This window comes from Furipterus horrens, unplaced genomic scaffold, assembly GCF_987537825.1.
Source record: "Furipterus horrens unplaced genomic scaffold, mFurHor1.1.pri manual_scaffold_11, whole genome shotgun sequence".
Classification (NCBI taxonomy): Eukaryota; Metazoa; Chordata; class Mammalia; order Chiroptera; family Furipteridae; genus Furipterus; species Furipterus horrens.
The window spans coordinates 76,117,441-76,189,354 of record NW_028327181.1 but is presented as its reverse complement, the minus strand read 5'-3'; the positions used below and the strand labels follow the sequence as shown (position 1 = coordinate 76,189,354).

Here is a 71,914-nt window from a genome sequence, read left to right as displayed (position 1 = left end):
CCCCAGGCTGAGCAACTAATTACTCCCTGCTAACCTAGGGGTTCCCACCTTCTCTCCTGTCTTCCAGTTTAGGTCAAAAGAAATCTTTAGCCTTGAAGAATCAAAGAAGGCAAGGCAATAGATTCCAAGGACAAGGCCTTACAAAGATGCAAGGAGTGAAGGGGGTTGCTACTGGCATCCTGAGATATACATCCATCCTATGACTTTAAATCGCATGCTAAAAAGTAGCTGTAGGGAAAGTGGCTAAGAAATCAGATTCTGGAGTCTGTCTGCCTGGATTTAAATCCCAGCACTGCCACTTCCTAGTTGTGTGACCTCAGGCAATTTACTTAACTTCCCTCTGCCTTAGTTTCTTCATCTGTCCAATGGTTTGTTGCAGTTACGGAAATTAACTGAGTTGATTCATTTGAGTCAATACAGTGTGCTTAGAACAGTGCCTGGCACAATAATCGTCGGCAGCCGTCCGTCTCGAGAGACGATGGTGTAGCCTCTTAAGAGTCTATCTGTACCGCCGAGAATGGCTGTGCAGTCCGACTCGGGAGTGACATGGTATCTGTCTCCTCCCGTGTTGAATCGACATCTTGCGATGATGCTGGAGTGTCCTCTCCAGTGAAGCTGAAGCTACAGAGCCTGGGCAGGGTGATATGGAGGGTCTGCTGTTGCCCATGCAGCAGACCCCCCCTCTCTTCGCAGCTGAAGGGTCCAAGGGAAAGACGGAGTCGATACAGCTTGGGTTCAGGTGCGCCGCAGGAGTTGCCGGTGTTGACTACAACGTCAAACCGCCTTAGGGACTCCGGCTCCGGATTTTCTGTCGGGGTTTACTCCCTTAGCCTTTCCCCTGAAGAGGTATGCCACAAGGCAGCGGAGGTTTTTTGGAGTCAGAGTTTTCCTTCTCTGATGTGCCCTGACTGGAAGATCGAACCAGCGACACTTAGCTCGCAGGCCGACGCTCAATCCACTGAGCTAAACCAGCCAGGGCACGGCACAATAATAGGTGCTGACTAAATACTATCTATCATTATCAGCTGTGAGGCCCTGGACTGAGCTCCCGGATGGGAGAGGCCATGTCTGTGAAGTCTCAGCTCCTACTACAGTGTCTGGCACATAGCAGAGGCTCATATACTTCTTGAATGAATGAACTAGAGGAATAAATGAATGCATGAACTAATTTTGCCTTTCTAAGGTTAATTTTCTTCATCTATGTAATAGAAGTGCTGCTGTGAGCATTAAATAAATAACAGTTTTTTAAATTATGGACCACTCAGGCCACTATGGCTCAGTTGGTTGGAGTCTTATCTTGTAACCAAAAGGTTGAGGATTCGATTCCGGGTCAGGGCACATGCCTTGCTTGCAGGTTTGATCTTAGATCTGGGTGCGTATGATGTTTCTCTCTCCCTTCTTCTCTCTCTAAAAGTAATGAAAAAAAAACTGCCCTCCGGTGAGGATAAATAAATAAATATAATAAAGTAAAATAAAATATAATATAAAAATAATAAACCTTGGGTTCTTTCATCCAGCAGGCACTTACAACAGTTAGTTTCATTCATTTGTAATAGTAACTACTATTTACAACTTACCAAGTAACAGGCATTTTAGGAAAGCATTTTACATACATACTATCTCATCCTCATAACATCACATCAGAGATATTATTTTCAATCTATTACAGATGAGAAGAGCAAAGACTAAGGCATGGAGACAGTCAGCTTAGAGGCAGAGCTGGCATTAGAAGCCAGGTCTGTCTGACCCCACAGCCTTTCTTTCTTCCACACTCTATCCACTGCCCTTCCCTCTCGGCTGATCACCCATAACTGGTACAACATAGAGTGAAGCCAATGATCTCCTGGCTCCCTGAAGCAGTCTTGGTGACTTTCACCCCTTAGGAATCAATTGCTACCACATCATTTTCCTTAAAGCCAAATGCTTCTAAATTCCCACCTCCAACAACGGCTTGGCTCTCCCAAATTTGTCATAACCTGGGAACAGCTCTATCGTTTCTACATTGTATTTATTTTCACTCTGTTTCTTTCACTTTTTTTTTTTTTTTACCCACATCAACAGTGTACCAGGGCTCTTATATGGAGTGTAATTAGAACATATCCTAAGCTCATATAAAATTCCTGAATATTACAGCTTGGAGGGACCTTGGAGACTGTCTAGTTCAAACTGTTCGATTTTTAAAGGCGGTTTTGACTTGAAAAAAGCCATAAAGCAAGTCAGTGGAACCAAGACTGAAACCCCAGATTCCTGCCCCTCTATTATCTTTCCATTATGCCAGGTTAGTGGGCAGGCAATGTGGACCAAATACTTTGGGGAGTTTAAGAAAGAAGACTATAGGTTACCAATGTGACAAACATGATTAACACCATCTTCTTAATGACACAAGAACCAATCAGTTCGCCTTTCCAAATAGGATAATTAAGACAGTGAAAAACCCCTGATGTTTTCTTCCATCTTAGGAAGGGGTTTGATCTTGGGATCTTCCAAGCCAGAGGCTGCCAACCAAAGCCCGGTTAGACTGCATGAAAATTACCTTCACTGGCCACCAGGCGGAGGAAATGAGCACTAGGACGGCTCCATGCAAACACACTGCAGGTTATTCCGGGCTGTACTTGTTGACTACGGTTCGTGCTTCTGGAGGTGGTGCAAAAGGGTAGAAAATGTTTAGTGCTTTCTTTCACAAGGCTGACTTAATACAGTGTCCCATGAATAGGAGGAAAGAATCATTTGATTAAGAACAATAGAGAAACATGTTTCAAGTTTTAGCCAAGCCTTTTCATCCTGACCTTCATAGACTAAACTTTTCTTTCAGTCTGCAGAAACACAGGACTGAAGAGCTCTCCTACTGCCCGTGACTTCCTTCTCTTCCCCTAAATAATAGGTTTTCCTTCACCACCTCCCCTTTTCATCTTTTGGTCCCTATTTCCCTACTAGAAGCATCCCTCTGCGGGCTTCCAGTGATTAACTCTTATAAAAGGTTGAAGTGGATTGGGGTGGGGGAAGATGTGGAGGTAAGAGGCCTGCCTACAGACTTGCTTTCAGATTTGCCTCTTTGACAGTGTATCCTAAGAATCCCAATACAGTTTCCCCATTATTTATGGTTTTGCTTTCCACAGTCAACTGAGATCCAAAAATATCATATTTCCCCCACCATTGACATCATCTGCTCCTGACACTCAACCATCAACATTGTCATTGCTCAATAATCCTCTTTCTGAGGTATTGTCAGAAAGCCAATAGCAACCTAATGCTACGTCATAATGCCTATATCACTCCCCTCACTTAGTCTCATCACACAGGCGTCTTATCATCTCACATCATCACGAGAAGCAGGGTGAGTATAGGACAATAAGATATTTTGAGAGGCCACATTCATACAACTTTTATTACACTTCACTGTTATAATTCTCTTAGTAGTTGTTGTTAAGCCCTGGCTGGTTTGGCTCAGTGGATTGAGTGTCGGCCTGCGAGCTAAGTGTCGCTGGTTCGATCTTCCAGTCAGGGCACATCAGAGAAGGAAAACTCTGACTCCAAAAAACCTCCGCTGCCTTGTGGCATACCTCTTCAGGGGAAAGGCTAAGGGAGTAAACCCCGACAGAAAATCCGGAGCCGGAGTCCCTAAGGCGGTTTGACGTTGTAGTCAACACCGGCAACTCCTGCGGCGCACCTGAAGCCAAGCTGTATTGACTCCGTCTTTCCCTTGGACCCTTCAGCTGCGAAGAGAGGGGGGGTCTGCTGCATGGGCAACAGCAGACCCTCCATATCACCCTGCCCAGGCTCTGTAGCTTCAGCTCCACTGGAGAGGACACTCCAGCGTCATCGCAAGATGTCGATTCAACACGGGAGGAGACAGATACCGTGTCATTCCCGAGTCGGACTACACAGCCATTCTCGGCGGTGCAGATAGACTCTTAAGAAGCTACACCATTGTCTCTCGAGACTGACGGCTGCCGACAATTAAAAAAGTTGTTGTTATCTCTTACTGTGACTAATTTATAAATTAAACTTTATCAGAATTATATATGTAGAGGAAAAAACATATAGGGTTCAGTACAATCTGTGGTTTCAGGCCTCCACAGGGGGGATCTTGGAACATATCCCCTGCAGATAAGGGGAGACTACTGTAATCATCTTCTCCCCATTCCCTATTTTCTCTGTGATTACAGGATCACCGAGAAGATTAAAACCTTCTTATCTAGAAAAGTGCGTTGAGCTTTGATGCAGGAAGGATCAAATAAGACATCTTTTTGGCTTTTACTCTAGCCAGCCTTCAAATTTCAGCAGGGCTTGAAGGGGTCAGTAGCAAAACATGTGCTAACAAGGGAGGGATGGGGGCACCCAGTTGCTCAAGGGCTTGGCCAATAAGCACCGAGAGCAATGTATAGCATAGGAACTATAATCAATATTATCGCAATAATTTTATGTGGTGGCAGGTAGATACTAGACTTACCATGGTAATCACTTCCTAAGGTATATAAATGGCGAATCACTGTGCTATACACCTGAAACTAATATAATAGTGTATGTCAATTATAATTTTAAGATAAGTTAATTAATTTTTTTTAAAAAGGGCCGAGAATGACTGGCCACATTCACTGGAAACAATAAGAATCTTGTGCTGACTCAGATGTCATCTTTTATTCTGCTAGAAATTGAGGAATTCCACAAGATTGGAAGATGCAATTTTCAGAGCAAGCTCATGCCCCGTCATTTTCGCCACAATACTCAGTGAATTACTAGAAAAGACAGATGAATCTGGATCCAACCTAGTTCTACCACTAATTAGAAGAGTGACTGTGGACGAGGAACTGAGACTCTTACACCTGTTTCCTCATAAGTAAAATGAGGATAATACTTATAGTGCTTAAAAGATTAAATAATTTAATATTTCTTAAAGCAGTGCTTGGTTCAAACTAAGGGCTATATTGTAAAATGAAAATATAATGGTAGGACTAGTATACATATTAAATAACACTGAAGTGCCTGCTCCCTGCCCACTCATCCCCATATACAGGTGACATTTTTCCTGGGATTCAAATCCTGAAAGAACTTTTCCTCGCGCCTAAAAAAATTTTCCTTCAGGAGGCTGAGAAATAACAACTGGAAGTGAGAGAAAAAGAGTGGGGAAGGGTGTAGGAATTTGCAGAGGGCTGTGCTGGCCATGAAAAACAGAAGTGTCTTTCTGGAAGGTGTCTCCGGAAAAAGGAAAGTGATCAAGGGAAGGATGTAATGATGGGGAAAGATGAGACGGAGAGAGGGATGTGATTCCCAAAGATCTCTGGTACCGAAGGGACAGCTCCCTGGGGGCACCGGGTTTGGGAAATCAAGGGAGGGCAGAAAGTGAGGGTGTCCCCGGAGATGTGTGAGGACAGGAGGGCATATGGAGCTGAAAAAGAAGGGTCCGTGTGCGGGCAAGGTCCTGGCTGGGCTCTTGAGGATGAGAAAAGGGAGTGAGGAGAGTATCTGGGCTGTCAGCTCGAGTGTGGGGCGGGCCAGAGAGCGAGCGTTATTGAGACCGGCTGAGAAGAGATAGGTTAAGGAGACGGGTGGGCTGGGGGGAGCTGGGGACGTGAGGGTGAGTGGCTTTGGCCGTGGAACGCTACCAGGGAGGGCAGAGGAATAGCTCCGGGGAACTGAGCCCCTTGGGGGACATCGGGGGAGTGTAGAACCAGGTTTTCAGTGAGGAGGCACTAGGAAGCCGCGATCTGGGGCCAGCACCTGGGTTTGGGGAGTTCTTACCCACGATCTTAACTCCCCGGTCTCGCCCCGGCTCTGTTGGCCCTGGTCGCTCGTCAGCACTCTTTGCGGACACCCTCCTCGAAGGGTTGAGACACGCTCCCATTGGCTGCCGGACAACCCCTAACCCCAAGCCGCGCTCTATCTACCTTGGGGTCCGCCCGACCCTCATATTTGCATATATGGCTTTCTAGGCCTTCCATTGGCCCCTGAGGTGGGCTACCATGACCCTTCACCCTCATGTTTTCAATTAACTGCCCCTGCCCTTTGAGAGGGAAGCGCGGGAGGTTGTCCGGGAGACGCCAAGGACGCTGGACCGCGCTTCCGGAGCGCGGGTCTAAACTACCGCTTACCCTCCGCGGTTTTCACCCTCCCTGCCCGGTCCATCGCTGTTCTCGCCGTCAGGGCGTCGTACGCAGGCGCGGGTCCGAATCGTTGTTCCGGAGCTCCGGCTCCATCGGGCTGCACTGATCGTGGAGCACCTTGTACTTAGACCCTCTGGAGGCGCTAGGCAGAGAGCATTGGATGGGGACCCAAGTCAAGACCTCAGGCATGTTATTGCCTGTGTAACGTCGGGCAGTTGACATGATCTCTCTGACGCTTAGCTTCTTTAACTGTAAAATGGGTATCCTAACCTTTTTCTAATCGTGACAACTCCCAAGAGTGTGAAGGTCGTGGATCCTCCACTGAACTAGTCAACAAGAGAGGGCCACCCAAGGTTGGGGGTCCTGGCTCCTCACAGAAACGCTCACAATAAAACACAGGACTTGAGCAGCAAAGCGAGGCGTTTGTTCACGAGTCTGCAGAGTCCTGCGCGCCTCCAGCCAGGAGCATGTGCATGCGAAGTAGACAAAACTGGTTTTATACTAACGTGATTAGCTCCCCTCCCTAACGTGATTAGCTCCCCATTCCTTCTCCTTCTCTCCCGTTTCTCCGTTACTGGTTAATCTGGGTTCACAATCTAACGCAATTAACTAGTTAACTCAGGGGGTGATTAATTAAGGATAATCTAGTTATAGGTCTATCTCCAACTTGTTTGCAAAGTTACCTAGCTACATCTTCCCATTTCTCTGTTTGGTGACAACCTTCCTCCTTTTGATCCCAGAGATATGTGTGAGGAGCTGCGGAAAGTCATTTCCTTGCTCCTTTGCCATGATGCATCTGTTAATTATCTCCTACTAGTTTGAGAGTCACTGGCTTCTTTATCCCTTACAACAGCAACGTGTTGACAGTCCTCAGACAGGCAGGGAATCAGAGTAGTGACTGGGTTCAAGTAACTGTAGTTTCCTTCGCTTTCTACCTGTGTCGACATAAGAAACGTCCAAACTTGTAGAAAATCTTTATGAGTTTATCTGGGCCAGATTGATAACAATTGCCAGGGAGCAAATTTCAACGGATTGAGAAAATGCTTCAGAAAATGGCAGCGTTACCACTTATTTTATACAACAGCATCAAAGGGGAAAACACAAGGGTGACAGACTAGGGAGGCAAGAGAAAGCAAAGCGGGGAAATCTCTGGGACTGGATAAAAAGTGGAGAATAGACACAGGCTTCTTTCACATAGGTGGGTATACAACACTTAACAAGATAACAGCAATGGGGTGCTGTGTGGTCTCTGCCCAGCTGCTGTGTTTGTGCCCTGAGGCTCTGGGAAAAGGAAATTACCGGGATGTTTCAAAAGTATGTTAAAACACCATAGACAGGCTTAGATAAGGTAAAGATTGACCTTTGTCAGGGAAGATACCAGCCTAGGAGAGGACCACCTGCCATAACTCACTTCTAATTAGAAAATTTCGAAACCAGATCAGCTGGTGTTCCTGCTGCCTGTCACCTACCAGACCCAATAAGCAGAGACAGGGATTGAATATGGGTGTTTTATTCAGATGGTCAGCGATCTGAGAAGACAGTGAGTTTGTACCCTAACAGACCATCTTACCTTACATTACAAACAGACCCTTTTTATAAGGAGAAGAAAAGTGTAGGTAAGAGGTTCAAAATTCAGGAAAAAGGTTAATCAGATAAGAGCTTCAGCCTTCTTTCATCTGTGTCCTGGGCGGTGGTCCTTGTGTCCTGGGATGTGGTCGTCCCACCCTGGAGTACAGTGGCTCAGATACCATCTAGATTGTTTGCCGTCCTCCTGAGGCACAAAAGTGGAACTGCTTATGGTTTCCTGGGATGAAGGTGAGTCATGCCTCCAGTTCCTGAAACGATAGCTTTTTACATACATTGATTACTAAGCTCATTAGCTGTTACTCGAAACAAAAATTCTCCAACATTTGAGTCCCCCATCAGTTTTAATTTCAGACCATTTTATGTGGTTACTTTGGATCTCTGACTCTGTAAAACTTCCATGCAGGCCTCTTCGGCACTTGTCAAGTTTAGTATATGGCCCCTTTTCCACCCATACCTGTCTAAGCCCAGACTCCTACCTGCCAAGGATTGGCAGCCAGTAGAGCTGTATCTGGCTAGGTTAACTCAGGATTGGTGAAAGAGCAATCAAAAAATCTACTTCAAGTTCCTGAACCATAGTGATTTTAGTAACACCCTTAGGATTGAGCCCAGGATTCTTGTTGCCTATGGTCATGCCTCTTCGTTTTTGAGATTTTTCCGGATGCTTGTTTTGATGTCAGTGAAATGTGGCTGCTTCTGTGAAAAAGATTTTGTCCCAGTGAGTAAGATTTACATAAGACTACAGATCATTACTCTCTTTTGAGGGTAGAAATCTTTTCTGGCAGTTGAGGACACCCAAGGAAGAGAAACAGTCCCTTCTCAGAAAACCTCCAGTCTAAAGGACTCATAGAAGGCAAGATTCACATCTTTGATGGAGCTGGTCCAGGAAGATTTCCTAGGGGATGTAAGCTTTTACCACGTGCATTGGGAACATTGTGTCCTGTGAATGCACCCAGCGTGTCAGGCTGTGCTGTGATAGGACATCAGAGAAACTGCAGGTGAAGGGACTATTTGGATTGAAAACATTTGAGCTACAGTAGATCCAGAAAGAAACCTTATCTGAACTTCCCTTATTTGATGGCCAACTGCCACAACTCCCACCTCCAGGGAGATCTCCAGTGAGGGAGACTCAAAACACGGACATTCCAAAACAAACTGTAAACAAGTCTCATTAGAGCCTTCCATACTTTGAAGCCCTACACCACCTCCACCCTTATTAAGCTGATGTATAAACTTTTGTCCTTAGCTACTTGGAGAGTTACTAAGTGCTCTCATATGCATGTGAATAAACTTCATTCTTTTTTGGACCTAAATTGGTAGAAGAAGGAAATTTCCTCCCAACACAGGACACTGCCTCTTTATCTGCTGCTCTGCCCAGGCAGGAGGCTAGAGGCAAAGGCATGGTTTAGCCCCAAGAAGGCACAGAAAGCCTGCTACGAGGTGCTCAAATTCATTCTGGAGGGCAAGAGGTGGAATCAGTGGTCCATCTGCTGCGCTTCCAGAAGCCTCTACTATCCTGTCTTCTTTCCTCTTCCTTTTTCTTCCAGGTGGCCCTGGGCTATCTTGCCCCTCCCCCTCTCCAGGGTCCTGGGGGCCCAAGTAACTATCATCAACTGGCCACCCAGCAGATGCTTCCCCAAGATCAACTGTCCCAGCTCTGTTCCCCTCCTCCACCCCACCTTTTTCTTTCCCTAGTGTCCTACCAATCTGCTCCACCAAGCTCTTGCTTTGTGGTCTCTGGTCCCTCCGGGGTGACATTGTGATGGAAATGAGGGCGAGGATGCAGGACGGAGCGGCAAAGATTTACGGTTTCCAGAGGGTTTCCATTAAAATCCCTGACTACCGGTTATTTATGAGAGGACTGACTGCAGTGGGAGCTAATAAGCCAGAGTCTGACACTGCCGTCCTTCAGGGGTGATGTCAGGAGCAAACACAGGGTGAACAATTAGAGCTGTCCCCACTGTAGAGCAAAGCAGGCTTGAACCCCCTCATCAGCTGTTCCCTCCAGGGCCAGAGAGGGACAGCTAGGAAATCAGATAGCATTCGTGATTCATGCCAAGCAAACCAGAAACAGAAACTCCACCTGGCAACCCACCTGGCAGTGCACCTGGCAATTGCAGAGCCTTTCTGAACCCGAATGTGAAAGGTTGAAGCAGTGTGTTGGTGGGTAAAAATTTGGACTGTGTCCCCTCCTCTGAGCTCCAACTCAAAAGCAAGAGTGTGTGAAAAAACAAGCAAACAAACAAACCAAAAAACACCCATGTTTGAAACTCTTGTTTTCACTGTCTTTTTGTTCCTTAGGCATCCACCTGACTAAATAAACACTAAGATGATAACACAATCCTCAGAAGGTTGTTTGCTCTACAGTTGACACAGACTCTGTTTCTCAGTTTGGGACTCTTAAGTAGTTAATGAAAACAGAGAGAGAGAGCAGCCCTGCTGTTGCTCCCCTGGAGCAAGGTCCCTCCTGGAAGCCCTACCTGTGCCAGTCAAAAGAAAGTACCCCAGGGGTAGGGTAGGGAGTGGAAGTGAGGCAAAGATACTTACTTTTTTACTTTTACTATTTTTTAAGATTTTATTGATTTATTTTTAGAGAGAGGGGAAGGGAGAAAGAGAAACATCAATATGTGGTTGCCTCTTGCACACCCACAGCTGGGGACCTGGCCCACAATCCAGGCATGTTTCCTGACTGGGAATCAAACCGGTGACCCGTTGGTTTTCCAGGCTGGTGCTCAATACACTGAGCCACACCAGCCAGAGCAAGTTAGATTTTTTTTTTAACTTTTATTATTTTTTTTATATATATTTATTTATTTTTTTTACTTTAAGTCTGCATTATATGATAGAATGTCGTCGAAGTGTGTGTAATCGGAGAATCATGAGTCTTGTTAAATCAGAAGAGATTTGAGATGCCCTGGTGTTTCTCTTATTTTCAGATGGGGAAAGTGAGGCTCAGAAAAATATGATGGCTTCACCAAGACCTCATCGTGGATTTATAAAGCACACTACTCCTTCCTTCACACACTCTTATTACTGTTACCAGTGAAATAGAAACAGAAGTTGCTGCCTGGCACCACTTTTGAGTTCTTCATTTTGACATGTAGTCCCCAGGGACAGGGCTGCTTGGTCACCAGCAATAGCACTCCCAGGTTTCTGTTTTTATCTTGTCCTCTTTCATCTTCCCTTTACCTCCTGGGGAAAACAGCTTTCCCAGAAAGGTACTGTTCATGTTGTTGTTAGGGCATCCTTTCTGAATGTGGGTGGCTCTTAGAAACAAGTTCCATAGAAAGAACACCAGCTGTAGGCGAACTAACAGGCACCTTACTTGAGCACTTCCTATATGCAAAGCAGCTTACAGGGTGCCCTGGGAGGCAGACACGCGGAGCAAAAGGATCCTCTGCTGTCAAAGTTGCCTTTTTATTTCTGTTCGAAGTGCTTGGAGCACCCAAGTCCCACTAACACTTATTTGTGGTGGATCAAACAATTTTATGGGTATGTAGTATGGAGTTCTCTTACACATTGGTATAATTTTCTATGGCAAAAATAGTAAAACAGAGTCAAATTCAAATTTGCAAAGCAGTCAAATACATTCAGAACCATTGCTTTTAAAAAATTATTTAACGTCCTGGCCATGGGCAAGGACACACCTGATTGGTGGCGTTGCTCTTGGACCAATCAGGGACAAAGCACTTGTACAGTCCTCAGTTCATCCTAGCTTGTTGCCTGTGTTGGTGGCCAGAGTTGTTTCATGCCTGGGGCACATGAAAAAATTATTTAATGAGTAACTCAAATATTCAATCGTTAGAGAATGGTAAAATAAATTATGGTAGGATCACTTACTGTAACAAAAAAGAAACCAATGATTATGAAGCTTTATAGCAACATTAATGTTTTTACCTGAGTATTAAGTGAAGAAATATTTTATAAAGGCTATCACTGTAATTGTGTCAAACATGTATCTGTATGCATAAAAAATGTTAGGAGAATCTTATTAAAAAAGGTAAATCCATGACTCATACAGCTATAACAATGAATTTGTGTTAAAGACTTTATTTAACTCACTCAATGAGGGAATTAGATAGTCAGAAGGTTCAGATGCTTCAAGAAAAGCAGCACAATTTGACAGAGAAAAGGAATGTTGAAAAGAATTGCAAATGGAGGCAAAATTGGTTCTTTTCTCGAAGAAGAGGGAAACAATCAAACCTCTATCACACCAGACAAAAATTGCTTGTGTACCAATTATGTACAAGTTACAGAGTTGTAAAATAATTCCCATAGAATTGATTTTGAATCAACTAATTTAAGGAAAGGTAATCAACAGACAAATTTTTCTCTATAGGCAACAGTCTTGAAAACACGGGTGGAATTTTGAATTTTTTTGTTTATTTAATGTAATTTTTAAAAACAAAAATATCCTTTCTAAATTTTTAAAAGGACCATTGCAAAGCATCTTTAAGAGTCCCACCTGGCTTGTGTGGCTCAGTGGGTTGGGTGTCATTCTGCAAACCAAAAGGTCGCATGTTTGATTCCCTGTGTGGCACATGCCTGGGTTGCACGACAGGTCCCTGGTTAAAGGCCTTGCAGTCAGCAGCTGTAACAATGTTTCTCTCTCTCTCTCTCTTTTTAATCTCTCACAGGTTGATGTTTCTCTCCCTCTCTTTCTCCCTCCCCTCCCCTCTCTCTAAAAATAAATAAATAAAAACCTCTTTAAAAAAAAATTAAGATTCCCTCGAATATTAAACAGGTGATTTTGTTTGCCAGCACATTTTAGAAATGTGACTAATGTGAGGCACACCTGGCTCCTGTTTCTCCTGAAGTTTATAAAAACCATACCTGACTCAAAAACAGGCAAAAGCCCAATGGTATCTCAATCTATTTCGTAGTCTCCTTCCCATTGGTTGTCCAATCCTCCTCTTTCTCCGACCTGGACATAGAAATCACCTGGACTTTGTAAGTCATAAAATTGCAGAGTCTGGGTAGTTACAGAGACAGCAAGTTTCAGGGATAAAATTTCTCTCCCTCTCTTTTTCAGTGGAGCTGAAAGTCCACAGGCCAGAGACTTTGCTGCTGGGCAGGACTGGGCAGCACTGGGGCTCAGGGCAAAGGTGAAAGTAGCAGCTGCTGCTTGGGCACCTTCTCCCCAGCTGCCATTGCCTCTCCTTCCCAGAGTCCACACCACTATTACCCAGATGTTACAGGTCTACACTAGCCAGGACAGCAATAACGTATGGCTATTAAAATTTAAATTATATAAACATCCAGTTCCCAGTTGCAAAAGCCATATTTCCATGTGTTAGTCGGTATTGAACATGTCCATCATCGCAGAGAATTCTACCTGCCAGCCCTGCTATAGATGAGCACTCTCTCCCTCCCTCAATCTCAAATTTCTCTCCCATTCTTTTTTCTGCTTGCCACACTTGCTATTCAAATAAATCAAAGTTCACCTCTGACAATGACTCTCTCTTTGACCAAACTTTAGTTATGCTCCTCTGAGCCCTTTTCTGGTCTAGGCCTCAACCTTGGGCTTCCATGTCTGTTTTTGCCAAGTCCAATTTTACTAAAAATCCTGAGAGTTTAGAAAGAAACTTCCATCCTTGCTATATGAACAATCCCTAGCCTGCCTTCAGCAAGAATCTTATTATCAGTTTAGGAAAAATCCACCCTACCCTCTTAGTATATTTTATATATTGACCTTTTTGATGGCTGTAAATCTCATCTTGCCTTTATTGTATTTGAGTTGAGAACAATCTCTCTACTCTACTGTAATATTCCTATTATATAGTCCTGAATAAAGGTTTTCTTTCCATTTTAACAGGAATACTTTTTAAAAATTACTTTATTTATTTATTTACTTGTTTATTTATTTATTTTTAGAGAGAGGGGAAAGGAGAAAGAGAGGGAAACATCGCTGTGTGGTTGCCTCTCACTCACGGCCCCCACTTGGGGACCTTTGGGGACCTGACGTGCAACCTAGTCATGTGCCCTGACTGGGAATCAAACCAGCGACACTTGGTTCGCAAGCCACTTTTTTCCTTAATACCTCTTTTATGAAAACCTTCCTTCTTGCCCCTAGGAAAAAACTAATTGTTCTATCTTAGCACTGTGTGAATTCCTCTCCTAAAGCCAATACCATATGACATTATACTCATTTATGCATTTGTCTTTTCTTATGGATTACTGACCTCTTGTGAAAAGTAGTGAGTGCAGTGATTAAGAATGTAATCACCTGAATCCTAATACTGGGCTCAAAACTTTCTAATGGCACTTAACTAGCTGCATGAGTTTGGACAAGTAATTTATGTCTCTAAGCCCCAATTTTCTCATCTGTTAAATGGAGATAATAAAAGTACTTTCCTGTCCTGGCCGGCATGGCTTAGTTGTTTGGGCATCATCCCACAAGGTGAAAGGTCACTGGTTCAATTCCCTGTCAGGGCACATGTCTGGGTTCCAGGACATCCCCCGTTGGGGGCTGGAGGTGTGCAAGAGGTAACCTATCAATGTTTCTCTCTCAGGTCGACGTTTTGCACCCTCTCTTCCTCCCTCCCTTCCCTCTCTCTAAAAAGAAATAAAATCTTAAAATAATAATAAACAATAAAAGTGCTTCCCTTATAGAGATCAAATTAGATAATCCCTTGGGTCAGGCACAGAGTAACCGTCCCCACCTGCCCCCAGTCTTTGACTCCAAACCTAGTAGTTGAAGATAGGAGTGGGAAATTTTCTCTCTAGGTCTGAATATCAAGTCCCATTCCTTTAATATCCAGTTATAAAAAGGTTGTATTTGCAACTCTCCCTTAACACTTCTATTGAAAATAAGTCAGACTAATTGTTTTTTAATTCTATGCTATGAAATTTAGCTCCCCAAAATATCACCAAAACAATCTGTTAATAAGACAAAACTGAGTTTCTTCTTACCATAGTAAGGAAGAACACTACCTTGGCATAGGTGTATTAGTGGCTCAGAGGTGGCACATCAAAGTTATGGGTTTGATTGAGACTTTGAAGTTTAGCGTGGGGTGGGGGGTGGTGGGACAGGAGTTGATTAGGATTGGGAATGGTCATGATGTAATAATTTAGGATTGGTGGACACAGCAAAGCAAGGATTTTGAAACGGGTTGTTGGAGTGTCCAGAACTGTCTTGTGATGCTTTCTACTGAAGAACTGGTGGTTCTCTTAGAAAGTTTCTAAAATGAACAATAGATTTATCTGCATTTTTAACTTCCAGGAAAGAGTGTCATGAAATAGTTGTCGTGTTAATATAGACAGTAAGCTGTGTGGGCGTAGGAGGTGTCAGTTCTTGGTGCTTTTTTAAAAGCTAATAAATAAAATTAGAGGAAATGTATCTAGGATACTGACAGCACGTATATCCCTATAGACAGAGTTTAAAATGAAAAGAGTATTATTTTGGTAACTCAGAAGGTGATTTGAACTTTCAACAGACGCCCCACTCCCTGGTTTACTCATTTCCCACCATCCATTCACCTCAGTTGAATGCCACCAGTCTTGTGAGAATGCAGAATTAGAAATGCAGTCTCCTGCGTGAAACCTAAAGTGGCCTCAGGAGCATATAACTTCTCTGGTTAGATGACAGATTTAGACAAATCCTACTCCTTGGAGGAGGGACACTTCTAATTTAACCTTTCATAGATAGCATGTGCAGTGTTAAAGAAATAACTATTCTGACATTTGTTAAAATGGTAAGAAGACTTAAATTCCAGGACTACGGCAATAGAGACATTACAATAGCGGAGACAGATCATGCTCAACTCCAAATACAGTAAGGACAAGTGGATGGAAAAATTACTAATAGGAGAAACCAGGGGTGGGGGGACTCTGGCTAAACCACCTTAGGATTCTTGCTGAAGGTCAGCCTGGAATCGTTCAGATATCAGGAATGGGGAATTCTCTCTAAACGGACTTACCAGGATTCTTGCAGAGTTTATTCTTACCACAGTTGCAAAGAGTACTACCTTGACAGAGTTAATGCTAAAGAATAATTTCTTTATAGAAAGAAATAATTTCTTTATAAACACAAAATCTGGAGCGCCCAGGGAGATTGTTGGGTCTGCTGGGCAGGTGGGAGGCATGATTAAATGCCAAAGGGAGTTGCATCTATAAGACTCTTAGTGAAGTGTAATATGGAGGCAGGAAAAAAACGAAGACCTCTCAATGGCCCTTCAAGAGTATGGAGCTTCTTCATTCAAAACTGAAAAAAATAAAATTTGTTTGTTTGTTTCAAGTACGTAAACGGCTTGTTTCAGAGGAAGAAATAACCTTCTTGGCGTGAGAATGCTGCTCCGGACTGGGGAAAACCGTAAGCGGTAGCTAGCTGAAGACCCCTGGACCCCGGTCACCCGAACACTACAAGTTCCAGAAAGCACCGCGGTAGGGGCGGAGCTTGTTGACCCTTGTGACGTGTCGGCGGGGTCAGATGGGATCAGCTCCCCCTTGGGTTTTTGGCCCCGCCCCTGTCCCCTGTCCCGTCCTGTTGCTGTTGCGCCGCTGCCGCCTGCCGTCCCCGGTGAGTCCGTGGAGTGAAGGAGGGTAATTAGTGTCAATGGGCCCTTGGGTTCCCCAAATCAGACTTTCAGTCCTGAGAAAGTACCGTGAGCGGTCTAGGTGCTACCGGTTTCAGTTTTCACCTCCTCCTACCTTCCTAGGGAAACAGTAAGTGGGAGTGGCGTCATGGAGCCCCTGGAGCTCTTACCGCGGCCTTGAAGGGTGAGGGACAGTTTTCTCCGAGCAAGGCCAGGCTTAATTGCTTGCGTCTGGGTGAGAGACTCCTTGGGCAGAAGGGATCCCTCTGACGCGAGTGAGGGTCTTGACGTCACAGCATCACGCCCCCTCCCGCGGGCGGAGGTCTTAGGGTTCCTTAATCCTTGCCCTTGAAATCTTTGCCATTTGCTTGGAGGCGGAGGCGGCCCTGCCTAGTCACCCTAGGCAATTTACTTTCTCTTTGGGCCTTATTTGCCCCGTCTATAAGAGTAGGCTTGATCCCTGAAGCCCCTTTCCTTCAGATGAGGCCTCTGTAATTGGAGGAGGTTTTAGGCATCTGAGAAGAAGGAGCAGCTGGAGTGTAGTGACCTGCTTCTTTACAGTCGCTAGCCCATAGCCCCTCCCACTGCCACCATCGGGCCAATTTAGTTTAGGGGCTAATGTTCCCACTCACATTGAAATTTCAACCTCTCCCGGACGTGTTAACTTTTTTCTCTCACTTGGATTCTTTGTTGCGGATGCGAGCCAACAAGTGGCCATAGTGGGAGTTGAGCAGAATAATATAGACACTATAGTTAATCCTCACTTAACGTTGTCATAGGTTCTCCGACTTTAAGCCAAACGTCGTATAGGCAAGCCAGTTTTATCAGAGGCTAATTGATATAAACAAAACTTAAGTTCCTATAACATCTCATCACGTTAGAACTAAATGACTTTAAACAAATCGATGTTATTCGAGGACCCGCTCTGTATATCATCACATCTCCACTATTGCAAAAACCATTTAAAGCAAAGGACTTTATGCAGTAGGTCTTTGTAAATAGTGTAGAGCACACAATTAAGGAATATCCATGGGACTCACTTTCACAGGTGTTTTCAGAAGGCCTCTACCTGTAACTCTACCCTTTCCCAGATATGACAGCTGTGGAGTGAAAAGGACCCTGAGAACAGTGATCAGTAAGAGCTCCACAGCACTAACAAGTTGTATTATCTTTCAAGTCAGATAATACATTCAGGGCTCTTTAAAAAAAATTGACAGTACTTATTGATATAATGCCATGCTTCCTTATTTTCTTAGATGAAAAGAGAGACAGTTGAAATGAACTCTTTTAATTCCTTTTTCTTTTACTTGGGATCATCCTTCTAGCTGGAAAGTTTCTTAGAGGCTTTCTAGCCTGATCTGTGCATTTTACTGATGAGGAAACTGAGACCTGAAAGGAGGTAGTGTGACTTGGCCAAGATCTCAGAGTTTGTTAGTGGCAGAAGTAAGACAGGAATCCGGGTGCCTCAGCTCCTAGCCTCGTCCCATTTCCACTCTACTCCAAACACTATCACTACCCTTGTCACTGCAGGGGTTAGCATAGTCACCCTTTTCCAGAAAAGAATGTAAAATCTCAGTAAAGTAAAATGGAGATTTAGTAAACTTCTTTGAGCTTTTCACGGTTTCTGGTTGTCTGCATGTCATGTCCCAGAACTATTTTTCTGTTCTTCCCTAGTACTGCTGGCTCTGGTGGTGAGGGATGTGGATGAGGGCCTGCTTAGAATAAGCTGGGCAGCCAATCCAAACAGTTGTGAATGAGTACTATTTAAAGTCTCCTGGGGGTATAAACATTTTCTAAGGCACTCTGAAAGAGTCTGGATGAGGAAGAATGAGCTTGAAAAATTTTAATTACAGCAAGCGGCTTAATAATTTGAGGACCAGTGACTGTGTCTTTGCTTTTGCGCCCTGTCTCAGGCCATCTACAAACCCATTATATGTATTGTCAGTGTCCTTTAAGAGTATTTCTGTGGAAGCATCTCTTCCTGGGCCAGAGAGGGGTGGGACTCAAATCAGTTCATCCACCTGCTAATTGCTAACTGTTTAGAAAGTTTAAAGTGAGCAGAAGGATGAAGAAATTAGATTAATGTGGGTTTGGTTTTCATTTGTCTTTGTTTTTACTTCTGCCAAATGAAAAATTGGTTTGCAGTTTTTCTTGGCTGTGGAAGCATTTGGTTTCCTTCTGTGAACTAATGCAGAGAAACTACCTATAGCCTTCAGTTTTCCTGAAACATGGACCCACTCCTATAAAAGGCAAATATAAAAAGTTGGGCGTTCTTTAAGGTAGAATTCTAGTTGTTTTTAATAAAGTCATTTCTCTGTCGTTCAGCATACATGAGGAAAAGTCTTTAGGAATTTTTAAATATTTCTGCTAAAAAGCCTGTCAGTATAGTTTACAGATTTACTCAGAATGAGCAGAAGTAGAAATGGCTGTTGTTCCTTTTCTTCAGGAGAACATAAGAGAATCTGTGCCCTCATGGAACAGTCCTGGGAAAAGCCTGTTAGATGAAAATGTGTCAGATTTTCTTAGAAGCCAGAAACCAGTTCGGGGGACACATTTTATTTCATTTATTTATTTTTTAAAAGCTTTTATTTATTTTTAGAGAGAATGAGAGAGAGAAATATCACTGTGTGGTTCCCTCTCGTGTGCCCCCAACTGGGGACCTGGCCCGCAACCCAGGCATGTGCCCTGACTGGGAATCAAACTGGCAACCCTTTGGTTCGCAGGCCAGCGCTCAGTCCATTGAACCACACCAGCCAGGGCCCAGGGAACTCATTTTACAATACCTCACCTATTATTGCTATCTCCTCTGAAGACCCTAATCCTTTTGGAAACTAAGCAAAAAAAAAAAAAAAAAAAAAAACCTGTCAGAGTCCAAATAAAACACCTGTGATAATTTGTGAACTCTGCATTGTTTTTCCATGCTTGACGATTTGTTTTTAAAAATCCTAATTCCCCCCACCCCCATCACTCCTTATGTGGCCAGTCTTTGACTTGAGGATAGGAGTGAAGAATTGGTGGACTACCATTCCACAATTTCTAAGGGGCCTGTGAAGCTCTGTGAGCTTCTAAAATTAACTTTTGAGCTTGTATTTCTTCTCCCTTCCTTGCCTCTATGGATAGTGCCAGAATTAGAAGTGGATGGTGGACAGGTTCTATAGTGGGAAGAGTGGTTAAAGGAGGGGTAAGTTGATGTTTAAAATCATTCTAATTTTCCTTCCACACCCTTTCTGTTCCCCGCCACAAAAACTCATTTCTACGTTGCTTTGTCAGAAAGGTAAATTCCCATTTCTCCCAGGGAATTTTATCACTGGAAGGGAGGAAAGGCTTTAAGGATCACTGACCTTAAAAATCAGTAATTCCTGGCTGATGTGGCTCATAGGATTGATTGTGCTGGCCTGTGAACCAAAAGGTCATCAGTTTGATTCTGTCGGCACATGTCTGGGTTGCAGTCCAGATCCCTGGTTGGGGACATGCAAGAGGCAACTGATTGATGTTTCTCTCCCTCTCTTTCTCCCTCCCTTACCCTCTCTCTGAAAATAAATAAATAAAATCTCTAAGAAAAATCAGTAGATACCTTCCTTCCAGAAAAAGTTGAATGAGGTATCCTCACTGGCCCAGCTCTGACTGGCAAGGTTATGCTCTAGGTTTGCCTGTGACCTTTTCCGTCCTCAGCTTTGGTAAAAAGTAGACAAGGGAGGCCACTGCTGTTTTCTGCTCTGCCTACCTCCTCAGCCCCTTTCCCAGTCTTGGCAGAGAGGAGTTTTTATTTTAAGAATGATTGAGTTCCAAATACCCAGAATGCCTTTGGGTGCCCTCTGAGTCCTTCTGAGAAGGTGATGGGATCTCTGAAATGGGGAATTTCATGGAGTCTGTTACATTTTTGATAAGCAAGGAATCAAAACTGTTGACTTTTCCAGACAGATGATTAGGTTTTCAGATGAAAGAAAAGAGATAAGGTGTCCATTGGCTATACACTCAAGCTTTGGCATGAGTTCTTCCATGTCTTTTTAAAAAAGATTTATTTATTTCCTTATTTTTAGAGAGAGGGAAAGGGAGGGAGAAAGAAGGAGAGAAACATCAATGTAAGAGAAGCATTGTTTGGTTGCCTCTTGCATGCACCCTAACCGAGACCAGCCCTAAAACCCAAGCATGTGCCCTGACCTGGAATCAAACTGGTGACTTCTCGCTGTGCGGGACTGCACCCAACCAACTGAGCCACACCAGTCAGGGTTCCATGTCGTTTTGAATATGCTGACCTTCCGTCAGTGTTCTTCTTTTCATGAACTAACAGACATATTGTTTTTCTAGTAAAAAAAGAGAGGCTGTACCAAGCCCGCGTATCCTTGGCTGGTCTTGTCTTTCACAGGAGCATCCATTTGCACAGCAGCTTGCTCAAGTTTGAGCGTGTGTGGAAGGTGGGTAATGGAGTGTGAATTTTATGAGTCCTGAAGGAAATCAAATCTGTGCCTTTTGTTTTTTTGGCACCATGCCACTTAAACCAGCTCTGCCAGCTGAACCAGCCGTCCCAAGAATTGATGTAGCACTTGGAGATTATCATCTCCTTACCCTATTTTAGAAAAGAGAACACTGAGAAACAGCAGCTTCTCCAAGGGTATCCAACAAATTAAGAGCAGGACTAAAAGAATTAGTCCCACCACCATTCACCCCATTGTTTACCTACAGATCCCCTTCCTTTCTTTTTGATGAATTATGTACATATCTTATTCAGATACTCAATGAATACACAACCAGCAGTCACTATGGGCTGGGCATTATGTGGCAAAGAACAAGGAGTATGGTACTTAGGTTGAGACAGGTCCTGAAGTCATTCTTACCTGAGTGTTCTTTAGCTCCATAGTCAAAGAACTGATGAAGTCACCTCACATGCTCAGGTAAGTGGTGCTCCAGGCTCAGGACAGAGGGAATATGCTGGCCTCAGTGTGACTGGAAACCACGAGGGGTCTGAAGGCTGAGAAACCTTCCTGCCCTCCCTCCCAGAACTTCTAAGAGCTCACGCACAGGCAACAGCTTATCCGGGGGAACAAGTCCAGACCTAGACTGCAACGTGATCTCTCTCTTCCTTAGAAAAACCGAGCTGAGGTTTGAGGTTGAGGATGTGGTTAAACTGTGTCACAAACCAGAAAGCCAATACATTTTCTTTTTTTTTTTTACTTACTAAACTCAATACCAAGAATGGATAGTTCAATCCATCAAAGTCTCCTTGCCTTCTCTGTGAAAAAAACTGACTTCTGTGGGGAGTTGGAAGAAGAGGCTTTGTTGCTTAGAGTTCAAAATAAAACCAGGAAGTAGGGTGGGGCAGGGCTAGAAGAGCTACTGTATTTTTGTTATTGTTGTACTTACTTATTTTAAATTGTGTGCATATGATCTTCCAACATGTTCCAACAGCTGAATTTGTAAGGGATGATGTAGTGTTTGCATATGTACAGCTCTTTCTTCTGCTTTGTAGAGCTACGGTATTGCTTTCATTTCCCAGTAATATTATGGGCAGAGAATCAATCACTACCTGTTAGACCAGGGAGGCATTTAGAAGACAGGGCATTTAAGTTTTACCAAACAGGAAGTATCAGGTCTCAACAACTCAAAAGACTGCTTCTTTTATGTATTGTTTTTACTTTCCAAATTGTTTCCCATCCTTGATCACATTTTATCTGTACTGTGACCCAGAAAGTTTATTATCCCCATTGTATAGATAGGGATCCAAACTTCCTTGCTGTCCTCCAGACATGGGCCCCGTTTTTGTTTCTTTGCTTTTATGCATGCTGTTTCATTCCTGGAATTTCCTCACCCAAACCCACTTGTCAAAATCCTAATCTTCCTCGAGGGGGCTTATCTAGGATTCTACTCACTCCCCGAAGCTTTTCTTTATTTTCCTAATCAGTCGCATATCTCCCTCTTTTGAACCTAAGAGATTCTGCACTTATACTAACCATTTGGCTATCACTTGTTTACTCATCTACCTTCTGTCTTGGGTTGGAGCCCATTCTGAGGGCAAACACTGTGCCAGAAGGAAAAAAATCACTAACATCTGTTAAACCCTTTCTTTGTGCAGACTCTGCTAAATACTTTATTCTGTCATTCAGCGCATCTGTACTTTGTGTGAAGCACCTACTCTATGGCAAGTGCTGATTTAAGGACTAGACCCTTTACATTATTTCAATTCCCAGCTCAGACTACTTTCCTTTAGGCTGCCTTACTTCTTTAAGGCATTTAGAAAAAGGTGAACAAACTAGCCATGGGCAGAGAGAATAAGCGCATGTGAGGAGGCCGGTACCTGTGGTACAGAGGTCAAAGATATTCTCAGAAAACCCTCATAGCATAGGAAGTTATGAATGCAAAATGGCGCAAAGTGAAACCAAAAGCATGTTGTGTGATCTCAGTACTAGTCAGGCTTTTTTTTTTTTTTTTAGCTGTTTCTGACTTCTCTCGAACGGAATGTTCCCTGGATGAGAGCCCAGAAATCTCCACCATTTCAGACAAACTTTTCTGAGCCTTATTTTATTCCATATCTCATAACAGGACCCCACCATGGAAGAGACACTAGAAGACTCCCCGACATCAGCTGTCTTGCTGGATCATTGTCACTTCTCTCAGGTCATCTTTAACAGTGTGGAGAAGTTCTATGTTCCTGGAGGGGACATCACATGCTATTATACCCTCACCCAGCATTTCGTTCCCCGTCGAAAGGACTGGATTGGAATCTTTAGAGTAAGTAATTCACTTAGTACCAGGTGACTAGGAACTAGAGGTGAATCTTCATTACTGTGTATAATAAGCGTTTTTGTATATTATATCTGGCTGACTTGAAAGTCTTGAACTAAGCTCCCTAGCACTTGCCCCTTCAGGCACCAACACATGCTGTGGGACGCAAGCGCAAATAAGGTGTCAAATCATACGTCCGCAAGTTCTGTTCTGCTTTCAAAGACCAAATGTAAACTTTAAAAAAGTATCCTATTTTGAAATGTTCATCTGTGACTTGACTTGGATGATTGTTCCCTTACATTATTTGTGTTTAATTTTTTTTAATACGAGTGTTACAAATCTGGAAAGGATGTTGAGAAGTTACCCAGTTCAACATCCTGCATCCAAGAAGTTTGTTTCTGAATTAGTGTGCCTTACTTCTTTGTCAAGATTTCCATTGACAGAAAGTTTATGAGCTCCCTCAGTGACTTCTGGTGTCTGGTACTCTTTTTATGATAGTCAACTTACTCTCTACCTCGGCTTCTCCCCTCATCTGTGTCTCTATCTGCCACACACACACCATAATGACAAATCTTCCTATTTCCAGAGACAGGAAATAAAGGTCAAATTTGAGCAATTTACACTGCTGAGTTCCAACGTCCGTGACCTTTGTTGTGACAACGCAGTATGTCACGTGCTTGTTTGCCAACGCTGTTTGTCCTGAAACCAGACTACATTCTTGACTGCTCTGTGAAGGAGCTGGTGCTTACTTCCATCCCTCATTAACTTACTTTTTCTTAATTGTTTGAGATTTCAAGTTAATTGATGAAGCCTTGGCAGCTGGCCTTTACAGACAGGGATAGACAGCCAGAGGGACACTGGCAGGTCTCATGCCAGCTCCAAGACTGCAGGATGTTGAAACAGTAGACTAAAGTTGTTCTAACACAGAAAACTGACATACCAGAGTGTTTTCTATCTTGTAAAGAAGCTGATAGTTGGGTTTTTCCCCCCATCGGTAGCAAAGCTGTCCAGCAGAACATACTACAATGGAGCTCTACCTTCAGTGTCCAGTACAGTAGCCTCTAGCCACATGTGGCTGTCGAGCACCTAAAATGTGGCTGATGTGAGTAACTGGCTTTTAAATTTTATTTAACTTTAATTAATTTAAAGTTAGCTTCATGTGGCTATCATATCAGACCAGGCAGGTATACAGTAAATAACAAAAAAAGGAGGATTCAGAAAAGTACTTATTGGAGTTTGGAGTGTAATCTGTAACTTTTTTTGTTATGTTTCTGTTTAGCTTAGACTGACTGATTGCATTCCCCAAGCACGTAGCAACTTCCACTGAGGTCTTGCCCATAAACAAAATGAAAGTCAAGCTTTTTAAAAACAAATGTTTAAAAACATTTTAAAAATGCATCTACATTTGGAATGCTTCATGCACTTCTGAGTTGTTGCTCTACCTCAATGAAGAAATAGTTAATTCAAAGAATGGCCTCTTAATGTTTATTGTCCATAAAGGTATTGATTTGAACACCTACCCCGAAGCCTGAAAGAAAGTTTTAAGACTAATAGAGAAAGAATTCAAACTTTTTGAGACTACAGGATATGCTAGGCCTTGGCTGAGGTTGTGCGTGTGCATGTGTGTGTGTCTGTGTGTGTGTGTGTGTGTGTGTGTGTGTGTGTGTTCTAATTTAATCTTCACAGCACAGAAGCCCCCTGAGGTAAGTGGTATTATTTCTTGTGCACAGATGAAGACAGTGAAAATACTCATGATGGTGACATTCCCAAGGTCTCCCAGTGACTGAGGGGTAAAGCAAGCTTGTCTGACATTTAAACCTCTGCTGCTTCTCCTCTATTCTGCTGAATTTCTTTAAACAACAGTTGGTAAATTAGGAGAATTAAAAGTTGACTGTAAAGTTTTGTCCTTTTTATCTCTTTTTAAGCTCACCCAGTGTTTTTTCAGTGTGTGGGTTTTCTTTTTTTAATCCTCACCTGAGGACATTTTTTCACTGCTTTTGGAGAGAGGAAGGGAGAGAGGGAAACATTGATGGAAAAGAGAAGCATCTATTAGTTGCCTCCTATATGCACTCGGAGCAGGGACCAAGCCTGCAACCTCAGCATGTGCCCTGATTGAGAATCAAACCTGCAACTCAGTTATGGGACGATGCGCCAACCAGCTGAGCCACACCAGCCAGGGCCAGTGTGTTTTTGATCATTTTCCTCAACTCCACATCAACCCTAACACTGGTACTTCCTGGCCCCAAGTAGGCACTCATGAAATGATTTTAAATGTGCATTATGCTCCATCTTCTCGCTACAGCAAAAGCTACCACCAGTGATTGAGCCTACAGTGGGTAGGAGTCGGCTTTCCTCCCTTCAGTGGAGAGTCCTATGCTCCATACTCTCCTTCACTCGGGCTTGTAAGTGTTCCCAAGGTTGCAGAGAGAGGAGATACCATGCCCCAGAGGCAGACTGGGACGAGGACTGCTCAGGTGGAGGGGCCAAGGACAGAAACTGCAGGTGGCTAAAAGTTGTTCCCTGTTCCAAGGCAGCAGTAATTCTTAGGCCTTTCCAGATGATGTTTTGGTCACAGTGCATTAGGAAACTCCAGGATGTGAATGAAAACGCCATAAAAGTCCTGCTTCCTGCACCACCCCATGCTGCAGTGAGCAATGGGGTGTGTATTAATGAGACACTAAACATGCCTTCGTATGTTCCTGATGAGCTTTCAGTGTAGCCTTTTCAACCCTGCTCAGATTCCTTAATATATACAAATGGAATTTATTTTTAGTTCTTTTTCTTCCCATTGGGCTCAGGCAGGGTCAAAATATGGCAATAAATGTAATTTTGCTCCTCATTTGCTGAGTGTTATCCCCTTGAAGACACAATGGCTCCTTTTCTGTTCTCTGGTGTGCTCTTATCTTTCAGATACGATTTGAGCCATCTTTTACTCCTCTTCACACTTAGTGAGAATATTTCCTACTTAGCTAGCTGTCTGAGGCATATTTTACAATCTCCTAATATTTTATGACTTAGTGCATTCAAGACCTAGAAAAAGCCTTTGTGACTACCAGATTGTTGTTACTCTTTTTAGCACCAAAAAGCTTTCATTAAGCAAAACACTGAAGAAAAGAAAACTATAGACTGGACTCAGTTATCTGGTGCCGCATAATCTAAGAAGCCTCTTGCCCCTCCACTCCCAACACTCACATTATTCAAAAAATGCATTTAAAAAATGCAGTAGCATAACCAGGTTGGTTTAGGTGACTGGACTGAATTGGACACAGGAGGGGACGGACCAATGGAGAGAGCAAATCAAAAATACTTTCCGATTAAGAGTTCCAAAACACCATTGTAAGAGGATAGCAGGATCAATCACAGCTCTGAAACTTTTTTCCCCAGTCACTCTCAGTTCTATGTCTGACTTGGAGGTAAAATTTTTGGAGCTCTTGTCCTGGATGTGGAGTGGCCAGTTTTCATTTCCTTCTAAGACAGGTATTTTGGACTCTGTGTGTGCACCAATTTTTAGTTGTATCAGACGTTTTACCATAGATGGTTGTCATAAGTCAAAAATCTTTTCCACATAAATAAAAAATAAGTGCATTTTGAGAAGACATAGCCCAAATAAGGGTTTTCCCCTGAGCACTTCCAGGGGCTAAACAAGAGTCTCTTGTCATTGTAGGTGGGATGGAAGACAACCCGTGAGTATTACACCTTCATGTGGGTTGCTCTGCCCGTTGACCTAAACAGTGAATCGACAAAACAGCAGGAAGTCCAATTCAAAGGTGAGAAAAATACTGACTGGATCAAAGGTGTTGAAAACAGCAGACAAAACTAACTTATTTCCTTGAGCTTGGGCTTTCTGGAGGAGATAAAAGACTTACAGATTTTTAGTTTTCTAAATAGACCTTATTTTGGATTACAAATTATATTGTGTTTCCAGCTTACTACTTGCCCAAGGATGATGAGTATTACCAGTTCTGCTACGTGGATCAGGATGGTGTGGTCCGGGGAGCAAGTATCCCTTTCCAGTTCCGTCCAGAAAACGAGGAGGATATCTTGGTTGTTACCACTCAGGTCTGTAAACATCTCACCTCCATCCCTTCCTGCCAGTAAGAGTAGCAGTTCCAGAGTAGGTTAGAATTTGAGTAAAAAAGCCTTTATTGAATTTCTGACAGATACTAGTGAGGAGAATTTATACATTACTCATTCAAACCCACTCCAGAATGACTTAGGAACATTAACAAGAATCAGAACAGATGGTTTCCCTTTTCTCTAAAACTACTGTAACTCAGTTGACATTCAGTTATTTCATTAATTTTTCCAGTTACTTCATTTTTGTCATCTCTACATCTTATCACCACAGTAAATTGATAAGCTCCTTTGAGGAGAGATGCACCAAATATTCTTTGTTATCTTTCAGTTCTGACACAGAACCTGTCATGCATGAGTTTTAGATTCATTTATTTACTCAGTTACTTAACAGGATACCTACTCTTCATCCAGAACAATGGTAGGCACTAGGGATGCAATGAAGAGTTAATGAAAGCACTGTCCCTGGCCTCAAGGAGCTAAGTCCAGAAAAGAACCGAATAGTACTGTGTTTGCAAGAAGAATACATTCTTCTGTCATCCCCCCCTTTTTATTTTTTATGGCCTTAATTTTGCTTATCTTTCTTCTTGGTAATGGCAGACTCAGTCCTGCAATTTATACACATATACCTCTATTATTATCTTCCTTACATACTGAGTGGCTGCTCCCATTTGGGGTACACAGATGTCACTATGGTGAGTGGGACTTAGCCACACCCTCACTGTCACAGGCTATGGGGATTTTCTGCTAGAGGGATCTGAATAGCCACTGAGCTGTAAAGGGTCAAATGGGAGTTTATGGAATGCTCTTTCGCAGGGTGAGGTGGAAGAGATTAAGCAGCACAACAGTGAGCTTTGCAAAGAAAACCAGGAGCTGAAGGACAGCTGTGTCAGCCTCCAGAAACAGAACTCAGACATGCAGGCTGAGCTCCAAAAGAAGCAGGTATGGCTGCTGTTAAAGGTGAATTTGGAGTATGGAGTTCAGAAATGGATGGTCCCTCTTAGCCAGCAACATTTCCTGTTTTTTGCTTGCAATCTCACTCCCTTATACTAATATCTTTGAATAGGCATAGTGTTAAAAGTTTTATGTGGATTGTTTGTGTTTTTAACTTCATGACAAACCTTTGGGATATGTACTGTTATCCCAATTTTATAGATGAGTTACCTGAGGTTTAGGGGGTTAAGTAATCTCTTGTAGAGCTAATCAGTGACAGAGCCAGAATTCAGGCCAAGCGGTCTGACTACTTCTTCCCATTGCCTATTTATAATGTGAAATAATTTGCTTTGATTTGCTAGAACATGACATCAAGAGAGGAGACAGTAATAAAGTTGTGGGTTAACCAAACTCTTTACAAACTTGTCTTCAAATCAGCAGGTACTGAATGAGAGTTGATAATGCTAGTAGCTGAAGTGGAGAGTTTTCTCTAAAGACTATAAACTAACTACACTGAGGTTATAGCTTAGAAGTTTCCAAAACACACACACTTTGGTAATCACCACCTATAAAGCCCTTGATCAACAAGTGAGGAAACTGAGGCCCAGAGGAGAAAAGAAGTTAAGTGATTACACTGGGTCAGGACTCACTTCTCTTGACTCCCAGACAGTGCTCTGGTCTCTGCACCTTGCTGTCACACAAATGCCTATAGTGTCCTTGGCCCTGGGCTGGTATAGAAGGGTGGTTGGCGAGTCCAGGCTACAGACCTGGCCTGTCCCAAGCAGTGAGATACCAAGCAAAGGTGGCATAGGTATAACTCACAACTTGGCTGTCAAGAACCAGCATCTGGCCTGGAGCCTTATAGTCTACCTGCCAGGTTCTAACCAAGGAATCAGAGGTTCTAGGTCCTTGGGTTAGCTCACCTACATTCTTGCTATGGGTTATAATGATGACAAAAGCCAATATTTATTCCTCACCTACTATGTGCCAGGTACTATAATTAAGCACATTGCTTCACATAATGCTTACAACAGCCCCGCAGCTCAGAGAAGTTAAAGGACTTGCTCAGTGTCACAGTTTGTGGCTTTGGAACAAGCTGGGATTTGAACTCAGACATTTTTGATGTTAAAGCCCATGTTTTTTTAGAGGCTGGATTATATAATGGTTAGGAGCATTGTCTTTGGAGTCACATAGGCTGGTTCTCCCACTGACTGATGAGCCAGAAGAAATTTCCTAACATCTCTGATGAGCTTCAGTTTCTTTCTCTGTAAAAAGAGGATTGATAATACCTGTTTTTTCAAAGAGATACCAGTACCCATGTCCATAACAGCATTTTTTGCAATGGGCAAAGGGTAGAGGCAGGTACCAGTGATGAATAGATGGATAGACGTGGCATGGTATGTACATAAAATGGCATATTGTTCGGTTTTAAAAGGGATGGAAGTTCTGACCCATAGTGTAACATACTGGTAGGTAAAGTGGGTCAGACACAGAGAGACAAATACCGTATGATTCCACTTATATGAGGTACCTAGAGTAGTCAGCTTCATAGAAACAGAAAGTAGAATGGTTAGAATGGTGGTTGCCAGGAGGAACTGGGGGGAGGGTGCAATGGCAAGTTAGTGTGCAGTGGTCCAGAGCTTCGGTTCTGCAAGATGAGAAGAGTTCCGTGGGTGGATGTAGTGGTGGTTGTGCAGCAGTGGGGAGGTGCTCAGTGCCACCGAGCTGTACTCAAAATGGTTACGGTTAAGAGAGTAAATTTTATGTTATGTATATTTTACTACAGTTTTTTAAACAGAAAAAAATAATTTTTAAAAAGTCTATAAATTAATAAAACTATTTAAATCTTGAAGCTAAAAGCCGATGGTCGTTATCTGTACACATCAGAATTGGTTCAGTTCAGAATGAAATTGGGAAAGAAAAACAAATGTTTAGGACAAATGTGGTGACCACTAGTCACATCTGAAATGTGGTGTATTGTGATATACTGTAGGCATAAAATATATACCAGAGTTTGAAGGCTTAGTCTGAAAAAAATGTAAAATTTTTTATTATTTACATATTGAAACAATATTTTACTTTTTAAAGGTTTTATTTATTTATTTTTAGAAAAAGGGGAAGGGAGGGAGAGAAACATTGGTTGCCTCTCATACACAAACCCGCAACCCAGGCGTGTGCCCTGACTGAGAATCAAACCGGTAACCTTTTACCTTATGGAATGATGCCCAACCAACTGAGCCTCACTGGTCAGGGCTGAAACAGTACTTAGATATATTGGGTTACATATACTATTGGTAAAATTAATTTCATGTTCCTTTTTACTTTTTTTAATGTGGCGACTAACATTTTTAAGTACATATGTGGCATTCTGAATTTATTGGGCAGCACATTTCTAGGGGAAAAGCAATTTTTATCCACTACTGTGTCTGTAATGCCAGAACAATGTCTGGTGTGTAATAGGGACTCATTAAATACTTGTTTAACAAATTGATGGACAAATAGTGCTCAAGTGGAAGAGAAATATAGGTAGACACAATTTTAATATGGACAGAACATATTAAGAATATTTGAATACTTCCTCCAGGATGCTTGGATAATGGTGCTAGTAGACAGCTTCGTTTCCAAAAGGGAGAAGAAACTCCAGGCACAACCTAAGATCAGGTGGCAGGGAAAAAAAAATAAAAAGAATATTTGAATAAGGAAACCCCTTTACTTGGATACTTTATTCACTGTTGTGTCATGCTATGCCTGACATGTAATACATGCTCGATAAATACTGATACTTATTGGCTGCCTGAGATACTACAACTGTCTTAGAAATGGTCTCTCCCTTTGACATTTCAATCTATAGGAGGAGCTAGAAACGTTAAAGCGCATCAGCGAGAAGCTGGAACAGAAAGTGAAAGAGCAGAAGTGTGGCTGGGAGACGGAGCTGCTTCAGTGAGTGTGGCCCCTGGGTGGGAGGAGTGGCTGTATTATAGGTACCCTCGGGTAGGGTCAGATTAGATTTCTAGAATTTGTTAAACTACAATCTCCCTGTCATGGCGTTGATAGCTGTGGTTCTCCCCTTTGAGTCATGAGACCTTTGATTCTAAGTTAGAGAATTAGTGTCAGAATGGTAAGGGGACATGACCTGAATTGAAGTATTAACGTTAAGTGTTGAAGACCTGCACTTTGAGGTCAGGAAGCCAAAACAGGATTGAAGAAGAGACTAGTGGATTTTAAAATAAATCTTCAGGCTTAGGGCCAAGGCAGCCTTAAGTCGTTGAAGGCCTGGGGGAGCCAGCTGACATCACCATGTCCTTTACCCACAGACTGAAAGAACAAAACCAGAAGATGTCCTCAGAAAATGAGAAGATGAGAGTCCGAGTGGATCAGCTTCAGGTAGGTAATGGGAAACCTTTGCCCAAGTATATTTCCTTAGTCTTTATTTTTTAAGAGTTTTAAAATTTATTTTTAGATAGAGGGGAAGGGAAGGAAAGAGAGTGAGAGAAGCATCAATGTGCACGAGATACATCAATTGCTTGCCTCTTGCCAGCCCCCGAAGTGGGGACCGGACCCGCAACCTAGGCATGCGCCCTGAGTGGGAATCAAACCAGCAACCTGTTGGTTCTCAGGCCTGCATGCTGAGTCACCCTTACATAAAAATATGGGGTCATCATTAACTAAAAATGCTGAGTCATGATTTGGTAAAATGCTGGGACAATAAGGATTCATTTATGATACAATATGTCAAGTGCAATGTAATAAACAGTTTTAGAAAAATGCAGACAATAATTTACAATAAAATTTTGTTAAAACAGTTTTAGCTGAACAGGGGCCAGGTATGGTTGGGTGTGTTGAGACTTGGAATGAAAAGCCAGCAATCTGGTTTTGGTTCCACCTCTACTTGTCTGTATGAATTCAGTTATTCTTTTAAGTAGTCTGGCCTCAAATCTTTAATATGGGTAAACTAGACTGGAAAATAGACTAAGCCCCTTTCAACTCTAAATCCTGTATTGCTATGAGTCCAAGTCTTACCAGTGCATTGACTTTGCTTTCTAAACCAAAAGTCAGGGCATGTGATCTCATGATGAAATTTTGTATTCTTTCCAGCTGTGAGAGGCGGTTTAGGAGATGTCAGGTGATGCCAAAATGATGTATGTGACAAAAGTGGTAGCACAGTGCCTGGAGCATAATAAGCACTTAGCAAGTATTAGCTTCCCTTATCCGTACACATAGGGCTGGAATGGTTTCCTCACAGTAAATTTTGATGAAGAGGGTTTGTGGCAGGGTGATTCTGGAGGAGAGGAGGCATTGTAAGAGAACTACATACAAACTTACATCTACATTGTAACTGAAGGTATCATCCGATCTTCACGGCTGCCATCTGTCTTGGTCTCTTTGTTGTCTGTGCCTGTTATTTATTTTTTTAAGCTTACAAATATATTTGCTTCTTGTGTACAGCCTTGCACTGAAGACGGCACAGGACTGCTTCACAGGCCGGCATCCTATGTAATACTTATTTGATCTGGCTTACAGGAAAGATTTCTTGACAACCATAAGTCACCCGAACTAATATACTCGTGAAACTTCTTGTGCTCAGCAAAATCACTTTCTGTGTAGGTGCATATCATAATAATCTGTGGGGGTTTTTTTTTTCAAATTATAAGTGCCTTCTTTATCCCCTCTGGTGAGTGTATATGACACATGGAAGTCACCCACCTCCCCTCTGATAGCTGTGTTGTCATAGTGTGGGGGAACATGATGTAACCTTCTACTGAGGATAAATGGTATTAAATAGTTGAAACTGTAGCATGCTGCTACGTTTCTTGATTATGACAAAAGACCTGTTGGTCTTATGTAACTTCCCGATTTCCTAATATATCACGTTTTAAAAAATATGTCATAAAAGTAGATGCTATATACAGCAGGTCCTTGAATTACATTGCTCAGTTCCATGTCGTTTGTTATCAAGTTAATGATATTAAATCTACTCTATATCAATTAGCCTATGGTAATATTGCTTTCATTATACATTGTTTTGCTTGAAGCTGAAGGACTTACTGTAATTTCTTACTTTAGTGAATTGTTAATGAGACGGACCTGAAAGTGGAACAAATTGACCATTTTAAAATTCTCACCATTTCTAATTGGTTGAACTTGGACCTGCAGTATTCAGGGTGTAGACATGTGTAGCAGATAATTGTTATATATGTCTGAATGTTAACTCCATGTCAGAGGTACTGATAGAAACAGTTATTTAAAATTACATATGTGGGAAAGCACAATTTTTTTTTAAGATTTCCTCAGAGTTAAAGTTAATCTAATATTTAAGGAAGCTTGGCTGAGAAAATAAGACAAGAGATATGATATTCAATTTATATATGTGTCTATACATCAAAGAGAAGTTTTCAATAATATCATCCATGACAAGAATATGTTTTTAAAAATGAGTAGACAGGAGGTGGTAAGAATGTAGAATGACCAAGTAAGCTTCTGTAGTAATCAGAAATTTGTTTCAGAATTCATGAGCCAAACAACCAATTAGCATTAAAAAGTTTCATTTGTTGTCAAAGTTAACCAGATAAATCACTTACCAAACACCATAAATTTTCATTTTCTGGATATTTGTGGAATGGATGAATAAAATATACACATAATAAAAGTATTATGATTAATATTTTGGTCTCTAAAGCACTTGGACCACAAATATAAGGAAATTAAATGCTTTAAAGGGGAGATGACCATAGATGAAAAATTACTGAAATTTTTTTCAGCAGATCAAAAATGCTATGACAGAGAAAATACATTTGTTGTATTCCTAAACTTAGTAAATCATGACCAATTAAAATTTACTGACAGAAAAAAATTTCTGAATTATTATCCTCAAAAATCCTGACCTCGAGGGATTTCCTTTCTGTGAAAGGATCTAAGGTAAGTTCTAAAATAAAGAGCATTATAATTTGAGTATGTCTAATATTTGGACCAAATTGGTTATTGTACAAGATATTTTAATCAAATAGTTATTAAAAGAAATGATCATATAATTCCTGAAGTAAATTCCAAATTGTGGACCCTTGTGTATTTTAGAATTCATTATGGTTAGTTTGTTTTTCTTTTCTACCTTTGGGAGACTTAGGCAATGGAAGGAAAAAAAAATTTTTTGTGCAAGATTCTTTCTATGAATCAGTTACCCTCAGTATAAACAGTCACTCATTCCCTGGATGATCTGAAACTATGAAGCTCTCAATTTTATGTCCTATGCAGATGTCCACAAATGCTTAGGTTTCTCATTCTCTGGATGAACAGTGTCCCAAAGAATTATATTGTGAGCCACATACTTAATTTTTAATGCTCCTAGCCTTATTAAAAATAAAATAAAATGATATTTTTAAGTAGACTATATTTTAGAATAGGTTTAGATATACAGAAAATTTGATATAATAGTGCAGAGACAAAGAAGTCAGTTGAGATTCTATTAGGAATTTATGCTTTATCTCCCTGAGGGTACTGTATCAACATAATGTATTCGAAATTTTTCTGCAAGGAATATTTCTTACTTTCTTCTGTTTATTTAGTTTTTCCATCATTTATTCATATGAGTATGGATTCATGGATATTTGTTATCTCTTGACTTATAATCAATATCAGTTAATTTATTTTGTTGCTCAAATTGTTCCAGTTTTGGCCACTAGGAATTCTTTTAATTGGCTCCTTGTCTCTTTAACCAGTCCCATCAATGTGGCTTTTGTTTTCTTGAGCATTTCCTTATTTTCTGGCACTACAAGATGCTCTAGGCTCAGCTTGTATATTTTCTGATCTTGATCTAGAATCAACATTTCTTTAAGGAGCCCTTAAAGCCATTGAAAAAATGGTATTAGAAACTAGGATCTGGGCCCCAGAGCATTGCTATCAGGGTGCCGTTTCTTCTAAGCCCTCTCAACTAAACAGGTAAGGAAACAGATGGGTGTGTGTTAACTCGGAATGTGAATATATCTATAAAAATATCTGGATGTAACTACTGTACCTGCATTATGCTAAACCTGAAGTCATACTATCTCCAACTCTGTTCTTTTAACCAACTGGATCTTTGCAGACTCCCTGATTACTTATCTGTAAATTTCTGGTTCAGCAGTGAACAATCTTCATATAAGCACTGTATTCTATTTACTAAAGTTGGTTCTACCAGGGTTACAGATTAAGTACTCTGATACTGATATATATTAGAATTGCCAATTAAGTAAATAAATGATTATTAGAAAAGCCTTATTTACCTTCATCCTACAATCATACCTTGTTAGGGAGTAGAAAGTACCTGAATTTAGGAACCAGAGCCAGCTGTGAGTGCCTAAGTTAGCACTTTCTAGCCAACCATTTAATCTCTGTGGACTTCAACTTCCTAATCTTTCAAATGGGCATAAGAATACCTTCCAACATGAATTGTTATAAAAATTAAATATAATGAGGTATGTAAGGTTATTAGCAAAACAATGAGTATATAAATAGCTGCTCACTAAGTAACACTTAACCTCTTTTCTTTTTCTTTTTTAAGTATGGATATTTTCTTTTGTTTGTTTTTCTATTACAGTTGTCCCACTTTTCCCTCCATTGCTCCCCCCCAACACTGCCCCCCCTTCTCCTACAGTCAGTCCCCACCCTGTTGTCCATTTCCATGTCCGTACATCATTTATAGTAGTTCCTTGACTAGACCCTTCCGCTTCTTACCCCATCTCCCTCCCCTCTCCCCCCGTTTACCCTCTTTTCTATGTTTATATTTTTCTCTCTACACCAGCCAGGGCTATTTCCTTAGTCTTGTCCACCACTCCTCTCTGGCAGCCCAGGAAGATTCATTTCATTGTAGTGAGTGCCTTATGGTGTACCTTTCAAAGCATCAGGCTAAAGTTTCAGAATAAATGTTTTCTAGTCCTGACCTTCCCACCTCTTTTTAATAGTACCAGTCCACAGGAACGGAATAATTTTTTTAGTTTATATTTATCATGAGCTCCTAAGATGGATGATTGTCATTTATACCAATGGTTGTCAAACCTTTTTATTTTAGCTACAGAGTCTTTTAAAGCAAAGTCTGGAATGTAAAGCAGATAGCAGAACTCTCTCTTTAGGAAGCTGTGCCCTAAAGAAGGGCTTTAAGAAGCAGTTTGTTGAATTTAAGTCAGTGGAGTCAGATTCTCAGGGTGCACTGTAGAGCTGAAAAGTGAAGAGGTCCCAAGGGTTATTTGGCAGGTGGAGGCTGTTACTGAACACACATTTCTTTATGTTACTGCACATTAAAAAGCATTGTTCCTGGTTAGTGTTTCCTCTTTTGTATCTCAGTTGTATTCACTATTTTTGCTTTAGGCACAGCTGTCAACTCAAGAGAAAGAAATGGAGAAGCTTGTTCAGGGAGATCAAGATAAGACACAGCAGTTGGAGCATCTGAAAAAGGAAAATGACCAGCTTTTGCTGAATTTAATTGAACAGGTAAAGTCATGAAAGAAAATAACATTTTTCGGCATTTAGGAGAAAATATATACATTGTTCTGTCTTTATCATGTACCTGGGTATCACTGGCTCTGGGAAAGGTCTCAGAGGAAGCCATCTGAAATGAGATATCTCTTGTCTGTTCTCAGAAACTAATAAGGCAAGACTTGCTTCTCTCTCTGCATCCTGCTTGCTCATTAGCTGGGCAGGCCCTTCCCTAGTGCCTGCATGCATGCGTGTGTGTGTGTGTGTGTGTGTGTGTGTATTTCTAACTGGTACTGAAATCTGTTTTTGTGCAGAGGGAGCATCAAAAGAAGCTTGAGCAGACAATGGCTGAGCTGAAGCAGAAAGAAGCTACTGCAGCGAAGAAACAGCAGGAGTTAACGGCATGTCTGTCTTTGGATGGCTATGTGGGAGGAGCCTACAGAAAGGAAGGGCTAGGGTCTATACTCAGGTGATGGACAAGATAAATAATACAGATTAGAATAGCACTTACCTTTGGACATTCTATATTCTACCCAGAAGGATAGAGTTTGCTATGTACAAAATGTTCAGGAAAGGTAGGTATTTCTAATGTGTGATGAGTGATAAAAGAATATTGGAAGTTAAACTTCATGACAGGGTATAGTAAATAGACCCTTGGGCAAGGAATTTTCTTCTTAAAGAGTTATTATGCAGGCACACAAACGATTATACAGTTGAGCTCTAGATTGGAAAATATTACAGCTGACAAAACAAAATTTGTTATAATTAATACAATATTAGCAATTATTATTATAAGTCATTCTGAGCTATAGTAAAATGGTAGTGATAGCCTAATTGACTAAGAATTTTGTATTGTTGGAAAAGAGGCCTAATAGTGCTAACAGGTACCTAGAAGCCCCATTTTCTGAATTGATGTAAGAGCATTAGAAATTCTGATGTCTGGAGGCCATCAACTATTGGGATTGTAACTTTTATCATATATACATATCCATTCATTCATTCATTCAATTGTTATTCAATGAATTATTGAGTACCTACTATATATATGATACTATATTTTAGCCTGGTATAATAAAGAGTAGAAAAAAGTTTGAAAATCACCAGCTTACAGATTTAGTCCCCAGAAATGATTTTATTTTTTGCCTAGATGGTGCTGTTTTAAGAATTGAATTAATTACCAATTCTTAAAAATGGGAATATTTCTCATTAAAATTTGTATTCCACCTTCTATTGAAAAATGAAAGGATCTGGAAACATGAGCCCACATCTGGAGCTGAGTAGCCGCTGTACCCTTTAGATGGGTCGTGTGTCTTCACAGTTTCACTGCATTCAGTCCTTTAATTTAATTACATTACTTGCCTGGCCCCTACCAATAGACACATTTGAGTTTATGACCTCTAGTAACAAAGAAATTACTGACTTACATAATCTAGAGCCATTCAAAGGTTTGAACCTTCTTGTGGCAGGTATGGGTTTCCTTGGTTTTCATGGAGTATTTTGCAAGACCCGGGGGCTCCCTAGCTGATAGCAATTCTTTATTCCTTGTGCATCGGAAAGGCCCCTATGAGGACTATGTATCTTATACTTCAGGAGCCTAGGAGCAAGAAAACAGCAGTGGAGGAGCGGTTAGTACAAGAGGTGGACCACCTAAAGGCAAAGGTGGAGGCCGGGGAAGCCTGTTTCCTAGAGAAGTACCAAGAGTGTCAACAACTCCACACGCATATCAGACTGAGATTCAGGGCTGCTGCGCTGGCAGGTGACAGAGAGAAGGGGCCCAGCAAGCAAGGCGTGTGAAGTTCTGTGGTTCTTAGACAAGCCTAGAGGACTGTACACCCTTGTTAAGGAGAGAAACTTGTCTTTCTGCTAAAAAGAGGAAGCAAGAAGTGTGTGGCCAGAAACCAGTCGGTGAATCCCCAGAAATACAGGCCCCAGCTCAGCCGTGGGTCACAGGGAAGATTTCTGTAACCATTGAGCAGGTTTCCCTACAGAAGCGGAGAGCCCTTTTTTATTTCTGCCTTTTGAGGAAGTGAGGCAGGACCAGAGAAGCCAGCAGGAGCCACTGGGGATGGGGAGCCAGGAGCCTGCAGTGAGCACAGCCCCTCTGGCGTTACCGCCTTGGGGTTGGGGTCAGCTAGAAGTGCCCAGCCCTTCGGGCATCAGCATTCAAATGGAAAATCTTGGGGGGCGAAAACCGTACAACTAATAGCATTAGCTTAAGTGATTTTTGTGAGGTACACAAATGTGGGTGTATGCAGGGAAGAGATGGGAAGCTCTGAAGCATACCTTGGGGTTTTGGGTTCATGAAACTAGTCAGGTCAGCCATGATATTGGGAAGCCCAAGATTCCAGGCTGGGTTCCTGGTAACCTTGGATAAATGCCTTGCAGGGCTCCTTCTTCCTCAGTGTAACTTGAGTCCAGGTGCCTATCCTCACACTGGGAGGGAGTCAGGCAAACCTAACCCCAGGTGCGCAGGCCACACTGACTGAGGTGTTTCTTCAGGACAAAGATGATTGTTTCCATGGTTGGGTGGGTTAAACAAGGCTCTATTTATCCCAAACTCTGATAAGTCAGTTTTGAGGTTTTCCCCAAGCCTACTTCTCTCTTTGGCCCCTTACACTCCCAGCTAAATCAGAGGAAACCAGCATCTCTATGCCAACCTAGCCCTTCAGGCATTTTGTTATGTCACATTTTTGTAGTCAGCGTCCCCTCCATAGTGCCGCTCCTCCTTACCCAGTTTCCTTCTTCCCACCGCAGTCCCAACACTTTAGAAAGCTACAGCTTCTGTGATCTTGTTTTACCCCACCTTGGATCCAGACTTCCATATATAATCATAATCCTAATTTTTAAAAATTATTGACAGGACCAGAACTTTGACCTGTCGAAAAGACTGAGTGAAAACAAGATTGTATATAATGTTCTGCAGAAAGAGAAGGAGAGACTGGAAGGAGAAAATGATGTAAGTATGTTAATGAGAGTAGAAAACCCCAAGATTGTAAGGGGAAGGAGCAGGGTAACCCAGTGGTTTGCTGATAAATTAAAAAGTTAAATAGCCCTGGCTGGTGTGGCTCAGTGGATTGCACACCGGACTGCGAACCAAAGGGTCACCAGTTTGATTCCCTGTTGGGGCACATGGCTGAAGTGTGGGCCAGGTCCTCAGTTGAGGGTGTGTGTGAGAGGCAACTGATGGATGCATTTCTCACAGAATTAAATAAATATAATCTTATTAAAAAAAAAAGTCAAATAAAAGAGTCCCACCCTACTGATGTGGCTCAGTTGTTTGAGCGTCATCTTGCAAAGCAAAAGGTTTCCGGTTCATTGCCGTCAAGGCACATACCTGGTTTGCAGGTTCAGGTCCCAGTCAGGGACTGTACAAGAGGCAGCTGATCAATGTTTTTCTCTCACATCAATATTTCTCTTCCTTCTTCCCTCCCTTCCCCTGTCTCTAAAAATAAAATCTTTTAAAAATAAATTAAGATAAAAATAAAAGAGCCCCTTCTAGGACAGCAGGGAAGGCAGTTGCCCCTAAAGAAGGTAAATTTAATCTGGTTTTCTAATCTGCCACAACATACTTGTTTGGCTTGGCAATAGTCAACCTAAAAGGAACAGCTTTGATGAAGATATAACTTACTATTTCTGGTTTTATCTTCACCACTACTGTAAATATTGTCTTTGGTGGGTAGTATCTTAGGTCACTTTTATGCTAGCTGAGGGACCCCTTTCCTTCAGCACAACTTTTCCTTTTTCTCTGCTGCCAAACCAGGAGCAGAAGTGGTGGTCTGTACCAGTGCTGGACCCATGGTAGGCTCCTAATAAATGCATTCATTCATTTATTCATCAGTTTATTGATTCATCTGACTGATTTTTTTTTCTTCTGTGTTAAACACAAGTTATTATCGACTGATTGATTGATTGAGGATGATGGGAGCAAATAGAATGGTTGCACTTGAAGTCATTCTCATGCCTTTACCTAGCGTTGAAGAGTGGGTGTCCATGCATCCTGGCTACTCCTAGGGCTACACCTCCAGCAGTTCCCCATCTCTGCCTTCTCTGTAACCCTCTGGGCTATGCCTCGAAGTGATCATTTCTACTTTTGATTCTACTATTCATGTCATTGTGTTTCAGTATTGTAGAAGGCATTTGGGGGTCTATTTCTAGCCCTGCCATTCTCAACCTATTGACTTAAATCAATACACCTTGCCTTTGAAATCCCTATTTTCCTGGGATAGTCTCATGGGGTCAGGCAGGGGTAGAGAGGGAGTATGTACACAAGTTACCCAAGAAGGGAAAGGTCTGATATTTGGGTGCTTTATTAAGAACTATAGTAAAGCCCTCTTAAGAGGTTCAGGGGCAGTTTACCGATTTTCTTATTTTAAAGAACTTTTAAGTGCTGCCTGCCCCCCTTCTAGCTTATTCTCTCTCATTCTTTCTCTCATCCTGTCCTTCCCTCGCTTCCTGCCTCCATCTCACTGTCTGTTGGCATATCCATTGGGTGGGATAGCTCATGAAGAAGGGAAAATTATATCAGATGAAAATGTACATTGTGGAAGAAAATTGTTCTACAAAGGAAGCTAAAAAAGTATTTTGCTCTCAATAATGTACAATAATTTCATTTTTAACATAGCTCTTTCAGTTGGTATGTATTTAGAGATTTTAAATTCTCTTTTACATTAATCCAAACAGAGTGTGGTATGTATTTAAATTCAGATGTTAAGTGCTCAGATCTTAGAGTAGAGGGGCTGCTACTTCCCCTTTTGAAGAATGACGGTTTATCATTTTCTGGGCTCCTCCAGTACCATGCTGTTAATTAGGGGCTACCTGTAAAGGGCACCCTTTTGCCAGTTCATTGGGGCCATTCTTTTTTTTTTTTTTTTTTTTTTAATTTTTTTATTTTGGTTTTTCGATTACAGTTGTCCCCTTTTCCCCCAATTTCTCTCCCCCACCCAACCCACCCCCTCTCCCACAAACATATCCCTCCCCGTTGTCCATGTCCATGAGTCTTTCATACAGGCTCTTTAATTAAACCCTTCCCTTACTTATCCCCCTTCTCTCCCTCTCCCCTCCCCCCTATTGACTGCTATTCTGCTCTTTGTTCTATTTAGTTCCTTTGTTTGTGTTGTTCTTTAGTTTCCTGTATTAGGTGATATCATATGGTATTTTTCTTTCTTTGCCTGGCTTATTTCACTAAGCATAATTCTCTCTAGTTCCATCCATGTTGTTGCAATAGGCAAGAAAATATCAGATATCTCACGTAACAATCTCTTCAAGGATACATCTCCTAAAGCAAGAGAAATAAAGGAAAAAATAAATAAATGGGATTACATCAAACTGAAGAGTTTCTGCTCAGCAAAAGAAAACATTGGGGCCATTCTTTGTTGTTGTCTTTAAACATGTCGCTACAAATCTTCTATCCTTAGCTTTTGAAGAGGGAGAACAGCAGATTGTTGAATTACATGGGCCTGGATTTTGACTCTTTGCCGTGTCAAGCACCTACTTCAGATCAAGGAAGTGCGGGACAAAACCCAGGACTTGTCTATGGAAATCCATATTCTGGTAAGACGACTTCACCATTTGCCTACCTCCCTGTCCCCCACTAAATTTTTTTGTGTTTGAGATGCTAATTAAGACCAATCACATTGTCAAGACTTGCTGGGCAGAGGCTGGGGACCCAATAGAAAGATTGCCAGGCGAGAAGTGTTAATTGAGAAATAAATCTGAGTCTAGAAGACGCAAATCAGATCGTTCGCTTAGAGGCAGCAGACACAAATTGAGTCCCGTGGCTATATTCCAGATACGTAAATCAGAGAAATGTCTCTGTATAGAAGATATACACACATGTACACATACAAAGCTGAGGAAGCTAATTAAGGTCTGGAAATGGAAGCACAAGAGGCGGGTAATGCCACCCAGGAATGGGGAGTATCAGCAGCCACTCCGAGGGGAGCAGGAGTGTGCTCCACAGACTCCTGGGTGGTTTGAAGGTCCTTGTCAATCAAGGACTGGGGGTCAGGTGTCCTTGCCAAACAGGGAACTTTCCTCTTTTGTCTTCAAAAGTGATGTGAGACCTCATTTGCTTTTTTGGACAGGTTAAAGCTTTCACGTTTTCTCAGGTCACAATCAGGTCCTTGCAACAGGCAGGGGTACAAGATTTTTTTCCTTTTGAAAATATTTGTAAACTCTTTATTTGAAAAACAACTACATGGATTCAGTGTAAAATATATTCTCAGACTGTTTGCTGGTTAAATTGTAACTGTTTTTATTAACATTTCGTTTTCTACCCACTGACAATAGGTTTATTGTTTTTTCTGATTCTGTAATATACATGGCTATTGAAAAGCCCACTTCATTATTTTTTCCTTTTTTCCTTTATCATTGACCTAGAAGTAAACTGTGTATAAAAGAGATAAAGAGTCAGAGGCAGTGGGGAGAAAGGGAACAATAAGGGTTACAGAAAACAACTGCAAGAACACATTTGGAGATCTCATTTTCTCATTGAATGAAATATTTTTTTATTACCTTCAGGTATCCAAGAAAGTTCTGCCCCCAGCCTGGTAAGTATTTTGATTGACCACATCAAATCCTTGAGAAATTTTCCCTTCATGCTCCAGTTCATGGGTGAACCATAGGGTTTGCTTTGATAACTATAGAAGTCAGCGGGATCAGTTCGTTCAGAGCCTATTGCTGAACGAGCTCCTTGAGTGGGAGAAGAAAGCACAGTTTATCCATCAACATTCTGCTCAACATCTCCATGGTGAGTTGAGTTTAATAGCAGGATTAGGAAGGAGATGTGAACTAGCCAGACAAGGTATGTCCAGTGCCCCTTCCAGGCTGGAAGCTGTTTGATTGCTTCAGCAATATTAGGGTCTTTCAGTCCTGAGGTTAGAGATAGCCCCAGTGAGTCTCTCCAAATTTGAATTCATTCATTCATCCTCTATATCTTAAGGACCTACTGTGTGCCGAGCATATGCTAGATGCTGAGGATATAGTGGTCTCTGCCACAGACGGCTTACATTTTTACTGACCTTTTGTTCTTCCTCCCAGCTCTCCGTTAAGAAATGTCCCACCTGCAAATCAGACTTTGCTGATGACATTTGTGATCACGTCTTGGAGCAGCAGCTCATTCAGACCCTTTACTGTCCAATTTGTGACAAGAGCTTCTCAGCAAAAGAAAAGCAAATCTTTGAAGATCACATGTTCTGCCACAGTCTCTAAGTGTCCCAGCTTCTTGCATCTATACTGTACAGTTTTTATAGAGTAAAACCTGTAGCTTCTACTCTTGAGTTATGACCCAAGATTCTGCCTAAGCTGAAATTATTAGGGGTTTACTCAGTTCTGCTGCTCTAAAGGTAGACTCCTGTCAATAATCTAAAGGATAGTGTTAAGGGCTGTTACTTCCATCTGTATGGGTTATACCTTTTAAATCACATAATGCTAGCTGTGTCAGCTTCCCACACTTGATGCCCATTCTTCCAGCATCTCCAAGGGCCCTGGGATGAAAGCGACCTGGCTAGTCACAACAGGCCTAACTCAAACCCTAAGTGACTAGTTTTCCAGGTTGTCCCACAGCCACTCAAGGTCAGGCCTTGAGTATATTTGTACTCAATCCTCAGCACTACCCTTGTGGCTGGAGGTTGACCAGAGGTTGAGAATTTCTTCCTCCTCTCCTTCAGGCCTCTTTCTCCAACTGATGGCATTAGATTGGCCAGAAAATGGCGTGGCAGAGAGCTTGGGCATCCAGTTTGGATACCGAAGGTTTCTCAGCTCCTAATAGAAGCATCTTATTCCTAAAACATGGACATGAAATATTTCAATCACAGAAAGCCGCCTTTTTCTCTGGATACCTCTGACTGGCATTTTCTACTCTTTCATCTTTCCTACTTACATAACTTTTATTATTGTATTTTCTTAACAGTTAGTAGGAATTGTTGGAAACTGTATGAGGTTTGCAACTTTCTAAGCCAGTGGTTTCAATATGGATGAATCAGAATAATGAACTAATATTAATCTCTTTAATACTAAAAATAAACTAGTCCTCTTTTTCAGGGACATTGGTAACTTAAAATAAACCTTGAGTTCATGGTCTTTTATTTTTAAGTTTATGGGAAGAGTGTAATCAAAAGGGTTGCGGGAATTATGGTCCCCACTGACATCTCCTTTCACCTATCTTAACTAGTCAACAGAAGAGCTTCCTGGAAATTATTTTGAGGTGGAGAGGAGGCGATAAAGCATTAGTTTGACAAATCTATAACCGTGACTTCTTGCTCTTTTCATGCATTTTTTTTAAAGAGGGAGGTGTGGGATTTGGCACTTTTGTGAACTAAGTTGAATTCCCTCCATCCAAACTGAATTGTAAGAAAGCAGTTCCATTTTCTCTCCCCCTAAAGACTGAGCAAATAGAAATGACTCCCAGGCAGTCAACCAGAAGTCACAATAGAGACTTCTATAAAAAGTTTTGAATGATGTGAAACGTGATGTCATTTGTGGATAAGGTTGAGCCAACTAGAGTTGCATTCCTTCTGAGGGTTTCCCTAATGTGTTTGGAGTTATGTCATAGGCAAACTATATTGTCCTAGTCACTGCTCTTGCCTTTACTTCTCCTTTGATAAAATGAGGATGGAACTATGCTACCACTTCTTCTGTATCATCATTTCAATAAAATGTCTCTTGGACTCATAACCCTTTTGCCCCTTAAAAATCAGTTGTGACGTTAAGGCTAAATAGAAATGTAATGGGAGATGATAATGCAGTTTTTCTGGCAGGTAGCCCACCTCCCTGCAAAATTTCTGTTGCTCCCCAGATAGTTCCAGTGAAGAATTGCAGTTTCATTTATTTTGTACTAGTCAGCTCTTAATTAAGCACATGAACGGAGAGGAGCAGTAGTGCACGTAATCCAAATTGGAGAATACTCTTTCCTGGTGAATCACCCACTCCTTTGCCCCTGCCACGGCCCTGAGGGTTACTGATGGTCAGCAACAGCCAGAGCCCTTCCACAGGCTTGGTTAAGAAAACAGTTGAGGTGTTAATGATCCTTTTTGCTGGATGTAAAGCAAGGCATCTTTAACCATGTTCATTATCCCCAGCTGCTCTTACCAAGGCTTTGAAGGGGTAATTATACTCCAGGCAGCTACTAGCATTAAAGGAAACAACCCTCCTTACCTAATCCGCTCCTCATGCCAGCCTTTCCCCTCTACACCTCTGGCACCCACACATTTTATAGCTGTAAAATACCTGCGAAAAAAAAAGTAGGAAGTTATGGGAGCAAAACAGTATATCTAAATTAGATTTTAGACTCTTTGTACTTACACAGAAGACAGTGTCTTCGATGGCAACAAGTTTTCCTTCCTAACCTATTTTCTGTTGGTCTAATATTCAAATATTTTTATATTACCTTAACACACTTACTTAATGGGCAGTGGGAAAAAGACACCCTGACACAGCTGAGTGTGAGTGGTGAAGGAAAGCTAACCCAAAATCAGAAAAGGGGGAGTGGCGAGATGGTCAGGAAACAAGCCCCTAAGAACACCTGTAGCTTCAGCCCTGTTCCCTGTTCTTGCTAAAAATTGGGATGAAATGAAACTGCCTTAATGTTTAAATACTATTCTATGATTCGTGTGATTTTCTACAGTAGCATTGGACTGCACTGAGCTAAGCATACTCTAGCTTGGTCTCCTAGCAACGAATACTAATGAGATGATAGGCTGGGGCTAAGTGATACAGTCCCTTTACCTAGGAAAAAAGCAAAATGGACTTAACATAGAGATTAAACCCAAAGAGGTACCTAATCCCCCTGAGTTAACCAACAATAGGCTACATGCTCAGGGAAGTGATGCTGCCCCAGTGTTCACCTTAGTTAGCTCATACCAGTATGACAATAATGTCTTTACATACATGTAGTGCTTTAGAGTTTAGAATGTATTTCACATTTTTATAGATGAATAAGTTGAAACAGAGAAATAACTTGTTAAAAATGAAAACAACCTAAGTGTCCATCAATTGATAAATGAATAAATAAAAATGGTATATCCATACAATGGGACATTATTTGGCAATAAAAAGGAATGAATAATAAGGAATGGTATATGTCACAACATGGATGAGTCTTGAAAACATGCTAAGAGAGAGAAATTAGTCACAAAAACACATACCGTATGATTCCATTTATATGAAATGCCCAGAATAGGCAAATATTCCATAGAAACAAAATAGGTGTGTGTTTTCCTAGGGCTGGGGGTTGAGGGAAATGGAGACTGACTGCTAATGGGTGTGGAGTTTCTTTGGGAGGTAAAAAGCCTGGTGGGGTTGGTGGCACAATTCTGTACTAAAAACCATTGAATTTAGAATTAAAATGGAAGAATTGTATGCTATATGAATTATATCTCATTATTTTTTAAGTATATTTTATTGATTATGCTAATACAGCAGTCCCAATTTTTTTCCCGTTTGCCCTCCTCTGCCCAGTACCTACCTTCTCTCCAGCAATCCACCTCCCTTAGTTCATGTCTATGGGTCATGCATATAGGTTCTTTGGCTTCTCCATTTACTTTACTATTCTTAACTTCCCCATCTATTTTGTACCTGCCAATTATGCTTCTTGATCCCTGCATCTTTTCCCCCATTCTCCCCTTTCCCCCTCCCCACTGATAATCCTCCATATGATCTCCATATCTATGGTTCTGCTCCTGTTCTAGTTGTTTGCTTGTTTTAATTATTTTTTGTTTAGATTCATTTGTTGATAGTTGTGAGTTTGTTGTCATTTTAGTGTTCATAGTTTTTATCTTTTTCTTAAATAAGTCCCTTTAACATTTCATATAATAAGGGCTTGGTGATGATGAACTCCTTTAGCTTTACCTTGTCTGGGAAGCACTTCTGGGAAGCACTTCATCTGCCCTTCCATTCTAAATGATAGCTTTGCTGGACAGAGTAATCTTGGATGTAGCTCCTTGCTTTTCATCACATTGACTATTTCTTGCCGGTCCCTTCTGCCTACAAAGTTTCTTTTGAAAAATCAACTGACAGTGTTATGGGAACTCCTTTGTAGGTAACTCTCTACTTTTCACTTGCTGCTTTTAAGATTGTCTCTTTATCTTTAAGCTTTGGCATTTTAATTATTATGTGTCTTGGTGTGGTCCTTTTTGGATCTAGCTTGTTTGGGACTCTCTGTGCTTCCTGGACTTGTATGTCTAGTTCCTTCACCAAATTAGGGAAGTTTTTCTTTCATTATTTTTTCAACTAATTTTTCAATTTCTTGCTCTTCCTCTTCTTCTGCCAACCCTGTGATTCAGATGTTGGCACATTTAAAGTTGTCCCAGAGGCTCCTAAGCCTCTCCTCATTTTTTTTCAATTCTTGTTTCTTCATTCTGTCCTAGTTGATTGTTTATTTCTTCCTTATGTTCCAAATTATTGATTTGAACCTTGGCTTCCTTCCCTTCACCATTGGTTTCATGTGGATTTTTCTTCATTTCACTTAGTATAGCCTTCACTTCTTCTCTTATGTGATTGCCCTACTCAGTCATTTCTTTGAACATTGTTATCACCAATGTTTTGAACTCTGTGTCTGTTAGGTTGTCTATCTCCTCATTACTTAGTTCTCCCTCTGGAGCCTTGATCTGCTCCCTCTTTTCAGCCATACTTCCCTGTCTCCTCAACTTGACAGCCTCCTATGTTTTCCTCTGTGTATTAAGTAGAGCTGTTGCACCTGCTACATGTAGGGGGCAGAGCCTTAGGTATTCGTCAGTGCTGGGTGATCTGTTTCACCGCTTTGTGGCACTGAATGTGGGGGAGGGGTCAGAGAGGGAACAATGCCGCTTGCTTGGCACTCGCCCTTTTCCATTCATGTCACCCGCTTCTCAGATGAGACTGGCACCCTTCTAGTTGTCCTGGTGGTGGTTCCCAGAGTGGATGGGTGCGCACATGTCCTAGGACTGTGGGGGCCCTCTAAATGGACTCTGCTGAGAGACTGGCAGCTTCTTCCGCCACCCCAATCCCCACTGGTTTTCACAGGCAGAAGCAATGAGGCTTTATTTTCCCAGCGCAGGAACCGTAGCTGCATGGTCTGGCCTAGGACTGGGTTTGCTCCCCAGGTGTCCCTCCTGGCTTTGATAATGTGTGACTGCTTGTTCCGCCACTGGGTGCAGCTGCTGCCTTGCCACAGCCACCACCACCACTGCACCGTGTCTTCTCCACCCAGCTCCCCAGCTCCACCCCTCCTACCCATCTGGATGAGTATTACTTCTTTATATCTTTGTTGGACTTACATGAAATTTGATTTTCTGGTAGTTCTGGTTGTTTTTTGTTTTGAGGTAGATGTGATCCTTCTTATGGTTGTGGAAGGAGGCAAAGTGTGTCTACCTGTGCCTCCATCTTAGGCCTTGAGTCTTGATGCAAGTTGTTATATTATTGAATAGGTTTTCAAAAACAACTTGCTAAGGTCATACATTGGCACATGGTAAGATGTCTGAAATACAGACACTGTACAGAGCAGGTTCAGCACTGTTGAACTTGGTTAGAATACACTTATCTCAGTACAACCCACTGCCACAATAATGTCGGGTTCTCGCCCTATCTTGGGTGAGACAGCAACTTCAGCTGTGATTAACAGAGTTGGGCAATTAGTGGCCATCAGTGTTAGTGATCTCTGGGTATGTCTATTCTGTGGACATGAATGTACCCACAAGTCTCAGGTGGTCATATTAAAGGGTCCAGCCTGCTCTGTCTCATGTTATTACTTACTTGCTGTGGAAATAAACAATATGACACTCCAGGGGACTAAGTCTATTGTTTACTCAGTCAGTCAATATTTATTGAGCACCCACAGTGTGTAGGACAAGTATAGGGTGAGGATTACAAAAAAAGAAGACAAGTTCTTCCTCTGAGGGATCTACAAGGTTAATGAAGATGTTCTCTCTGCCCTCAAAGAAGTCTCAAACTTTTGGGAGAGAGTCTCAATTTTCTGGGGTCTCCTAGTCTGATGAGGAAAAGAGGTAGCCAACCACAAAGATAAGTCTTACAAACTGAGGACATACAGCTATGGGACCTGAGGGTTGATTAAGTTGTAATCAAAGCCCAAGTTACTGATGTCTTGTAAGAGTGTGCTTTGGAAGACATTTAAGGACAGAAAAGGCAGACAAAAATGGGAAGGGCATTCTGAGGGTCTGCACAAAGGGAGAGGAAGAAGTGAAAGCAGAGCTGGCCCAGAATGCAAAGGGGCTTCCAAGCAGATGTACTAGCATACACATAAAAAGAAACCAGTTCTGTCCTGAGAGACACTACAGTCTCTGAATCACATCTAACAAGCTCGTTTGAGCTTCCAAGGGACAGGAGTGAGGCTAGGGGAAGAATGATGCTTATAAAGATATGAGTGTCTCAGAATCCCAGGCTGCCAGACTCCCAGCACAGGGGGCTGGAGCTGTAGGTAACATCTTCCCTTGCCATCGCTCATCCTGCTTTGCAGCCTCTGATTCAACGCTCCTCTTTCACTCTAGCCTCCCTGTGCCTCCTGGACCACATGATGAACATGGTTGCTTCCTATTGCTCTAGGTTTTTAAGCTACTCTGCTAAACACACAAACTCCACTGAACAAAATACACACAGAGATGAGAACCAGTGAAATGGGAATTCTGAATAAGATTGGTGGATTGTTCCAATGTCAATATCCTAGTTGTAATATTGTACTAAAAAGTTTTTGCAAGATATTGGGGGAGATGGCATAAAGGGGAAACAGGATCTCTGTACTGTTTCTTACAACTGCATGTGAATCTACAATTACCTCAAAATTAAACGTTTAATTAAAAGAAAAGAACAGGAGCTTTGAAAGAGCATATTGAGATGCGGGAATCGCCACAGTCCATGTGATGAGGGTATAGTGTTCCTAGTGGGGCGTCGTGTGAGCTGGTCAAAGCCAGTCTGGGAAGCACCTCGTATAATGTTCTGAGGAAGACTCTGGACTTGGCCCTGTTGTAGGCAATAAAGAGCTTTTGAGATTTTTTTTTTTAAACGGGAGTGTGAAGTAATCAGATTTGTATTCTAGAATGGTCCCTGTGGTTGTAGGCACTGTGCAGGTTGAATTGGGTGCCTTGTATTGAACTCAGTCTATTCCTGCTTAGTCTTCAGGCAGCACAGTCTAGTCCCTGCTGGTCCCCTCTGTGCTTTTGTAATTAATGGTCGACAGCTTGGTATCTGCCAGTGGGCCCAGAACACATCTGGCCAAATGTCCAACTTTGCCACCCTGTGCTTTCTGACTGCTGTTTCCTGTTGTAAACCTGTGGGAGCTCTGGGGACACACATTCATTTGAATGACAGCTCAGAATATATGGGGAAGAGAAAACCCATACAAAAATGTGACAAAACATACTGCCAAGAGGAACTAGAAATTGTTTCCAATATTTGTGCTTTTGCTCCCTGCCATTGGCTGGAAAAGGCGTTTTCCAGTTGAATTTCTTTTGATTTATGCCTGTCTTGTTTCTCTAATCAGCTTCCGAGAACAGGAACAGACTCTGTACCCTGTTGCTTCCCCTCTCATTGCAAATCTCTGACCCCAGGAGTCATCTTGTATTATATTATTTAAATCCAACATACACTGAGTGTTTACTATAAGTGCCATTGTCATCCCCTTTTTCAAAAATTAAATTTCTTTCCCGGGCTGATGTGGCTTGGTTGGGTGTCATCCTGCAAACCTAGAGGTTGTGGGTTCAATTCCCATCAGGACACATGCCTGGGTCGCTTCAGGGCATGTGCAAGAGGCAACCGATCGATGTTTCTTTCCCTCTCTCTGGAATCAATAAAAGGAAAAAAACTAAATTGAATTTATTGGGTGACATTGGTTAATAAAATTACATAGGTTTCAAGTGTGTCATCCCCTTTTACAGAGGAGGGAGCCAAGGCTTAGTCGGGAGGAGGACCTGAAGAAGGCTTACAGCCACAGGAGGCCAGGCTGGACCAGGGTGTAGGTCTGTAACACTGTCCTGTTGGGGAAACAGCAGATCCTGCTGGGAGGGGTGGGTGTGGAGCCGGAGGCTAACTTCCTCTCTCCCAGCCATTCTGTCCTCTCTGCAATAAAGTTCATAGTCCAGAAAATTCCCTGAAAGTGACAATGACTGAAACTTTCCCTGAAGAAAAGAACTGTTGGTGGGCGGGGCTCCATCACCACTTGCCACCCCTTCAGCTGACACTCAGAACTCTGCTAGTAGCCAGCCTTTCCAGCTTACCTGCAAGTCAAGATAAATCCTCCTGAAGAGGCCTAGTGACACCCAGGCCCAGATCTGGGCCCACCCCTCCTGGGGGTGAGCAGCCCTGCCACCCCACCTCCCCCTGTCTTTCTTCCCGGGGTTTTGCAACTCAGCTCCCTCTCAGCCCAAGAGAAGCAACTGTTAACGTTAAGCAGTAAGGAAATTTAGGTAGGGCCCAGGCGGCACTTTTAAACAGGAATTGACTCAGGTCCAGGAAACAGCTAGCTGTAAATGGGCACCTTGGCAATGCAGGTGCTCGTCTCCTGCTTGTAAACGCCAGGCAATGCCAAGCAGAGCACCTGTTTATCAACTGCCATGGATTCAGGAAGCCAAACAGACCCGCCCACCCATCACAAGGGCATTTCCTCCGGCCAGGCCTCCAGAAATGACCACCCCTGAGATAAAATGCTTTTGGGGTGAAACTGAGGAGGAGCTTTTACAGTTTACTCAGGCTTTATACCCTTTGTTTTTAGGAAATTCCTCCTGCAGCCAACTTCAGTCTCTGTTAATACAGGCTGAACAATAGGGTTGTTCTTGTTGTTCTCTATCTGCTCTTTAATATCTCCTATTTTTTTCTTTTAAAGATTTTATTTATTTATTTTTAGAGAAAGGAGAAGGGAGGAAGAAGGAGAGGAGAGAAACATCAATGTGTGGTTGCCTCTCACACACCCCCAACCAGGGAACTGGTCCACAACCCAGGCCTGTGCCCTGACTGGGAATCGAACCTGCGACCCTTTGGTTCATAGGCCAGTACGCAATCCACTGAGCCACACTAGCCAGGGCTTTAATATCTCCTTTTAATTTGGGTAAAATAATAGGCATTGAGTGCTTGTATGATAAGCACAGTGTTAAGCACTTTGTATTTATTTGGTCATTTTAATCTCCATAACAAACATTCATTGTTAATATGTAAAAATGATTAAACATATCATTAATATACCCACTTGACGGATGAGACACCAAGACTTAGGTTGAGTAAATTACCCCAGGTCAAACAGTAACAGCAGGGATTTGAATTTAGACCGTCCAAATTCAGAGCCCATGAGCTTAGTTCTTAATGCTCTCCATCTCCCTACAGTTTTCCCTTCTCCAAATGAGATCATTCCACCTCCATAAGCCTGTCCTTATCATTTCCCTTTGAGTCAGGAAAACTAGAACTAGCTCCAAAGGCCCTGTATAGATTTATATGAAGGAGCAGAATCACAGAAGGTTTCCTTTCCATGACTCAGTTCAATCTCTGACCACATCCACACCAGCCATTCTACCTGTAAAGCTCTGTCTTGCTCCTATCCTTCTCAACTGAGTGATTTCCTCATGATGGAGGACTGCAAGCCATTCAGGAAAGCTCCAGCAGCCTGGTGGGCCTGGTTACAAGGGAAAAAGAACCCTATTTGCAAAGCAGCTGTATTAGTTAATTTAAAAAACACTTCAACAAAATGCCTTTTAAGGAAAATCTATTTGAGAAGCTATTATGCTCTCAATTGTTTTACTAGGAACCAAGCATTGAATTCCTACAGAGGAAACAGCAAAAGAGAAAAGAACACTGTGAATGTCACCTGTAATTGGGTTTTCCTTCCTGTTCCATCTCCCCAACACATCTTACATGTCACAGCATCGCTGGCCCTGGCAGTCTAGCAGACTGTCATGGCAAAGAGCCCCAACTCTGGAACCAGACATCCAAGTAAGCACGTTACTTGGCCTCTCTTGGCCTTGGTTTCCCCATTCGTAAATGGCAGTGATAATTACAGTCCCTACTTGAGCTAGGTGAGTTTCCATGTGTAAAGCATTTAGAACAGTGACATATTGATTGTAAACACTCAATAAATATTCCACTCTGCCACTTCATTAAGAGCCCTGTGAAACTGAGCAGGACACTTGGAAAAAGGCTATGAAGTCAGACAGCCTCGCCCTTGAATCCTGACTTTTAACAACATGCTTAGCCTCTCTGACCTCAATAATAGGTCTATCTATAAAATGAACCTAATAACATCTACATTTTATTATGGTTATTAAAAGGATTAAATGAGATGATATAAACTCTGTCCAGAAAGTATTCAGTCATGTAATATGAAAAACAGAGACTCATTGAAGATGATACAAGGACCATTGTACACAGGACAATGACACCCCAGTCCCCTTCAAAATAGTCACGTTGGAACCTCACGCAGTTCTCCCAATCAGCCGCCCCATTGTATCTTCTGAATCTCATCGATGGGCTGAAATCTTTTCCCTCTCAAAGGTGATTTTAGTTTTTGGGAAAGCCAGAAGTTGCAGGGTGCCAAGTCCGGGCTGTAGGGGAGCCGGGTCACTTGGGTGATTTGCCAAAAAACTCCACACGAGACATGATGCATGAGTGGACACGTTGTCATGATGAAACTGCCAATCACCAGTTGCCCATAGCTGCGGCCTTCTGAGTCATCCGAATAGTTTCTGCAGAGGAATGTTCAAGCTTAATGCAAAATTTGATGTAGATTTGTTGATCTACTTGCTCAGTCATTTTGAATGTGACAGCCACATAGTACACATGCTCACTCAACAGCATCTACCGCCCCCACTGACTAGTACAGTGAAGTCATCATTGTTTACACACGTGCATTCCAGTCCACTCTCCTTGGCTGCCAGCTTACATCAGTGTCACACAAACGGTTTTTATTATATTAACAATGGTTGGACTTCTTCCCAACAGACCTTATATAGGTAAGGGACTCAGCAAAGGGTCTGGCTGGAAGTAAGCACTCAATAAGTGACCCTTGTTAGTATTATACTTAACTCCCTGAACTTCAGTCCCTTCATGTGTAAATGGAGACAGTAACATCCCAGGAATTCTGTAAGGGCTGAAGCACAAGCCATCTAGTTTTCCTATCCCTCTCTCCTGCTCTTTTAAGATGCTCCACCTACCACTGCATGAGCCACTGTTGACTCACATGTCAAGGCCCACTCGAAATGCTGCCTCTTACCAGAAGCCTTTCTGGGTCCCCACCTAGTGTTTTAGAGCCCCTGACTGGTTCTGACTTGATTCAGAATCACTCAGTTCTGATCTTGTCTCCTGTCCATTATACCCCGTGAACCAGAAGGCCCAGGGGACAGAGCCTCTTCCTATCAGCATCAACCCAGTGTAAGAACTTAAGTAAATGCAATACTGCTCCTCTCCCAAGTTACCTTGAGATCAAGAGAGATGGTGGTTGACCGGCAGCCTTTGTTACTGACCATTGTCTTCATGGGCTTGGCTCCGGAGCCCTCAGCAGGAAGTGGGTGACTGGAGCCACAGCCCCTGACTCAGTGGGCAGTGCCCTGAGCCCTCTGGTGGACAGTCGGGGGTTCCACTTCACACTCCAGTCCTCATTCCCTCCAAAGGCCTTTTCAAGGGCATCAAGGGCCCTTGACACTTTAGGACTGCACACAGCATGTCAAAAATAGTAAGATGCATGCACATCACACGTGAAATGTAATTTATATGTAAACTGTGTACAAGTGGGGTTGCAGTTGATTGACTGGCATTTTATTTTAAGGTCATTTATTTAAATATCTGTGAATTTCCATTTTGCAATGTCCTGTTTCTATTTCGAAGCCAATAACTTTTTTCTGTTTCAACCATGTCTTAAAGAATGGGCTGGCAATGCATCCAGAGTGGTTAGATTTCCAGGTCCCAGAGCCCATCCGGACCACGCCCACCCTATCTATATCTATCTAACTACTTATTTATATTTCTATCAATCTATCTATATATCATCTATAATCTATCCAAACTGCCTAGGGTAGAAAAGGACTTGGGCAAAAGTTAGAGAAGCGTGCATGGTGTGCGACTGCCCTCTAGAGGTTGCTCCTGGAAGATGCAGTTGAGGAGCCCCCTCTTCTATCAGGTTGAGATGAACCCCACAACTCACTGACATGGATTGAGCGCCTGCTTATGTACCAGGCACCAAGTACATGCTCTGGAACAAAGGGTAATACGAAGAGAATAAAGTTGATTCTTGTCTCCAGGAAGTCACCATGTTGTAACAGCGACTGCAAACACACCAACACATGATTAGAATTCAGTGCAATGACTGCTGTCATAGATGAACCAACTTCTATGGGAATGGGAATAAGCCTGGGGCAGTAAGAGAAAGTATCACAGGAGAAGTCACATTTAACGTTGCCCTTGAAGGATGAGTAAGAGTTTGCTAGGCAGCGCTGGAAAAGGAAAGACATTCCAGGCAGAGGGAACTGCATGAGCAAAGGTAACGCACTGTAGAAGGGCAAGCTTGTTGAGGGCAGTGAGAGGTGTGGTGTAGCTGGAGCGAACATAGTATGGAACAGTGCAAGGCCCACCTAGAGAGGCAGGCGGGGCCAGGTAAAGAGGAAACTACAATTGGAAAAACAAGCACATGATGTTCTGGCCAGGATCCTGTGCCAAACAAGCGGGAGGAACCACTTGCCATTCCCGCTGGCCTGCCTAGGATAAGATTTTGCATTGACTTCCTTGTTTCTCCTCCTTCCCACCTCCTACCTGCCCTGCATGTCGCTACCTAAGGATGCTTCTAAATTATGAGTCTGCCCTGGCTGGTGTGGCTCTGTGGATTGACCGCCAACCTGCGCACCGAAAGGTTGCCGATTCGATCCGCAGTCAGGGCACATGGCTGGCACAGTACCTCTCTCAGACATAATCATGCAGATTAAATGCTTCACACATAGCAAGTGTTTGAAACAGAGGGTCCACTAATAATCACGCAATTAATGTCCTTTATCATGATTCATGCAAACATTGGGACAGATTTCCAATTACCCCATGAGGTACCCCATACAACCCACTCTCCCTTTCTTCATGTTAGTCATGGAAACCATGCCCTTAAGCTTTAATTAGGAGAATTGATAGTTCAGCCAAAGACCAGATTTTATGACCTTCCTTGCAGCTAGGTGTGGCCGTGTGACTAAGTTCTGGCCAATGGGAGGTGAGCAGTAGTGAGGTGTGCACCTTCTGGACTGCATCTTTAGAAGAAAAACTGTTGCGTGGTCTCTTCACATCCCCCCTTCCTGTTGATTGAGAAGTGGCCTAGACACAGAGATAGAAGCCGCATGTTGAAGATGGCAGAGACACCCTGAAAGCCCTGGGCTGCTCACCTCCTACTGCTCACCACCCCTTCCTGGTGTCGGCACTGCCTGAGGCCTCTCCTGTCAAGGCCTCCAGGCAGGTGCAGGAGTTTCAGGCATAAACCCAGGCAGCAACATCCACAGTGAGAAAAAGGATAATCTACCCCTGCTGTGTCTCTTTCTTAGAAACTCCCTGGCAGACTTCCCTTCATTTATCATTGACCTAACTTGGTTCTACGCGGCAGAACCAACCATCTCAGCTGGCCTGGGGCTGAGGGGTTTTCTGGGATGTGGGACTTTCGTACTAAAACAAAGATACCCTCCAGAGCTCCCCATGGGCTCGGATTGAAGCTTATCTCCAAATAAGACCATGTCCTTGCTTCGCTTTCCTGTGCTTCCCTCATTTCCTGAGGACAGCCTGTCCATCAATCACTGGCACAAGCCTCCTTGTCTCAGGGTGTGTTAGTCTAGTGAACACATCATAGGAGAGCTGGCCATTACTAAACCACCAATGATAAGGAAAATAAAGTTACCATGATTCACTCAGGCTCTGCCCCTCAAGTTGGGCCAAGTCCTCTTCTGCATACATAACACTGTGGAGAAGGAACTCAGGGCTCGAACCAGAAGACAATTAATAAGGAGGACGAGAAAGACATAATTATTGGTAAGGCAATCAAACCAACACTGTTGTAGCAAGTAATGGTCTTGGGGGAAGAAAAGAAGTAATCCTATAAATAAAATTAGTTGGGAATTTTTAAAAAGAAGTAATTCTATTATATCTAGGCTACCCATTGTATAAAGTGCAGAGTTTGGGATTTTAGGAAAGTTAAGCCTCAGCTTTTGCTCCCTGTGAAACACGCATGTCCTTTAAAATAAATCTTCCCAATGTTTTAATAAACTTAACTTCGATTCTGTTACTTACAACTAAAACATCCTAAATGACACAGAAATTAGCCTCTGGAGTAAGGTTCATATAATAAACCCTGAAGGAACCCTGGCTGATGTGACTCAGTGGACTGAACACCGGCCTGCGAACCAAAGGGTGGCTGGTTCAGTTCCCAGTCAGGGCACACGCCTGGGTTGTGGGCCAGGCCCCCAGCTGGGAGCACACAAGAAGCAACCACACATTGATGTTTCGTTCTCTCTCTTTCTCCCTCCTTCTCCCTCTCTCTAAAAATAAATAAATAAAATCTTTTTTTTTTTTAAATCTCTGGAAAAAAACTGTGGACTTGGCTGAGTTGGGGGAAGGGGTGCGAGGAGGATTATGTGACCACCACTACCTTGCTACGTGGTAGTGAAGTGGGTAGTGAAGTTCTTCCCTGATGTCTTATCATGCTCACCCACGTGTCCACTGAGAGCAAGGCTCCAGGTGACTTCACAGCAAGCAGAATGTGTTGGTCACTGCTTGCGGACTTTAGTAAGCTGCAGCCAGAGAAACAAGCTGTCATCTGTCAATGGCCCAGTTGACCAAAGATGGTAAAACAAAGGGCAACCTGAGATTGTCACAGTCTAGATCAAGAATTAGCCTTAAATCCTGCTAAATTGTGGTGTCAGATTCTCTGATTCTCTATACCACCTCCACACCCAAGAATGCAGCATTGATTAGAAAACTGAAAGATCTTAGCTGTTGGAATAAAGATAGTGACTCATCCATTCAATAGATACTAATTGAGCCCCTTATCTGGGCCAGATACTGTTCTAAACAAAGGGGGAAAAATTTTTTATTTAAGGCAAAAATCCCTGCCTCAAGTAGCTTAAATGCAGAAGGGAGAAGAATGATAGATAGTAAACGTAACAAACAATTACATTAGTTTGTTATAGTCAGAACAGAACAGTGGTTAGAAGGTCCTGAGTACTGTGGAGGAATCAGAGAGCTGGGTAAGAAGTTTGGGGAGAGTAGGGAAGAAGTGGTTGCAACTTTAAATAGGGAGGTCAGTGCAGGCCTCATTGAAAAGGCAAGATTTGAGCAAAGGCGTGAAATAAACTAGGGAGTGAGCAATGTGGCTTTAGAGGGGAGGAGTGAGAATATGCCCAGGTGTTCCAGCAGCAGCAGAAAGATGGTTAGAGAGTGGTAGGACAGGCCAGACAAGCAACCAGGAATGAGGTGGGATGGAGTTTAAGGACTTGGGATTTTGTCTGAGAAAAATGGGAACCCATGGCAGAATTTTGAGCAGATGAGTGACTTAGTGAACTTATACAGTAACTCCTCATTGAACATCCTGAGTACATTCTGTGACCTTAAGCTAAATGACATGTAACCAAATCAATTTTACCATAGGCTAATCAATATAAACAAGAGTTAAATTCCTATGCACCTCATCAACATTATAAGGAAAGGACATTGTTTCAGGACTTGCTATATCTTAAAAGGATCTCTCTGGCTGCTGGGTAGATGAGAATAGATGATAAGGAAGCAAGTAAAGGCAGGGCAGGTGTTAGGTCTGTGCAGTAATCCAGCTGAGATAATGAAGGGGACTTGGGCTAGAGCTATAGCACAGGAGGTGTAGAGAAGTGGTCAGATCCTGGATGGAATTTGAAACCAAATGGCTTCCTGGGTTGGGATTGATGGTAGGGTGTAAGAGAAGCCAGTTTGCGCCCTCTCTGTTGGACAGATGTGGAACTGCCTCCCATTTTAAATGAACTTCCCGGTAGCTGTGGAATGCAAGGCTGAAGAGTTAAACTTCCAAGGCAGATGAGAGGAGGAAGGCTTGCATCACACCCACCACCCCTCAAGATCTACCATTGACACCCTGAGGCTAAGGCTTTTCATTAGGCCTGGAAGATTATCAAAAACCAAATTCCTACTTTGGGCTCTTTAACAGAGACCTCCCAAATGAAATGCTCCGGCTGCAGAGGTTGTATGGGAACTATGTAGCACCAGAAAAAAAAAATAAATAAATAAATTAAAAAAAAATATATATATATATATATATATCGGCAGCCGTCCGTCTCGAGAGACGATGGTGTAGCTTCTTAAGAGTCTATCTGCACCGCCGAGAATGGCTGTGCAGTCCGACTCGGGAGTGACACGGTATCTGTCTCCTCCCGTGTTAAATCAACATCTTGCGATGACGCTGGAGTGTCCTCTCCAGTGAAGCTGAAGCTACAGAGCCTGGGCAGGGTGATATGGAGGGTCTGCTGTTGCCCATGCAGCAGACCCCCCCTCTCTTCGCAGCTGAAGGGTCCAAGGGAAAGACGGAGTCGATACAGCTTGGGTTCAGGTGCGCCGCAGGAGTTGCCGGTGTTGACTACAACGTCAAACCGCCTTAGGGACTCCGGCTCCGGATTTTCTGTCGGGGTTTACTCCCTTAGCCTTTCCCCTGAAGAGGTATGCCGCAAGGCAGCGGAGGTTTTTTGGAGTCAGAGTTTTCCTTCTCTGATGTGCCCTGACTGGAAGATCGAACCAGCGACACTTAGCTCGCAGGCCGACGCTCAATCCACTGAGCCAAACCAGCCAGGAAATATATATATATATATAATGCTGACAAACAGAGGCCTGGGACTTTCTTAATCCAACGTTGCAGAAAGACTCTGTCCCAAGCCCTCATAAAAAAGAAAACCAGCCCTCTTGCGGCCATCACTGAGGCGCCAGCGGTCAAAATGAAGTTCAATCCCTTTGTAACTTCTGACCAGAGCAAGAACCATAAAAGGCATTTCAATGCACCTTCCCCCATTCGCAGGAAGATTATGTCTTCTCTTTCCAAAGAGCTGAGACAGAAGTACAATGTTCAATCCATGCCCATCCGAAAGGATGATGAAGTTCAGGTTGTACGAGGACATTACAAAGGGCAGCAGACTGGCAAAGTAGTCCAGGTTTATAGAAAGAAATATGTCATCTACATTGAACGAGTACAACGGGAAAAAGCTAATGGTACAACTGTTCACGTGGGCATTCACCCCAGCAAGGTGTTTATTACCAGACTAAAACCGGACAAAGACCGCAAAAAGATCCTTGAACATAAAGCCAAATCTCGCCAAGTAGGGTAGGAAAAGGGCAAATACAAGGAAGAAACAATTGAGAAGATGCAGGAATAATGTAATCTTCTATACAACTTTCATTAAAAATTTGAAATAAAAAAAAAAAAGAATACCAGCAGTAGCAGGAAGCAGATGGTTCAACCTGCACAACTCCCTACAGGAGGCCCTACCCACCCATTGGTCTTCTTCAGAGCATTCCTGGAGGATGCTGGATATACAAGGAAAGTCCTGCAGGCAGATAGATCATAAGGACCAGGAAACTCACTCCACTGCCCAGGAGGTGAGTTACACCATGGTGTCTATGAGATTTGCTGCTTCTAGTATAGATTTGTCCAAGAGTGCTTAGAGTAGCAATTGTGATTGTCTTTTTCTTTTTTCCCACTATTGTGTATGACTAGTGATTACTAGTAGGTACTGCTAATTACAACTAAAACGAGGATTTTGTTATGGTCAGTCGTCGGCAGCCGTCCGTCTCGAGAGACGATGGTGTAGCTTCCTAAGAGTCTATCTGCACCGCCGAGAATGGCTGTGCAGTCCGACTCGGGAGTGACACGGTATCTGTCTCCTCCCGTGTTGAATCGACATCTTGCGATGACGCTGGAGTGTCCTCTCCAGTGGAGCTGAAGCTACAGAGCCTGGGCAGGGTGATATGGAGGGTCTGCTGTTGCCCATGCAGCAGACCCCCCCTCTCTTCGCAGCTGAAGGGTCCAAGGGAAAGACGGAGTCAATACAGCTTGGGTTCAGGTGCGCCGCAGGAGTTGCCGGTGTTGACTACAACGTCAAACCGCCTTAGGGACTCCGGCTCCGGATTTTCTGTCGGGGTTTACTCCCTTAGCCTTTCCCCAGAAGAGGTATGCCGCAAGGCAGCGGAGGTTTTTTGGAGTCAGAGTTTTCCTTCTCTGATGTACCCTGACTGGAAGATCGAACCAGCGACACTTAGCTCGCAGGCCGACGCTCAATCCACTGAGCTAAACCAGCCAGGGCAATGTTATGGTCAGTAATATATAGAGAAATGTACCTTATAATTGATGCTAATGTGGGCATGGTCGTTCAGAAATACTTTAGGGTTGGAGAAATGCAAGAAAATTTCATGAACAAAATGCTAAGAGATGCAAAATTGATTTAAAATACAAATATTGTATCATTTGACACATTTCTAAATCATAAGAGAAAGAGAGAGGAATTGAGCTGGAACTTGGAAGAACTCTGTGCAAAGATAATTACTGAGACCCTTAGACTAAAAGTCTAAGTTTTGGACAAAATTAAATGCAATGATCCTAAGTACTCAAAAAGGTCTTGGCACTGCACCTGCATAAGTGAATCAGGTATCCATGAGTCTGTCCTGACCTGTGCACCACCTGAGACCTTTGCTGCATGGAAGAAAACGCCAAGTGAGCACAAGGTGGAGCAGGTGAAGTTATATCTATTGTTTAGTCCATAAATGACAGGATGATGTGGAGCCACACCAAGGTAAGACTGAGCCTGAACTAGAAGACTAGACATCACTAGGAGATTCTAATACTTGGGGAATAGCTGCCTCATGATGTTCCCTCTGGAAACTAGCTGGACATGGATGATTCAGCTTTGAGAAGAAGATGAGTTATGGTTGTCCTCGAGGTGGTTGGGTTATGCTTAGTGGGGGTCACCTTAGGCCATATTGGGAGAAAGGTCTGTGTGTGTTTGTGCATGCGTGCATGTGTTTATGTACACATGTGCTGGACAACGTGGCCTAGAATGTAGGGGAGACCTCTTGGATTATCTATCTGGCTATGAATCTTCACTTTCCCTTCTCTGGATACTGTCCCTCAATTCTTGGTATTGACTCCAACAGTCATTTTTGAAAGTTTTTTTTCTTTCTTCATTTTTCCTTTTTTTTTTTTTTTTGTCTAAATACATATTTTTTAATGTTTTGATTTCTTATTTAATTTACTTGTGGTCAGAGAATGTGGTCTATGTGATATTGATTCTTTGGTATTTATGGAATCTTAATAAGTGGTCAATTTTTGTAAGTGTTCCATGTGTGCTTCAAAAGAATGTGTACTCTCTAATTGCTGAGCTCAGAGTTCTAATAAGTTCAGTAAATAAAGGTAGTTAATTGTATTAGTCAAATCTTCTTATCCTAGTTAATTATTGGTCTTTTAAATCTGTCAATTATTGACAGTGATATGTTAACTCTCCCATCACAAGGGTGAATTTCTGAATTTCTCCTTACAATTCTGTCATGTTTTATTTTACATAAATGTTATTAGATGCATACAGCTTAGAATCTCTTCATGAATTGAACCCTTTATTAATGTATATATGAGCCTCTTTTCTGTAGCAGTTTTCTTTTTGCTTTAAAGGATATTGTGCCTGATATTAATATAGTTATAAAGCCAGCTACTCTTTTCTACTTAAGAGCATTGCTTCAGAAGTCCTCCTTTTTCTCTCCTTTATCATCAGCTTTTTTCCATCTCTGTTTGTTTATTCCAATCTGAATTAAACCATGCTGCCAGTTTTTTCTATTGTAAGGAAAAATTCACGTGATCCCACTTCCTCCTCCAGCTACAGCTTCATTTCTTTTTTTTCCCTTTAATCAAAATTCCTCCAAAGAATAACATTTAGTGCTCTTCTCCTATTCTCTTATTTTTCTCATTCTTAGTTTTTTTGTTCACTATTTTACATTATGTTTTTAAATAACTGTTGTATAGAAACAGACTCATAGATACAGAGAACAAACTGACAGTTGTCAGAGGGAAAGAGTTTTGGGGAGACTGGGTGAAAAAGGTGAAGGGATTAAGCAAAAAAAAAAAGAAGAAAAGAAACTCATAGACACAGACCACAGTGTGGTGATTAACAGAGGGAAAGTGGGAGGGGGCAGGTAGAAGAGGGTAAAGGGGGATAAATGGTGAGTTGGTAATGATAGGAGATGAGCTTGAGTGTGAACACACAATACAATATACAGGTGATGTGTCATAGAATCGTACACTTGAAACCTATATAATTTTATTAACTGATGTCACTTTAGTAAATTCAATAAAATTTTTAAAATATTAAATAGAAATAAATAAATCAATAACCTCTTATATTTCAGAAAAAATACACAAGCATATAGAAAATTAGGAAATGTAGATAAGTGAAAACATCATATTCTCGCCAAGCTGAGAGTTTCAATGTTAATTACTCAGTAAAATTACAGTGATAGCTGGATCTTTTGTGTATAGATGTATTTTTAATATATGTTTTTTAAAATCAACATGAGATCATATTATGCATACTATTTTATGACCTCTTTATATCGATTATTCACCACTGTCTTTCCAAATTGGGAATTTTTCATCTCATTCAATACTTAAACCATAAGCACATTTTCCCAATTATCCCAAAAATGTCCTTCATAACTGGTTTGTCCATACCAGTATCTAACTAATGGCTCTATGTTACATCTAGTCTTCTAGTAAAATCCCCTTTTTTCATGACACTAACTTGTTGAAGGGACTAGACCAGACGTCCTGCCTTCTGAATATGGCTAGTTGCACGCTCATCATATTGTTTAGCTTGTCTCCTTGTTGTCTGCATTTCTTATAAACTTAAAGTTAGATCTAAAAGGTTAATGGATTCAAGTTAAAGTACTTTGAGTAGACATATGACAGACGATGATGTTGTATACCTCATATTGCACCTCATCATAAAATGCAATATCTGGCAACGCATCTATTGTGACAGACTGTTGGCCACTGGTTCAGGGTGAGGAGAGCCCAATCCCTTCATTATAAATTACATTCCCCCCTGGTGACTAGAAAGTAATATGCATGTGGTCACTTTGGTGCTACCTGAATGTTCAGTTCTCTATCTGCTCACGCTCCTGATGATTTTAAGCCAATTAACATTCCTTACCTGAATCAGTAATTTCATAGGGTTTGCAAAATGATGTTTTTTCCTCTATGGTAGTTTTTAATATTTTCTCTGTATGAAATGGTCTATAATTTCAAAGTAATTATCCTAGTTGGGATTTGCTGAGATTCCTACACCAAAGGATTCATGTCTTTCATCAGTCTGGAAAGTTCTCAGCCATTATATTTTCAAATACTGCCTCTTTCTCAGTTTCTCTATTCTCTGCTTCTAATAGTCTAGAAGGATGTTAGCTTTCATTCTGCCATCCCTGTCTCTTAACTCCTTTTCATATTTTTGATCTTTCATTTCCCTTTGCTTCATTCTGAATAATTTTCTCAGACCTATTTTCCAGTTTGTAAACTTTTACTTCAGCTGTCAATAATCTCTTGTTTAACCTATCCATTACATTTTTTTTCTTAATTTCAATTGTTATATTTTTAATTTTTAAAAGTTTCAGGTTTTTTCCCCTGGCTGATGTGGCTCAGTGTATTGAGTGCCAGCCTGGCAACTGAAACGTCACTGGTTTGATTCCTGGTCAGGGCACATGCCTGGGTTGCTGGCCAGGTCCCCAGCTGGGGGCATGTGAGAGGCAAGCAATCTATGTTTCTCTCTCACATAGATGTTTTTCTCCCTCTCTTCTTCCTTCCTTCCCCTCTTTCTAAAAATAAATAAATAAAATCTTAAATTAAAAAAAAAAATCTCAGCCCAGAAATCACTTTTTTTTCAAAAGGCCTTCCTTGGTACTCTCCACATATAGTCCTGCCCTTCTTTTTATTTTGCAGGTAATTTTGTGATGCTCATTAACATATCAGTTTTAATTATTCGTTCACACATTTATTTTCTTACTAATTTTGAGTGTAGGCTGAGACTGCTCTTATTCATCTGTGTATTCCCAGCACCAAGTACAGTGCTTGGAACTGTTAAGTGCTCAAAACATTTATTGATTTCTAAAGAAACAGTGAGGAACTGGGCTTGAATAAAAAGAGAGAAGACAGATCTGAGATAAGTCTCCAGGTAGAAGAGGTGGATTGTGGAAAGAATCAGAAATGCCTTTGGAAAGCGGAAACTGCTGGCTAATTACCCACAAAGTTGCCCTTTGCCTCCTTCATCAAAATCATCTCTGCCTACTCAGGGATCCTCTCAGTATTTCCACAGAGGTTGCTTGGTGTCCTCCTAGTTAGCTGGTGTAATCCTCAAGATGTCAGGTCTGGACCTGAGGCTTCTCAACTGCTTTCTGCTTTTCACAGCCTCTCCTGGTTTACCAGTACTTTATATCTGTAATCAAAAGAGCACTTCCACATACACTATCTCACTTACTCCTTATAATAATCCTGTTGAAAAAGGGATTTCTCCCTTTTATAGACGAAGAAGCCTTAGAGAGATTAAGAACTTTGCCCCAAATCAAACAGTAGTAATAAGTGCCAGTGTCAGGATTTGAACTCTGATTATTTAACTCAAAAACTCACATTCAAAACATGACACTAATCAATCTGATTTCCAATAGGATGCAGGATAAATCTGACACCTTTGAATGCATTCTATACGTAGAACTATGTGACAAATCTATTTGAAAAAAATTAATACATGTAGACAAAGTCAGGGATGATCCACATGAAAATGTAACTTATCCTAGAGTAGTAATAGAATGAAACAGTCACCAACCATTAACATACGTCTGACATTTATTTCAGAGAGAAACATCAATTTGTTGTTCCACTTACTTATGCAGTCATTGGTTGGTTGTTGGTATGTGCCCTGACCAGAGGTCAAACCCACAACTTTGGTGTATTGGGACAGTGCTCTAACCCGACCTACCCAGATAGTCCGGGGTCCAAATACTGACTTTTCCTCTTACCCAATATGCCAAACTAGAGAAAAATAGTCTATTAAAGGGGGTAATCTATAAAATGGGATAATAATACTTAAAGAGTTTTTGTAAGGATTCAATTTTTTAGACTTATTTATTTTTCATTATGTATTGATTTTGAGGGTACAGCTTAGTGGTTAGATAATTGTATACTCTACATAGTGTTTCCCTCGATAATTCCAGTACCCTGACACCATACATAATTATCACAATGTTATTGACTATATTTCTTATGTCTTACTTCCCATGACTATTTTGTAACTACCAATTTGTCCCTCAACTCTTTCACCCAGTGCCCCAAACCCACCTCTCCTCTGGCAACCACCAGTTCCCTCTCTGTATCTATCAGTCTATTTTAATTTTGTTTGTTTGCTTATTTGGTTCTTTAGATTACACATATAAGTGAAATTATATGGTATTTGTCTTTCTCCGACTGACTTATTTCGCTAAGCATAATACCCTCTAGGTTCTTCCATGCTGTCACAAAGGGTAAGATTCCATTCTTTTTATAGCCAAGTAATATTCCGTTGTATCTATGTACCACAGCTTTTTTATCCATTCATTTATTGATGAACACTTGGGTTGCTTCCATAGCTTGGCTATTGTAAATAATGCTGCAATGAATATATAGGTGCATATACTCTTTTGAATTGGTGTTTTGGGTTTCTTCAGGTAAATCCCCAGAAGCAGAATCACTGGGTATTAAGGCAGGTTTATTTTTAATCTTTTGAGGAAACTCCATACTGCTTTCCATAGTGGCTGCACCAGTCTGCATTCCCAACTGTGCACTAGGGTTCCCTTTTCTCCACAGCCTCCCCAACACTTGTCATTTGTAGATTTATTGCTGATAGCCATTCTGACAGGTGTGAGGTGATATTGCATTGTGGTTTTAATTTGCATCTCTCAGATGATTAGTGATGTTGAGCATCTTTTCATATGTTTATTGGTCTTCTGTATGTCCTCTTTGGACAAGTATCTATTCAGATCCTCTGCCCATTTTTTAATTGGATTGTTTGTTTGTTTTTTGGTGTTGAGTAGTAGGAGTTCTTTACAAATTTTAAATATTAACCCCTCATTAGATGCATCATTGGTAAGTGTGTTCTCCCATTTAGTAGATTGTCTCTTAATTTTTGTGATGGTTTCCTTTGCTGTGCAAAACTTTTTAGGTGATGTAATCTCTTTTGTTTTATTTTTTGTTTTGTTTTCCCATGGGATTAAATTTTACAAGAGGTAAAAGCACATAATACAATGCTTGCCATATGGTGAGATCTCAATAAGTGGTAGATTATCACACTAAAAACAAGAGACCTTTGGTCATCTGTTCAGAGGTACATATCCAGTTATGTGTACCTGGATAGGAACTCAAGTCTGTGTGATTTCAAAGCTCCACACTCTTTCCATTATATTACACTGGCAGGATAGCTTAAATCTCCTCAATCTTAAAATGGTTTTCTAAGAGTCAAGGTTTCCCAGATTGGTATTATTTTAAATATTTTTCTATTATAAGTTTAATACATATTCATAAATGAAGCTTATTATACCATACAGAATTAACTATTAATATTGTCTTATTTTCTTCCAATCTTTTTCCCATATTTTTTCACAATGCTGTAGTTTTGCATTTTTCATGGCTTACATCATAAAAATGTTCTCAATATAACTCTTCAGAAACATGATTTTAAATATCTGTTTATATCAAGTGAAAATATAATTTACTTGTTTCCAATTTCAAAAAAATCTGCAATGCCCATTCTTTAAATAGAATTTTTGCATTTCTGAGATTTCCTGAAGCAATATTCTTGGGTCAAGAGAGTAAGAATTTAAAGGCTCTGCCCTGGCCAATGTGCATCAGTTGGTTGGAGCTTCATCCTGTAGAACAAAAGGTCACAGGTTCCATTCCAGGTCAGAGGACATACCTGGGTTGTCCCACTTGGGACACATACAAGAAGGCAAACAATCAGTGTTTCTCTCTCCCTCACTAGAAGCAATGAAAAAAAAATTAAAAATAAAAAGAATTTAAAGACTCTCAATTCCTCAAAAATTTCTGGATCAAAGAGAATGGAACATTCAAAGCCTTTCAATGAATATTGCCAAATTGCTTTCAAGAAAGGTTTTCTGTTCCATACTCTCACCAGCAGTTATAGGAGATTGCCTGGCTCACATTAATAAAAGGAAATCTGTAGGGAACTAAAAAGTTCCTCAGCTGAAGTCTTACTAACTGGCATCCTAAAGTTCTGCTTGGCATGGCCTCACCATCCCATAATAGTTGTTTACTCCTTACTAGGGCAATGACCCTCTTTCTGTCCCTGGGATTGTTGTCCTGCGGTTTAACTCATATCTACCAGATAACGCCCAAGCTGCAGCTGCGTTCCCACCGAATGAAAAATTCCTCCTCTCCTGAGCTATAAGAATACTGTTTTGACTAAGAATAAATGAGACTTGATCAGAGCACTGTCTTGTCTCCATTCTTTGTGCCTCTTGTCCCTTTCTCAGCCTCACTCCCCCTCTAGGGTCCTCGTTGCTCGACCTGCGGGACGGGTCAAGTGGCGCCCAACGTGGGGCCCGAGAACGGGGGACTCAGTGAAGGACGCCGTTCGAGGAGCCGGCCAAGTAGAGAAGAGGAAAAGGCTACGCGGGAACCTGCCGCGTTGACCTCACCTCGGTAAGTGAACGGCGATCATGGGTCAAGAAATGAGCCGACATGAGCTTTTTGTTGAACAGCTCGGACAGGCATTAAGGGCACGAGGAGTAAAGGTTAAAGTAAAACAGTTGTTGAAATATTTTGATTATATCAAACACTTATGTCCCTGGTTTCCCACTGAAGGGAACATTGATCCACAACGGTGGAAAAGAGTAGGAGATGCTTTAAAAGACTTTTATGATACATTTGGTCCAGAGAAGGTTCCTGTAACTGCCTTCTGTTATTGGAATCTAATAGATGAACTCCTATCTCAAAGGCATAGTGATCCTGTAGTAGCTAATGTAGTAGAAAAAGGTCAAAATATCTTAAAGACAGAGCATAAGGAGGAAAGTAGAAAAAATAAGGGAAATGACAGCTGAGAGGAGGATGATTTAATATCTCTTGAGAGTGACGGTAAGGACAAGGTAGTCAAACCGAAAGGAGAACAGAACAGTCCAAAGAGTAAGCTGTCAAAGGGTCAGACTACTGAAGGGGGAGCTGCGGCACCTAAAGAAGTGTCGGTAAAATCAAAAAAGAAGTTATATCCAGACCTATCAGAATATACTGCAAATAATTCTGATGAGGAAGAGGTTGATTGGGATAGCTTGGCGGAAGAGGCAGCCAGATACAATAACCTTGGCTGTCCGCCTCTGAAAACAAGGCCACTGCCCTATACCTCACCCTCTGCTCCCCTCTCTGCGTACCCTGTCCTTGATCCTCGAAAAGAACTGAGGGATAAAATTGAACATTTAAAAGAACAAATAAAATTAGAGAAGGAACATCAGGAATTAATAAGACAATTAGAGGGGCTAAAAATAGGAAAGCAGAAAAAAGAAATTGAGCCTTCTCTGGAGGGCCCTCCGAGCCAGAGGCCCCCAGTCAGAGGAGCAGCCCCCAAAATACCCCAAAATACCCCAATACCAGGCTTGGAGGAAATGGAAGCATTTCCGGTATCAGAAACAGTAGATGCCCAGGGACAGGCCTGGCGACACCACACTGGATTTGATTTCAAAGTCATAAAAGAATTGAAAACAGCAGTAGCTCAATACGGAGCCACGGCTCCTTACACTATGGCCATCTTAGAATCGGTCACAGATCAGTGGCTCACTCCAAGTGATTGGCAAACTTTGGCTCGAGCGACCCTAGCTGGAGGAGACTATCTCCTATGGAAATCAGAATATGTAGAAATCTGTAAGGATACTGCTAGACGCAATATGCAGGCAAATAATGGGTGGAATTTTGATATGTTAATTGGAGAAGGCAACTATGCAATTAGTGACACTCAAATCCAATATGATCCAGGACTTTTTGCTCAAATTCAGTCAGCAGGTACAAGAGCATGGAGGAAGCTCCCCACTAAGGGTGATATGAGCTCCTCTCTCACTAACATTAAACAAGGACCAGATGAGCCTTTTGCAGATTTTGTCCATAGACTCATTACTGCAGCTAGTAGAATTTTTGGCAGCGCCGATGCAGGCACAGATTTTGTCAAGCAATTGGCCTTCGAAAATGCAAATGCTGCCTGCCAGGCAGCTATTAGGCCATACAAAAAGAAAACTGATTTAAGCGGCTATATACGCTTGTGCTCTGACATCGGAGCGGCCTACCAACAAGGCCTACCTCGCATATGATGTAACTGATACAGGGGTTTCTAAACCGAGGTGGTATTGTGTAAATAAGCCTCCTGTCATACCCGCTACCAATGACAAACCAGGAGCATGTCCCAAGGAATGCACCACCATCTATAATCAGATGCATTCTACCTGTTATGAGTCAGTACAGGAATGTACCTCCTCTAATGTCATTTATTTTACTGCCATACTACAGAAAGTGCAAAATGCTATTGACCAAGGAGACTGGGGGTCTAACCCTTCACCAATTGGGTCTACTAAGTATCTACAGGCCTCTTGCCAAGGCACTGTTGGAAAGCCAGTATGCTGGCATAAGAAGGCCCCTGTACATGTTTCTGATGGTGGTGGTCCTCAAGATAGAATAAGAGAAATCTCAGTACAAAAACAAATAGAACACCTCATAACAAACCTGCATCCAAAAATCAATTACCACCCTCTGGCGTTACCTAAACCATGGGGTATAGATCTAGATACCCAGACCACTGACATCTTGACGGCCACCCACAAAGCCCTTATCATCTCCAACCCCCAACTAGCTGCAGAATGCTGGCTATGTATGACTTTAGGCACACCTATGCCCTTAGCCATTCCTGCTAATATCGCCTCCTTTAATGAGTCTCATCAAAATTGTAGCCCCAGCTTGCCCTTTAGAGTACAGCCCATGTATTTTCCTGCTTCCCTCTGCCTCCAAGGTAAGTCTCAAAATAATAGCTTTGATATTCATGTTGGATTTGTTGAATTTGCTAATTGTAGTAGCATAGTGAACCATGGCAGCTCCCTCTGCCCAGGCAAAGGGCAGGTGTTTGTTTGTGGAGGAAATTTAGCATTTTCATCCTTGCCCAACAATTGGACAGGAATATGCGTCCTAGCTACCTTATTGCCAGACATAGATATAATTTCTGGAGATGACCCTGTTCCCATTCCCAGTTTTGACTACATTGCAGGACGCCACAAAAGAGCAGTATCATTCATCCCCCTACTAGTAGGGTTAGGCGTTTCAGGAGCGTTAGCTACAGGGACAACAGGGTTAGGAATTGCAGTTCACTCCTACACAAAGCTCTCTAATCAGCTAATCGATGATGTTCAAGCTTTGTCCAGCACTATTAATGACATCCAAGATCAGTTAGACTCCCTAGCTGAAGTAGTTCTCCAAAATAGGAGGGGACTAGACCTGCTAACAGCAGAACAGGGAGGAATATGCTT

General features: G+C 42.0%; 1 protein-coding gene and 2 pseudogenes across 2 annotated transcripts; all 3 read left to right on the top strand.

Moving 5' to 3' along the window:
• Positions 1-11,306: 11,306 nt before the first annotated feature.
• Positions 11,307-11,450, top strand: LOC149998296 (small nucleolar RNA SNORA48; annotated as a pseudogene).
• Positions 11,451-16,122: 4,672 nt separating this feature from the next.
• On the top strand, positions 16,123-44,454 carry CALCOCO2 (calcium binding and coiled-coil domain 2). Of its 2 annotated transcripts, XM_090291003.1 has the most exons (14): positions 16,141-16,203; positions 17,268-17,354; positions 22,757-22,945; positions 26,604-26,706; positions 26,865-26,998; positions 27,830-27,955; positions 30,798-30,886; positions 31,261-31,330; positions 36,284-36,406; positions 36,706-36,792; positions 39,252-39,347; positions 41,806-41,941; positions 42,911-42,939; positions 43,430-44,454. In XM_090291003.1, exons 3-14 carry the CDS (start codon positions 22,766-22,768, stop codon positions 43,598-43,600), a joined length of 1,344 nt encoding a protein of 447 aa, XP_090147129.1. In that variant the 5' UTR covers positions 16,141-16,203; positions 17,268-17,354; positions 22,757-22,765; the 3' UTR covers positions 43,601-44,454. The 2 variants fall into 2 exon arrangements, with proteins under 2 accessions (XP_090147128.1, XP_090147129.1); XM_090291002.1 differs by lacking the exon at positions 17,268-17,354 and having other exon boundaries at positions 16,123-16,203.
• A 15,828-nt stretch (positions 44,455-60,282) lies between these two features.
• Positions 60,283-60,720, top strand: LOC149998294 (large ribosomal subunit protein uL24 pseudogene; annotated as a pseudogene).
• Positions 60,721-71,914: the final 11,194 nt, after the last annotated feature.

Excerpts from the sequence above, each read along its gene's own strand:
- CALCOCO2 (XM_090291002.1), top strand. The coding sequence starts at position 22,766 with ATGGAAGAGACACTAGAAGACTCCCCGACATCAGCTGTCTTGCTGGAT. Across the intron at positions 26,707-26,864 it reads GCAGGAAGTCCAATTCAAAG|CTTACTACTTGCCCAAGGAT; the intron begins GTGAGAAAAATA and ends TTGTGTTTCCAG. Across the intron at positions 42,940-43,429 it reads AAAGTTCTGCCCCCAGCCTG|CTCTCCGTTAAGAAATGTCC; the intron begins GTAAGTATTTTG and ends TCTTCCTCCCAG.